The sequence below is a fragment of the Typopeltis vanoorti genome, chromosome 6, assembly GCF_054136105.1.
Source record: "Typopeltis vanoorti isolate ZY-2024b chromosome 6, IOZ_Tvanoo_1.0, whole genome shotgun sequence".
In the NCBI taxonomy this organism is placed as follows: Eukaryota; Metazoa; Arthropoda; class Arachnida; order Uropygi; family Thelyphonidae; genus Typopeltis; species Typopeltis vanoorti.
In genome coordinates, this window is record NC_143554.1 from 22,548,156 (window position 1) to 22,620,244 (window position 72,089).

The window sequence follows — 72,089 nt, forward strand, 5'->3', positions numbered from 1 at the left end:
TATGGTATCTTCAAAACAGTAATGCATAAGGCAAAAATAATGCATCTCTTTCTAAAGAACTTATTTTTCCCACTGACTACAATTATTTATAAAATAGATAAAATAGCACAAGTCCATCCCCTCCCCCCCTTTTCTGACATGCGAGACCAAACACCAAAACTATTTTCAATCCCCTACGTCTGCGATATGGGAAAAATAACTCTATAAGAACATTCGAAATGAAATGCTTAAGAAAAATTAATTAGTCAGAACTAGACTATACTCACTGGTCAGAACACAAAACGAATGAGCAAGTCAAGCACGAATTAAACTATAGTGAAAATAGCATAGCCATAATTCTTAAACAGCAATTACGATGATTTGGACACTCCCAGAGAATGTCCTTTCAAAGATTATCAAATATAGTCTTGAATGGAATCATTGGAGGAAGACAATCAGGAGGCAGACCAAAAATAACTTGGCTACGGTCTTTGAAGAAAAGGTCACAATTATTGAGCTCAGAGAGATGACAGAAATGGCCAGAGATAGAACCAGATGGCAATGATTTGTTCATAAGAGACTCGACCCGTCATCTGACGGATGAGAAAGAAGAAGATGTCAGGGATAGCTCTGAAAAAAAAAAAAAACCTTAGCTGATAAATAAATATAATCACCGTATCACATTTCAACTACTCATTGAATTACCGTTCCCCTATCCACTCACCTAAAGACGAACTTCCGCTGCTAAAAAATATTCAAGACTGATGTGCTGCATATACTTTGTGTTTGTGTGTGTGTGTGTGTTTCTTATATTTATTTCTTATATTATTTATAAGAAATAAATAATCAACACGAAAATGTGTAGAATTCTTTCGACAGTGCAAAACTCACGCAATTTGACTACAGTGCAAATTGAGAGTTAGGCGTATTATTATTCTTATTTCATTGATAATATACAAAATAAGAGTGACCGTGTAGCCTATGGAAATTCCATTTATTTCTTAAATGCAAGATCATTCATAGGTTCGATTCTAATCACTGATTAGAATCGAAAATTAGAACTTTTCTTGGCCTTTCTTCCACATGTTCCTAAGTCAGCCGATCAAAATTTTACACAGGCGAGTAAGCTTTTTCCTCAAGGAAACTCTAGTTTTAATCCTGCAGCTAAAAACCTACCCTTACAAGTCACGCTATTTCTGACATAATATATACCTGTTAGGGTTTAGGGATACAATATGCCGACACTTGTCTGATATTTTTATTTTATTCGTATGGGGTTCCCCCGTTCCTCCACCGTCCCTTAAGACTGGCTGAGCCCTCCTAATGAGGGATTAAGTATGTATTTAAAATACATACTAATCTCTCATTAGGAAGCCAAAGAGCTTCGTCTCTATACGACTGAGCTACCGAAGCTCACTTGTCTGCTATAATTCCCTCCCTGAAAGTCTTGATTCATTGATAGATTCCAGCTCCTTATCTGTTATGTCTGAAGGGTCGACTGATGGCCCATCAATCTTCAAAAAATTAGTTAGAACTAAAGGCGCTCCGCCTACTCCCTGATGGAATAAAAAGTGTTAGATTTTGAATTTCTAAAACTTTTAACGTTTCAGATGAATTCTTTTGCTATGCAATAATGATGAATTTATAATAATTTCTGTTTCTATATCATTGCAAATCGAAGCCTTTTAGATTTTTTCTTCAGCTAATGAAACTCTGACCATTACTTATTTTTATACGTGTAAAAGAAAAACTGCCTGCTCTCTTTTTCTTCCACTTTACGTATTATTAGCATTTTTCCCAAAGGTCTGAAAATAAAGAAAACAAAGTAAGAAATAATCTAAAGAGAATCAAAATATAAATTGGCCACTACACTACTCTGATAAGTAGTGTAGTGCCCTCCCCCTCTCTCCAGGTCTCATAATAGGGGGGGGGGGTACTTCTTGATTTATGATCTTGCTGTTTTATACATTATATATATATATATATATATATATATATATATATATATTCCAACTAATGACTGAAGTCTCAAATTTTGTCTTATTCCTTAATTCATCCACACTCGATATGTCACTGAGTGTGATCCCGTTTCTTGTCCACTTCGTGCACGTTTCACGGCTTCAGACTTGGCGATAAACCACACGTACTTACGAAGTATTACATACTCTTCAGAATGTGGTCAATGTTATTATTATTAAGAACTAATCATAATGGAAAAACAGTTCGTGCCTAGAAGGACGCTGCATGGTTTTAGTCCAATTTGTGATAATCACGTCATACCGAGATCTCCAGATCGCCATTCATTATCATAAAATAAAAAACAGGCTTAAAAATCTGGCGTAATACGGTATCATACAGTATGATATCGCATCGCAGTACATTATTTAACTGAAAGTTGTTCGATTTAAACAAAAACTGAAATAGTCGACAAAATTTACTTTTAAAGATTCCAATATATAAATATAGAGAGAGTCCGTAAAAAATGTATACACACTTTAACAGATGTCATCTAAGGACTTTTTTCGAAGTTGGATCGAATTATAGTAGCAATGTGTAGTATGATGTTCTCTCAAAAGATGTCGTTACTCGAGAATACTAGCATAAATACGTGACCGCTAGGACAGTCAAACAAATTGCCGAGGCACGATTGTCGTTCAAGGAACGCAAGACCGTTTTAAAGTGGTATTTCAAATTTGAGAATGTTGTTAAAGTTCAACGACAATGGAAGCGTGAGTTGGCAACACACCCTCCAACACGCCTGACAATTGCACGTATTCGTGATAAGTTTGAGACCCATGGCCGTGTGTGATTTTCACAAAGGAAGATCCAGTAGGCGTCGCACAGCAACAAGTTCTTTTCTCGGCTATGGTGTTGAAACACTTTACACGCTTGCCACAGAAGTCTACCACACAATGTACACGTGACACGAGTTAGCAGTGTAAGCATACAGCGCAATCTTAAAGCAGCTAAATGGAAAGTTTGCATCCCAAGATTTTTACATGCAATGAATGAAGACGATCCTCAACGAAGAATGCAGTATTGTGGGTGGTTTCAACACATGGTAGATGAGGATGAGGAGTTTGTGAGGAAGGTGGTTTGGCTTGATAAAGCAGAATTTAACTTAATGGAACAGTGAATCGGCATAATTGTGTTTACTGGGCTCAAGAAAATCCGGGTGTTCATGTGGACAAGGCAATCAATTTACCAGGGCTCAATGTCCAGTGTCATCTAGGTAAGGGTTTAATAGGACCATTCTTATTTGAAGGTACTGTTATTACTGGTCAAGAGTACCTAGACATGCTCTCACATCCATTTTACCTGCCATTCATGCACTTTATGGGAATGATCAATTTCTCTTCCAACAAGATGGCGCACCGCCACACTACCAACGAGATGTGAGAGCTTACCTCGATGACAGTTTGCAGGGACAATAGATGGGACGAAGAGGTACAGTTGAGTTCCCCCCACGTTCTCCTGATTTAACACCCTTGGACTTCTACCTATGGTGGAATCTAAAGGATGTAGTGTATCGTAGAAAACCAGCTATACTGGTGGCCTTTCCGAAAGAAATTGAAATGGCATGCGCAGCAATCCCACTGGACACTTTGGCCAACTTATTATTACGGTTCGCCGTAATAATAAGTGTTTTAACGCTAATGATAATACTTTGAGCACCTCGTATAATTGTAGAAGTCAACGGTAACACTTGTATTCATCCCTTGATATCTGTATAAATTTAGTATTACAATACTACAATTTGTATGCAGGTTTTTCTTTTGCTGAAGTGTGTATACGTTTTTTTTGACGGACTCTGTATATATATATTTTATTATTATTATTATTATTATTATTATTATTATTATTATTATTATTATTACACGACACCTCCAGGGAGTTCAACGACTCATCGAGGGAGGGCACCTGCTCTACAGCTCTGTCTCCACCACTCATCCACACCCCATATATATATATATATATATATATATATATATATATATATATATATATATATATATATATATATTAGTCCTCATTGACTCCAACGTTACAGATGCCCAAAACCACTTCAACAGCCTTAGAAGAACCGCAGAAATATTTCGACTAAAAATAAATTCCCAAAAAACAAAGATATTAAAACATCAGATAGATGGGCGCATCTATATAAATCAAAATGATCACCTTGAAGAAGTAGAGGACTTTGTATACCATGGATCACACATTCCAGATTGCTTATCAGATATTAAAACAAGAAAACAGAAAGCACTGCAGTTCCACAGAAGTCATAATAAAGTATGGAAGTCGAGTCTCATCTCAAAGGAGACAAATATTCGTCTTTACAAGTGCACCAGCCAGTCTATCTTTCTGTACGGCTCCCAGACCTGGAACATCTCAACAAAAGCAGCGACCCATATTATAAATAGCTTTGGAACTACAATAATTGTCTAAGAAATATCCTGGATTACTCCTGGGAAGACCACATTCCCAACTCTACTATATTAGATGAAACCCAGCAAGATCCTCTAGTCAGCACTGTTCAAATCAAATAAAATGGCTCGGCCACCAACTTCGACATCCACCCTCTGCACCCTTTGATGCTCTGGTCCTCTATGCCCCTACAGATAGAAAAAGAGGCAGACCCCGAACTCCATATTGGAACTACATCAGCAATGTATTTCCAATATTGAAATATTGGAAATACATTGCTCATCTTAATTAGATATGGGTAGATGAAATCCTAGAATCTACGTGTACTAGTATATTGCGTAGACTCTATAGATTTGTTTTATTATACAATAAATAAACTTAAAGCAAAAGTATATTTAAGTATATTTATACATAAATACAGCAGCAGCTTTATTTTACACGGGAAAATAAACTTTATAAATGGGGGTAAGCTTAGCTTTCAAAGGTATTTTTATTAATTTACTCGAACATGAAGTGACGTTATAATTTCTGCAATAAACAATAATTGGAAAAGAAAATACAGATTTTTTTAAAATTAATGATAATACCATTTATAGAGTATACTGTAGTTAGCATGATCAAGCAGCGATAACTCAGAATGAAGATAAATTGTATATATGACACATAATTCACGAGAAGAGTATGAAAGGTGAGACTGAAAATTAAAGTACATAAAGTCAGGTGAATAGGAAAAGAACGCGAATAGGAATAGACTCACATGATCATATTCTGAAGAATGAGGAATTTAGCTATTTAGATTGTTGCGCTTCTTCGAATCTTATGATCCTGAAAGCCGAGTAACACAGGATGAAAGTTTTCATGGTGAGTGCATCCTCACTCTCTAAATAACAGGGGCTCCAGTCCTACTCTAGCTTGAATACTTGTGAATTTCTTTAGGTTGAAGATATTTTCATTACTGACTGCGAGACCATAACCCTGCTTATTGAAGAATTGAAATGGCTCGAAAATGTTTCATGTTTGTCTCTAGATAAGAATTTTACATGTTATCAATCCCTCACCCCCACACTGTACTTCTCCCTAATGTACTATATGTTTACGATGTTTTGCGAGTGAGATTCATATAAAAAAATTAAACAAAAAAAACACCATCGAAATGTAAAGATTACAATGTTTATAAAACTATAATTATAACATTAAGAAAGGAGAAAAGCCCACAAAGTATTGTCAAAAATAGGAGTAAACGTGGCCAAAAAATGAAAGCGAAGAGAAACATTAATGAATAAGACAGTTGAGAGGATTCTTACGTCTAATCAATATGAAACTACAGTATAAAGCAACAGACCAGGGCTAGCGTTTATCTGGATACGTAAGCGTTTACCACGTGCGCTTAATAATGAGCACTGATTGGTCTTTACGCACTGTGAGGGCAGTGAGTTTCTCATTAACAGAAAAGTGTAGTATCTGTTCAAATGACTTCATCATTTGTGACACCAAGTGTTTGACCAAATTGTAGTAATTTTCCGCAACAGTTTTTTAATTCTCCATTGATTTTTGGCAAGTTATAAAGTAGTTATTTATTAACTTTACAGATATTATGAGTATTTAATTCAAAGTATGGGGGAAATAATTGCCTATTACCGAGACGATTTCAAGCAAATACAAAAAATTCGCTTGTGTGTGTGTGTTGTTTTGAATAACGGTCGAAGCAACTAAGGATATTAAATAGGTTTTGAAGGACGAAACCCACAAGTTTTCGAAGAGAACAACAATTTCCTGATTTTTGTATAAGATCGGATGGAGATCAATGTTTCATCATTGTTTCTCAACCTTTTTTGGGTCATGCCCCACCTCAATATCTCAAAGATTTTTATGCCCCCCCCTAGTATAATAGTCAGTCAAATTCTGAAAAAGTAAAATATAAATATGCACATGTACATTTTCTAATTGCCCCCCCCCCAAATATTCAAACTGCCCACGTTGAGAAACACTTGGGTAAAGGATTTAAGAGTTCCAAAAATGACTGAAAGATTTTTTTTTTTTTTGCCGAGTTAATGGATTCCAGGGGGGGGGGACTTTCCTAAAGTTCACAAAAGTGAGGAGATCCCGAGATTATTTTAAATGTAAACACAACGAAAAACTTCAGTAGTATGGGTGGCACTTCTGACCAAATGCTTCCGGTGGGCGTGGCTTCCTGACGTCATTGTGAGTGACGTCATGAGTTTGGAATGTGTTGGTATTTCCCTGAGGGCATATGTGTCAATGGCTTCAGTTCTCGTGTTTTGGTTCGCGTATGGCATTATGGGTGATGGTAGAGATAAGGAATCGTGTCGTAGGTGTGTGTTGTTTTCAGATGTAGATAAGTGACATCATTTGTTATTTGTAAATAAATGTCGTCATTTGTTATTTGTAAATAAGTGACGTTGTTGTTTTGAATGGAAAGGATGATATTAGTGGATAAAAAATCGTGTCGTGATTGGTGGTCACTTCTGACAAGATCAAGATCAAGATAAGATAAGGAATCATGACGCGAATGTTTGTTATGAGATGTAGATAAGTGACGTCATTTGTTAGTTGTAAATAAGTGACGTTATTGTTTTGAATGGAAAGGGAAATATATTAGTGTATAAGTAATCGTGTTGTCATTGGTGGACACTTCTGACAAGATCAAGATCAAGATAAGATAAGGAATCGTGACGTGAATGTTTGTTGTTATGAGATGTAGATAAGTGATGTCATAATAATAAAAAAATAAAAAAACGCGTTTTTTTATTTTTTTTCCAAAAAAGTTTTCATAAAAAACGCGTTTTTTTATTTTTTTTCCAAAAAAGTTTTCATAAAAAACGCGTTTTTTCCTAAAAAGTTATCATAAAAAACGCGTTTTTTCCTAAAAAGTTATCATAAAAAACCAGTTTTTTAAATTTTTTTTCCCAAAAAAGTTATCAGTATCAATTGGAGGTGACATCACTAAAAGATATCTGCAAACGATGAGCTCACTCATCTCCACTAGGCTGAGCAGACATCTTCTGGAGGAGAGAGGATGGTGAGAGACTAGGGTGATGGGGTTAGGTGGGGGAGCATTGCAGGGAAGACATCTGTCACCCTCTGTGATATCACAGTATGAGAGACATATGTTCCCCAGAAATATCCAAACACATTTGTTGTCATGTTTTGTTTGGCTATGGAATTGTGGGTGATGTTTTTGAGATAAGATATCTTGGAATTTTCCCAGGGTGACACACATCCGTCATTGTCGTCATGGTTTATCCAACACCATGTAGAAACATGTCCGTGAATCATCTGCGCAAAAGTTTCATTTTGGAAGGAACGGTCAGGGTTAAGGGTCAGGTAAACAGTACTATAAGGAAAAATAAACGAGTCAAGTGTCTTTGCAGTTACGACAATTCGTTCATCCTGTGAAGTTATCGTATTGTGTTGTGGTGATTGGTATCCAGGAAAGTAAAGTAAAGTAAAATAATGGATGAGCCACAAAAGTCATTGAAATTTTCTTTCTTCAGGAAAATAGCACGAGACAAAACTCTTCACCTAGCCTCAAAAGGATGGAAACCGATTATTATTTTAGAAGACACGTACATTGTGATGTATTTATCCCGGACCACTTGGGAAAAATTACGCAGGAAGTGGTCTGATATCCTCGGCTACTTGCAAAGAAGAGTTGACTACGAAATGGACCTCGGTGATTGTTATATTCTGAAATGCCAAGATGGGGAACTAATACTTGATGATACAGGAGCTGATGGAAGTAAGGTTTTTTCTATTAGTTGTGAAGAAGCTGAGAGATTTTCAACAAAAATGTACGACATTGATAATCATTTACTATTTTTGGAAACTGAATTACCATCTGTTCGTATAATGGGAAAAATTATCGCTCAACATTTAAATTCATCAATGGTAAAATTAGACTTTCAAGATTTTATCCAATTCGATAAAGATTCTTTATTTTGGGACATTTACGAACATTTTACAAAAACTGTTTGTGTATATTTGCTGACAAAAGAATACACAGAATGTTTAGTGAGGCATGGTGTCATTTCCAGACTGACACAATATCAAACGTATGGAAGTGTGGTTACCATGGTATCTGATTTAAAAATTCTTTTGCGTGACCAGCTATTTTGATGTAATGTAACCAAGAAACAGTGAGTAACAAAAATTTTATTCATTGAACTCTTTGGAAAATGTTAAGAGTCTAAACTAAATATTGTGAAATATTTTAGGTAATTACATGTTTCGAATTTTTCTCAGTGAATATACTTGTAAATAGTATTTCAGCAAAATAAAATGTGCATTTGTAAACTTAAATGAACAAAGATGTGTGTTTTTGTTGTTGTGTTTTTCCACAGTGAATTTTTACTCAGTTATTCTGATTAGATCTTGATATTTAAATCCACAACTTTATATCTTAATGCAATTCTGTTTAATTATTTTAAAAAAATCACAACTGTGAAATTAATGCCAGGACAGGGGAAAAAAAGTGTTGAAAACGAATATACATGTATTGATTATTTTAGAAATGGTCTAATGCTACCTATTGACATTATTTGAGTTATCTGAAAGCAAATCGTTCACATAATCGAAAATCCGAACTGTTAGAATTTGGTTATTTTTACAGAGAGAGAGAGAGAGAGAGAGAGAGAAAGAGAGAAGCACCTAATTAAACCAACAAAACGTGACTTTAACACTTCTTTAAAGTTTGGCATAGAGAAAATGTTTGTACTCTACAGATAACACATATACAAATTTTACCTTTCCCTACACAAAGTAAGATAAAAACACACCAACAGTATATCCAACAGCATGTGAAAACATGTCGTTGAGTCATCTGCGCAAAAGGTTCATTTTTGAAGGAACGGTCAGGGTAGGGGATGGTAAGTGTAAACAGTACTATAAGAAAATACCAGAGAGTCGAGTGACTTTGGACTTAAGGTAATTGTTCATCCACTGCAGCTGCTGTTTTGTGATTTGTGTTTGGTAATGCAAAAATAATGGGTGAGCCACAAATTCTTTGAAAGCTTATTTGTGAAAAGTTCTAATTGTTTAGAATTTTGTAAACGAATGTTACCATAAAGTATACGATCAGAGCTAATAATCAGTGAAATAATAATATATAACTATTTATTTGTGGTGCCATATGAAGTAATCTAAGAAGAAGAAGAAGAAGAAGAAGAAGAATGAAGGAAAACGATTATGAAAAATCGACAGTGGGTGAAAAATACGAACTTTCAGTTATCATTTGGATAATTGATGTACAATTTTTGTTGAATAAGAGTTCAAATTTATTTCCTAAAGAAATTTGTATTTCTGATGGAATTAGTGTAAGATATGCAGTGACAAAATCACCTTGTAGTTGTAAAGAATTACCTGAAAGAGTTAAAAAACAGAATTCTTGGTTAATAAAATATAACCATCAGCTGAAGTGGGAAATTGGTTCACTAGCTTTGGACAAACTAAGAGATTGGATGATAGAATCAACATACAAATATCATATATTACTTGCCAAAGGAAGAGAAAAATCAAAAACATTAACGAAGTTAATAGGGAGGCCTGTTCTTGATTTAAATGAAATTGGATGCCCAAAACGTGAAAACATAATGTGTACTTTTAAATGCTTTTGGAAACATAACGAAAGATTCTGTGCTTTTAATAATTCTCTGAAGTATACGTATTGGATTCGAAAATATAAATATGCAACCCTTAATTTTACTACTACAGTAATAAATTCCCAACAAACAAACACCAAATGAAAATTAACTTTCAGATGAGAGTCACATTGTCAAAACCATACGATGGCAATTCCACAACCATGGAAGAACCTTTGATGTATTTTTCAATTTATTTATTTTGTATTGTTAGATTCAGTAAATACAATTTGTAAATAATATTTCGTTCAATAAAATGTGTAAATTAAATGAACAAATTGGGTGTCGTAGATGTGGTATACAAATTTAAGAAGGAAGATAACATTTTTTTTTTTTTTTTTTCGTTTTGAAATTTCATACCACAAAGTAACCAGAGAATTTTTTTTTTGATTCATTGAATTAAAAGTCTTATTTGTTCGTTATCTACAAACAAGGTTAATGAATGAAAATTAACAGTGTGGGAAAATAATTCACAAATAAATTCTACTTACAGAAATAGGTTAAGAGCACAAGGAATCGAAGGTAAAATTAATAGTTATATTGGTAATTTCCCAACGGAAACCAGGAGTTCGAAACAAAACACACGATTTCTCACCTATGTACAACAAAAGGCGACCGGATAAGATAGATACCTTAAAGGTAAGACTTAATGAGAAATATACAGTGTTGGAATATAAATTCTCATATACTTTATATATTTATTAATTCTGCTCAGTTATTCTGTTAGAATATGACCTGTAAAAGTAAAATACAGAAAATAACGAATCAATTGAAAAAAAAAAATTCACTTGTCTGAATTCCATACTCTAACAGCAATCGGAATTCGAAACCGGAAATAACACTCACCCTAAACAAAACGGTGCATAGACTTTCCCACCAAGGTTGGGCAACAGTGGGAAAGAATTAATACAGACAACCAATCGGATAATACTCTAAATTAAAATTAAATGTAAGCATTAATTTACAACACCAATGAATTCCAACGGTTACGAAGAATGAATAATTTTAGGATATGTGTTATTCAAACATCTTGATACTAAGTCCTTAGTCATATGTAATTATTTGAGAAATATCCAAACTTGAGGAAATGCTACCTTTTGAACAATACCCCAAGTTACGGATGTGACTCATGTCATCCCTTTGAAGAAAACCGCTCGCTGGGGGATATTGCAAATGACGAAACCACAGCATCTACGGTCTGTAATCTAAAGGACGAAGTAACTAGTTCAGGTTACAGTATTTACAGAAATTTCATTCTTTGTGGTTTTTGTGTTTGTGTTGTGTTGTTGATATAAAATTGAACTATTTTGGAATATTCGTATTTAGAAGAGTCATCTGGAAAGCTGTAAGTACTTTTTTAACTTAAACATAACAACTGCTCGCATGTTGTTTGGTAAGCTTAATTCTAATACTGAATAGTTTTTTTTTTTTCCATAAGAATAATCATAGGGTATATATTAGAGTATCAACATGGATACATTAGGATTTTTATGTCTAATGTGTGTGTGTGTGTGTGTGTGTGTGTGTGTTTAAGGACAGGTATTTTAAGTATATAATTAAATATTCAGAAAAGCTCGAATAGCTTATTACACTGCCGCCATCGCGACTTACTCTAAGAATCCCACCGTTTAACAGGAAAGAAATACCTCAAAATGTATTGGAAAATTAGTACAACCATCTATAGAAGAAAAAAAAAAAAAACTGTATGTTTGAGTGACATAGCATATAATTAAATTATTCAGAAAACCTCGAAACTGTGAATTTCCAAACACATAACGTCACGATTCCTATCTCTAAATATCACCCACAAGGCAATAAACGAACCAAAAACATCACGTGATATTTCTGACAGACAAGGGCCCCAGCGAAATTCCAAAATCAATAACAACAACAAACATTCGCGTCACGATTCCTTATCTTATCTTGATCTTGTCAGAAGTGCCCCACCAATCACGACACGATTACTTATACACTAATATATCTCCCTTTCCATTCAAAACAATAACGTCACTTATTTACAACTAACAAATGACATCACTTATCTACATCTCATAACAAACATTCACGTCACGATTCCTTATCTTATCTTGATCTTGTCAGAAGTGTCCACCAATGACAACACGATTACTTATACACTAATATATTTCCCTTTCCATTCAAAACAATAACGTCACTTATTTACAACTAACAAATGACGTCACTTATCTACATCTGAAAACAACAACCCCCCCCCCCCCCGCACCCGCGCGTGTATTAAAATACAGCCAATTTAGTCATACACTGATGTGACCAATGATTAACTCGTATGATAAATATCACACTTTTACTATTAATGCGCGATTGAAATTGGCTATACGTTATTCTCTGTTCAATGAATAACGCATTATTTCACTCTTAAGAACATATTTTCTCAAAAAAAAAAATGCAATTTTTTAGCGATTTTACCCGTTCCACATTTTGTTGTCAATCATCATAAAACAACACTTTAAAAGTGGTGTTTGAAGCTTTTATGCATAAAGTTTTCGTTGTGTTCACATTTTAAAAAATCTCCGGATCTCCTCACTTTTGTGAATTCTAGGAAAGTTTTTTTTTTCCTTGGAATCCATTAACTGGGCAAAAAAAAAAAAAAAAAAAAAAACTTTAAATCCTTCAATGAATCCTTAAATCCTTTATCCCTTCCCTTCAAGAATGATCAAATTAATCAGTGATCTTCGCTCTCTCTTTTACTGCCTATTGAACCCTTTAATTAAGCATGGTGACTTAGCCATTAGCATCGGATGCACGTCTTTGCTGAAAATATTACAGCGCGCGCGCACACACACACACAGAGTTCTAAATTTTGTATACAAAGATATGGCGATCAGCCTTTCACTATTGACCTTCAACTTCGCAGAACTGATTTCTCCCTCTTCAATCCGTTCCATTCAACAAGTTCCTTCCTCTTCCTCACACCCATACAGTACTACGAATACTCTTGAGTTCATCGAACCTTTTTTAGAATTATTATAAAAAACATTCAAGAGTTGCTTCCTCGCCATTCAACCCCCGCCTATCAAGGAAATTCGGTAACAGGGAACGGTGTTGTTGCATTCTGTTCAGCAACGAATTTTCCCACCAAAAGAATACGCTTATTGACTCATACTTTAAAATGTCACGACTTTAAACAACAGACGATAATTAACGATTAACAATAATGGTATTAATAAATAATTATTTACAAACGGTGTTCATAAAATCATTCAATGAAATGAATTAGGTTATGCAGGAAGACAACAGGTGTGTCTCAATCTTTGCAACAAAATTTATGATACCATATATTTTTTTAGATATTTGTCATGTACATGGATATAGGTTTTTTTTTTTGTGTGTGTGTGTGTGTGTGTGTGTGTGTGTGTGTGTGTGTGTGTGTGTGTGTGTGTGACAAACATTAGTTTAAACGCGTTTTCTTTCCCAATAACTTCAGATAATGAAGTATTGTGGAAGAATCGGATCACCTCTGAGCTGGGTTCAAATCCTATAGGACGCAAAGAAGCTTTATAAGGTCGCCCCCCCCCAATCAATATGAATTAGGGTTTTCATCTCTCAAAAGGTAAACTAGCCTGAAGAATGCAATTTAAATACATAACACACTGGCTCCACAGTCTTAGTTGCTTTGGCCGTAATTCAAAACAACAACAACCAGCTAAAGTCATTCACAACCACCCATAACAGTAATGGGGTTCGAACCACGCTTATAAGATAGAGCGTGAAAATGCTATCCATTCGTTATAAACTTGCTACTATGGTTTACCTTACCTTACCTTACCTTACCTATCCTCTTCGCTCCCTGCGGAGTATAGGGCCTCACTATAGTTTAGAGACTTCATTTGAGACTGATTTAACTAGTACTTGACTAGTTAAAGTCAAGTACTAGTTAAATCAGATACATTACTGCTATTACACTGGAATATTATATGATTCAAGATAGGTCTACTTTTAGTTATAATTTATGAGAATGATTTATTTAATTTAGTCCTCAACTCATAGATCATATATATGCTGATGACAATACTCTATTCACCTTCAACAAAGACCTTTCCACTGCTTGCACTCTCATGAACAAGGTTCTGGTTGAGACCTACCACTGGACTAGAAACTATATATATATATATATATATATATATATATATATATATATATATATATATATATGCGGCAAGAGTAGTGATTAACGCTCCTTTAACCCTGAGGAGCTCGAAGCTGATCTGACAGATACAAGCAAAATGCTTAATATAAATATTCTTACACAATTCAGTGTATAGCTTGGAGGTCATGAGTAGCTGTGCATATATGAATGATATTCCGCACTGTTTTTTTGGTGTCAGTTTGGTTTAACACATGTTATGTAAAGGTTTGTGATATTTAACAGTAAACTGTATCTGAGAGATACCGCGACTGAAAGCAATAAAACATAAAAAAAAAGCCCTTCAAATGTATTACAATAGAGAGCCAAAGACTTATTTATCATACATGTCCTCTAGGAGATGTGCTTTACATTTATGAAAAATACTAAGCAAAAGTGACCTGGAGCTTACTCCACCTTTACTATGGTTGCCCATAACGTTGGTTATGCTTGCATCCGCCGAAACTTTTAGTTTCTATACATTCGGCACGAAACTCTTATAGTTTCTATATTCGGCTATGAAATAACGTCGGATTCAATATCCACTTAATTTGTACCATCATGTATTACATTTGCAGTGTTTTTTCTTTATGTTTTATTGCTTTTTTTTTTGCCGAGGTCTGGAGAGTCATTTTGCTTGTTATCATAGAATTTAGGCCGATAAGAAAAAACGAAAACTGTTCAAACGACTCTTGATAACTTCAATGCGATTTTGATATACGCAGAAACATCGAGGGATTAATTAACCGCGTTAATCGAGGGATACCTGTATATATATGGTATCCAAGAACAGAAACATACCAGCCAATCGCGGTAGCATAAACATTAGGATTATCCAATCTCATCTCCAGGATTGAGCAAAGTGAGATATCTAAGCATATACTTTGATGCGTCAACTTTTTTTTTTTTGTTTGTTTGTTTGTTAAGTACTCAAAACTTTTAAAAGACTGAATTTACTGCACAATATTTGCAGTTTCTAGAATGGTGAAACTCAACATTTATTACTTCCTTAATTCGACCACCGCATATAAGAAAATGCTGCAAAAACACATTTCACAAAACCCTGTGCCTGCAAAAAAAGATATTGCAGAATTCTTCTTAGTGCAAAATGAAATGATAATTTCAATAATTGCTGACATGGCCATACTCCCCATCCCAGAAGTCTATAGATATAATCAGGCCCGGTTGGTGGCGTGTTCGAAGTGTGCAATATGCACAGGCGCCGCAGAAGAAAAGGGGCCTAAAAGATGTCAAAAAATATGAGATAAGAGTTTAAACGAACAACGAATGGTCCATATAATTATGAATGTACGTCGTCTTCCGTTCGGGCCCCTTCAGATTTTCCCGGAAAGGAACAAATAAATTCTGATATTGTATCCTGGACCCGATTATATCACTGTAACTTTTGATTAAAATTTACGAAAATATAACTAAATTAGTTCTTTATTTTTTGATGTATCATAAATCAACTTATGGTTAATTGTTGAGTTCATGTAAGGGCCGTATCCTAATTTTAATCAGATGCATGTGGAAGTTATCATGATCAGATGCATGTGGTCCGGCCCTAAAAGTCGGCTTACTACTGATAACTCATTCTTCTCGACATTCGAGCCTGTTATATTAGAGGGCAGTTAGGGTGGCGTCAGCGACAAAAAATAATCGGCGAACTTTCGAGTCCAATGCGAAACATTCTTGTAAAATTCTCTTAACTATTTTCGTTGAATCTTCAAAATTAATTTATTTATTAATGCAAAATTAATGTAAAGAATATTTGAATAAATCTCTTAACTTTATATTACTATTTTATATTATTTTGAAAATTTATATAACTTGAAAAAATTTGTATAAGCAGGACTAATCTGTAGGTAACATTATACCGTAAAGCGGTTTTCATTTGTTTTTCATTTCCTGTTCATTTTATTCACACTTTATTCAAAAAAAAACTTTTTTGGAATGGCGCCGAACATTAATCGCACACACACAAAAAAATATTATGCGTCGGTCCTGGATATAATTATTATATAACTAAAACATTCTTAATAACTGCTAGTAGTCTGGTGTTACTGTGCTATGCCGAAGTGCATAAAGCTGTTGGTCGAAAAGCTACTAGACACCACTGTGTGTCTAGAATGGAATAAGTTCCTAAAACCGTCATGTTGCACTAAAATTGCTGACATTATAGGAATATACTGTATTTGCAATCTTTGCTACATGGCGCTTGAACTTCAACTTCCTATCCAAAAAAACTCCAAAGATTCCTAGCCTGATCAGCCTCTTCAGCATTATCCCACCGATGTATGACATTGAATATCTAGTCGCACCAACTTCATTACTTTACAATTGTTTCTCAACGTTTTTTGGATCATTCCTCACCACAACGCTGCAAAGATCTTGATGCCCCCCCCTCTAGCATAATAGTCAGCCAAGTTCTGAAAAAGTATAATATAAATATGTATAAATATGTACGTGTACATTTTCTAATTGCCCCCCAAAATATTCAAATTGCCCACGTTGAGAAACACTGCTTTACATTTACTAACATTGAACGCACAGTCATTTTCGCATCTCCACAATTCCAGTCGATTCAAATCATTCTGCAAGTATTGCATATCAGCAGCATTCCTGATTACCCTGCCTATCTTTGCGACATCAACAAATAGCTGTATGACACCTCTCAAATCGTCCCATTGTCATTAATGTAAAGAGCGAATTACAATAGACCAAGAAATTCCGTGGTATATCCTAAATCTTGAAGAAACCATCCCCCATATAATTTTTTGATATCTGTCAAACACTTTTTTGATATCTGTCAATCAGCTGTCCTCTTATCCAAGCTAGTAATTTATAATCCAGTTTCATATCCTTCATCTTATACAACATCCATCCATTCTTTATCTTGTTAAAAGCTTTAGCAAAATCCAAAAGTATCATGGTGTATCCTTTCCTCTTGTATAAGTCAACCGTAACATTATTATTGTAAAATATGAGTAGGTTTCTCAAACTTGACCATCCCTTAGTAAACACATGTTGTTCTTTGCAAAATATAACTCTCTGTCATCCATTTTTGTATACGAGCTTTTAGTAACTTTTCCAAAATCTTCAACACCACTCCAGAGGCAGGTGATAGGTCGACAATTAGACAACACATCAGTCTTTGTTCCTTGTGCAATGGAATTGTTATATATTCTTGCCACTCTTGCGGAATCTTCCCTATTATGAGACTCAAATTATATATAGTCAAAGGAACAACCAGCTGAATAACTCTTTCAGCATCCTTTCTGATAACTCATCAACCCTTATTACCGAATTCTTAGTTTGTGCATCAAATCTAGTACTTCTTCCTTATAGCTTTTAGCGAAATGGTCGCTCAATAGTTGATAGAAATTTCTTTTGAGGCTATATGATGTAGAGTATAACTCTATACGTTATGAAAATTCAAAACATAATTGTACAGGGTGGCATAAATTAACTTTCCCTCTTTGGAAGTATCTGTAGTTAAAACTAATACAGGAATGCGACCACATTTTATATTGAGACTTTCGAAGGCATGGGGAGATGAATTCAGCGAAAAAAAAGATTTAGTACCAAAAGTCGCCGATAGGGGGGAATTTTGGCGCTGGCGGAGCCGAAAGCAGTCAAATATTTGCAGTAAACGCAGGTAAATAGGATTATGCAAATTTTACTGTGCGTACGTGACAGCAGCGCCACCAATTCCACTTAAAAAGGGATTAGGAACGTTCAGGCAGTTATTCGAATGACTGACGAATTTGCTCAATATGCGTCCTACCTTGCCTCAGCGTGCTTTACTTGTTAAGTTGTTTTACCTTAAACAGTGCAATGCCGTAGCGGCCCTTCGGGAATTTAGAAGGCTTCATAACCTGCGTACAAGTCCTATGTCAGCTGTAGCACTGAGAGCTATGATTAAGAAGTTTGAAGAAACCGGATCACTAGGAGTTAGACCTGGCAGAGGAAGAAAGCAGTGCAAGAAGAGACAGTAACAGACATTGCTACTGCGGTGTTCGACGACACAGGAACCAGTAATGGACCAAGCGCTCCGACTCCTCACCATTCCGACTCCTTATGCTCAGCTATAGAGCATGTCGCACATCGGATGCAATTTGTTGTACACAAGAAAGATCAGCACATTGAAAATCGTGTGCGTGGTCCAGGGGACCCTGATTCTGATGAATAAAACATTATTTCCTGTGAGTTCAATCACTACATTAATTTCTGACTCTCGCAAGTTGTTGTTGTTTTAGTTTAATTATTATTATTATTATTGTAATGCGCCACATAACCAGCTGGAATGAGTGACGCGGATGTCGCTTACACCGTCGAAATGTTATTATTAGATTTTATTCTGCCTTTAATGTAATTATCCGCTTGTTTTCGGCTCCGCCAGCGCCAAAATTTCCCCTGAGGCGACTTTTGGTACTAAATATTTTTTCCGCGGAAATCATCTCCCAATGCCTTCAAAAGTCTCAATATAAAATTTGATCTCATTCCGTTTATTGGTTTTAGTCACAGATGCCTCCAAAGAGGGAAAGTTATTTTATGGCCACCCTGTACATAAACTTACCAGTATTAAGTGTTACAGAACAATTATATACAACTGATATATGAAATTTATGCTACGTTAAGGCATTATTAAGTTAGGGTATTATTAATTAATTTAAAAGATGAATTTAAAAGTAAGAAAAGGTATTACTACTTTTTTTTTTTTCATTTATTTCTCTATGAAGAAGAAATTTTTCTATGGAAAGAAAAACTCTTCTTATTTTATGACCCTTATGCTATTAGAGTACTCGAGGGCTATGGGATCTTTCTATTTCTTGCATATGTCTATGTCCCTCTATAATCTACTCTTTCTCCTTCAATATACCCTATTCCTCCTATGGGTTTAAATATGGAAGAAGGCTAGTTCAGAAACCTTAAAGTAGCAGCTCTACCACCGGACTATCCATCATCAGGCTAGTCATCTGACATTAATCTACTTTTAAGCCAACAAAGAAAAGTAATCGAAATGAATCTATGGAAAACGACCCTGGAATGGAAAAGGGAAAACGAAAATGGAAACGACAAAATACAATACATATACACCAAACTGGAAAGTAAGAGGAATAGCATATAAAGAAATAGAATTAAACCAAATATTAAATGAAAGAAATGTTCAAATAGCAGTAATCACTGAAACAAAAAAGAAATTTAAAGGAACCATGAGAACTGAAAGTTAATGTAATATACAGTGGGGTTGACAGAGACTAAAGAGCACAAGCAGGCGTTATGATTTGGATTCATAACTCCCTTTCAAAACAGTTAAAACATTATAAATTATGGAATGAAAGAATAATAGAAGCTAGAATAAAAATAGATAGAGGCTATTTAACAATAATTGGTTTATATGCCCCAGAAGAGGGAAGAGAACAAGATAATATTGATTTTTATAATCAGCTACAAAACATATATAATAAAATAAATAAAAATGATTATATAATTTTAGCAGGAGACTTAAATGCAAGAATTGGAAACACGAAAATTAATAATAATATAGGAATACATGGAGAACGTACTCTAAACAGGAATGGTAAAACATTGATCGACTTTGTAGTTTATAATAACCTTAAAATAATGAATTCTTTCTATAAATATACAGATGTACATAAATATACTTGGGCAGCAAGAGAATGGAAATCAATGTTAGATTACTTTATCCTAAATGAAAAGATATCAAAGTTCTCTTTAGATGTTAGAGTTCACAGCGGATGTGAAATAAGTAGTGACCACTTCCTCGTTAAAATTAAATTAAGATTACCACCTAAATGGCTACAAATAACAATAACAGAAAGAAAATATAAAACATTTGTGTCTAAAACTAGATTATTAAATGACGCAAATATACAATGGCTATATGAACAAAGGATTAACCAATATCGAGACAAAATAAAACAAAATGAAGAAATAGAAATAGAATGGCTTAATATAAAAACGATACTAAATGCAGCAGCAAATAAAAGCTTAGGAAAGACCAAAAAATTCAATAAAAGAAAAAAACTGAAGATCTGGGATGATACAATCAAAGAAATAATCAAAAAGAAAAAAGAAGCCTATCACAAATGGTTAAGCAGTAAAAGATTAGAAGATGAAACAGAATATAAAAGAATAAGAGCCGTAGCTAAAAGAAAAGTCAGAAAAAGACATAGAGAATCATGGAACAAATTTGTTTCAAATTTAGAACACGATTTTTATAAAATAAGACCCAACGTATATAAGATTTTGAAACACTTAAATGCAGATACCAAAGAAGACATAAAATTAAACGCCGAATTGAAATTAGAAGAATTTGTAAATTACTACACAGAATTGTGGACAGACAGATATTTTAAAAAAGATAACGGGCAAAAATGTAATTAAAATGAAAAGGAAATAACCAAAGAAGAATTAGAAATCAGCCTGAAAGAAATAAGAAATGGAAAATCACCTGGAGAAGATAGTTAGGTTCATAATTATATAAATATGCAGGAATAAGGTTCAAAGAAAGACTCATATTATTTTAAAATAAAATCTATTCAAGTAACAAACCAATAGAATGGGGAAAAAACTGCAATCCCTATCTTTAAAAAAGGTAGGGATGACCCTAAAAATTATAGAGGTATAAGTATTCTAAATTCCTGTTACAAAATATATAGCAGAATTTTAAATAACAAACTAAAAAAAATTCTGAAAACTTTATTTTAGAAGTACAGAATCGATTTAGAAAAGGACGATGATGTATAGACCTGGCCTTTTGCCTAAAATTAATAATAGAGAAAAGAAGAGAATACAATTTAGAAACACATATTACATTCATTGACTTTGAAAAAGCATTTGACAAAGTTAAAAGAAACATTTTATTTAACATATTAAAAGAAAGACAAATACCAAATAATATTCTAAAAGCTATCATAAGTATATATGAAAATAATCAAATACCAAATAATATTAAATTATGAACTATCATATACGAGAGAGATAAACCAAGGCGTCCGACAGGGATGTTCCCTTTCAGCAACTCTTTTTAATATTTATCTCTAAAATTCTAAATGAAATAATAATAAAATGGGATAAAAATTTCGATCAAGGAATTAAACTTTCTCCTACTATGAACTTAAACACTCTCCTTTTTGCTGATGATCAAATAATAATTACAAATTCTGAAGATAACTTACAGAAAGATAATTAAATTTATATGAAATACCAAAGATTATGGAATGATAATAACAGAAAAATCAAAAACGATGGCATTTAAAGGACAGGATCCAGTAAGAACTAAAATAGTATTAGATAACAAGATTTTAGAACAGGTGAATTCATTTAACTACCTGGAATGTATGATTACATATGAAAATGAAAAAGATATAAACCTAAAAATTGCAAAATATTTCAAAATAACAGGTGTAATTAACTCTAAATTTAAACCAAACCTAGTTCAAAAACAAACCAGACTAAAAATATACAATACATTAGCCCATACCAATCCTAATGTATGGAAGTGAAATCTGGACAATAAAACAAAAGGACAAATAAAGATTAATAACAGCTGAAATGAAGTTTATGAGAAAAACTGCAAAATATACTCTATTTGATCACAAAAGAAACGAAGAAATAATGAAAGAATTAAACCAAGAACCAGTAATAAAAAATGAAAAAATATAAACATAAATGGATGGAACCCGTTCAAAGAATGAAAACAGAAAGATTACCAAAACAAGCCTTAAAGTACGAGCCATTAGGAAAAAGAAAACCAGAACGTCCTCTTAAGAGATTCAACGATGACTTAAACTACAAACCATTACGAAAAAGAAAACCAAGACGTCCTCTTAAGAGATTCAACGATGACTTCTAAGGCCGGAGCAGGCCACTCTAGGCCTAAATCCTTGACAAGTATGATGATGAGAAATTCCTTCAGAAAACTGGAAATGATAATAATATCACAACAGTGATTCATATCACTGAATTATGAAATCAATATCCATACTTTATGATTCAAATATTCCATATATGTCACGTCTATCCAACTTGCCTGAAAGAGCCATGAAATAATAAACAGGATGCGAAATTGACTACCACAGTGAAACTTACAAATAAACTGAGGTCATCATAAAAATGTGTTTCGTAATATCATTTTGTATGATGAAATCATTAATTATCAGTGAAAATTAACCTGCTGTAGAAAATTTATTTATAATAATGTTTCTATTGTTTATGGAAAATTCAAAGGCAATGATCCATTTAATCGATTATCACTAGCGTGAGCTCCCCCAAAATATCCCTTACTAAACCACTTCACAAAAATCATATCGCCACACCACTCACTGATCTTTTTTTCCGAAGTGTATGTATCTCGTTCTAAATTTAATCTAGGTACAAATGGCCTTGAGGGAATATATTAAATAACCTATCGCAATTTATATGGTAGTGGCAAACATTAACTGTTTGCTGGGACTGTCATCACTTTACACAGAAGTCAGGGATCGTGGGCATACTCAAACATTGGGTATGATGCATATTACTCGATAAAGAAACGAGATAAACCTTGCTCTTTCATATAAACAATTTATACAAAATGGTTACCTAAAATGACTGTATACTGAGAAATTATACAATGCTCAATGTATAAGCTGTGCTGGAAAAACGACAATGTTCATGATATGGTAATACAGAAGCATTCAGTATTACCATACTTCGGTGATATTCTAAGCACAAGGCCTCATTCCTGAAAAACAGTGAGAAAATTCCTAGGCCCATTTAGATCCATCTAAAATAACCCGGAATATTTTTACAAAATTTACCGCACTAGATTTGCTGTCACTGGCCTGTTTTCCTTACCCAGAAAATAAAGAGGCCAAAATTTTGAAGTGCGACAGGATGGAGAAGCGGTAGGACATCGTAGCGATGTTGAACACAACAGACAAGACAGATCCTGTCTGACTACATATACACACCGAAAACCCTGCTATGTTATAGCAAATAGGCACCACACCTTTTGGGGAAAAATTCTATATACATCTTTCAAAATATTCCACCAATTTGCCCGTGGTGATATCTTAATATTATTTCATGTTTAGAAATCTTCAATCCTTAAACACGAACTGGATTGCACTGATTGTCACCTGAATAGTAATTAATGACAGTTATTATAGTCGTAATATTTACTTATTTTTATTTTCTTTGAATCTTTTCTTCTCGAAATATTTCTATCCGAAAAAAGTCGTAAAATGACAAAACTGATTCTGCAATTACAGTTGACAGAAATACTTAATAGTTAATTTTGTTAGATTACCTTGCGAATACCGATAATTATTCTTGTTTAATGTTGTATAATTTTCAATTCATGTTCCGTTTCTAATATCGTACCCAACTAAACAGTGTCATAACTAAGCATAAAAACAGATTTTGAGCTATCTGAATCCAATCAAATTTGAACGCCTAGTAAACATTCCAGTTAACAAAACTATAATATTTACTAAACATGAAATGTATTTATAGAATTTAATATATATTAAAACTGGTACGTTTATTTACTGTTTTTAATTTACAAACAGCGAATTCCATCAAATGATAATAACAGTCTCTAATAACCGCTTTCTCATTTCTGTCATATGTGAAAAAAATAAAAAATAAAAAGGCTATGATTTTTTAAATGTTTTCAATAATGACACCAGCAGTAGCAGTGTAACTAATGTGCGCAATAAAAATTCAAAAATTTCATCTAATGTAAGTTATCACCATTCGTATACAGCAGCGTTTCTCAATCTTTCTAAGCCCAAGGACCAGTAAAATGTCTAAAACAATTCTACGGCCCACTAAGTTACAGAGACGTATCTGAGGGGAGGGGGGGGGGCGATCATGACGCTATTTGTTGGCTTTTTTTTAAGTCTCCATTTGATTTCAATAATTTTTACATACTTATTCAATTTTAATTTGTTTTGTTTGGATAATTAAAAAATATATATTTATTTAATTAATTTAAGTCTGCTTGCGGACCACCTGTCCCATTGTCGCGGACCACAGGTTGAGAAACATTGGTATAAAGTAAACGAAGTAAACCCAATACATTTGGAGTAAGAAATTCAAGGTCGAAAAAATGTCCAGCAGCTAGTCCCATGACAACAGATAACATGGAGTTAAAATATTTACACGAGTACTTCCAAACATAACCAAAGGACAAATTATTAACCTTCCTATCAAGTTGTATGTATATATTGCAGCATAATATTTAAAATATCATTCTATAATTCTTAATTCTTGGAAATTCTCGCATATCCAATTCCCAACAGCCTCGAGAATCTCTCTACTTGATGCCTACTCAAGCATATCTGAAACTTATGAAGCGTTAAAATAATATTTCACAAAAACCTGTTTCGATGAATTATGAAGAAATATTCTTAACAAATTATCACTGACTTGTATTTCAATGAACTATCTTTCTGTGTACTGTGTTCAAAAACCTACTGAATTCTTTTACTATTTTATTGCTATAAAATTTATTATTGAGTTCAGAAGACGAATTTTCTTAAGTAAATTACTTAATAGAATAAATACTCTGCAGAAAAATATCACTTTCCCACTCTATACGATTGTCTAAAAAAAGGAAGTAATAAATCACAAAATTAAAGTATAAATACTTTATTTTTAAGTTGCATGTACAGCATTAATGCCTCCAGGTGATTCAGTGAATCAATAAAATTAGTGAATTGTGCTGATTCACTGAAGAACCTGCCTCCGCTTCTCTCATTCATCTGAAAAACCCTTGAGATGCTCGTACATTTGAAGATTCTAGAACTACAACTAACTTCCGCCACAAAACCAATTCTAAGAGTAACCTTTTTTTATTAAAATTAAAATTATATTAAAATGTTCGTTAATTTAAACACCTGAAAAAAAAAAGTCGGATGTCTGGCGCCTTTCAAATTTGGCCTCGTAGGCAGTTCTATAAATAATTTGACACCTTGAAATTAGGCAAAAACAACTGGTTTAACTTCAAACAACGAAAGTGCAGATTTTCCTTCTTTTTTTTTTTTTAATTCTTTTTCCACTCCCTTACCAATGACAATAATACCCAGAACTTCAGATATGACCTCAACATTTATTACCAGGACAATCAGAATTTCTAGAATTCCTACCTGGGAATGACGCAAAACTAAATGAATAAATAAACGCCCTAAAAAGTATTGATTCTGTCTAGAAGAAGATAATTCGACTGATTGATTATCCCTAAGGTTCTTTACGGACTTACTCCCATATACTCCGTGATACAGACGATATGTTTCTGTCTTATGTTCATGTATTCTTCAATTCAGCTGACCTCCATAATCTTCCAAGTTTTATAAAATTACAAGGCTCGTTTTCAGACCCATTGAAAACCTGGTTTTCTTCCTAATGCTTTCAGCTCTCTCCGATCCTTGGAATATGTCTCGCTCCCTCAAGGATTACATCCTACAGAATAAGTTTCTTGTCTGTTCCTTGCCTGTTGCTTGCTTTTTAAGATCAGTTTCGCACGACAAAATTTTTGTAACATATGTGGGATTAATAAAAAATAAAATCCTCGTAATCCTATAAAATACATGAATTTTCTTTGAAATAATTCGTTAACTAAATCATTTATTTAAAATATATAAGTATATATCGATTATCATATATCGTATTAATGACGTTTTTCTGTACTTTTAATTTTTTCAAGTTTATATCTAAAGGAAAGAAAGAATTAATTTATAACCTGATCGTATTCTACTTTGTTATTTTCAAAAATGTGGTCTTCATATACATGGATATAAAAACACAGACAAACGCCGGTTGTATATATTTACTATGCTCTAAATACCTTATTAAATTAATAATAATATTGATATTCAGGAAAACATTCTGTTGGAACTCCGACGACAAACTGTGTGGTTAACATCATATCAAAGTTATTTCATTTTTACGTCTCCCCTGTCTTTAATTCATCTTATTAATCCATCTGTAAAGGTTTTAACAATGCGAAAAAAAATCCATAAAGTTAATACTAAATTGTTTTAAAAAATAACTACTAAAAACCAAAATGAAGTTTATTCGTTAAGCTAATACATTCAATCGTTTATAATATTCTTACAGCTGCTTTGCCGCATGGCTGTGTGAGAATATATTTCATTCAGAGTGTAAATACAATGATTTCATCAAACAGGCTAGGATGAGTCATCTTTCTCATCCTTGCGGTGTATTTTCATTGAATGGAAGGCGAGATGTGAAAATGTCTTCGTCTGCTGGATAACAGGAACGGATCGATAAAGGCTGATGTCATTTAGAATGTGGTGGCACATAAACATACATAAATGCACAAAACAAATCTATTTTACAAATATATTCCCCATTTTCGTACACAATGAAGGAGAGTATGTATATAAAATGACTATAGTATAACCTAGAATAAGTTATATATTTATTAACGCCATTTTCTTTGTTTTCTGTAAACTGGACAAACGCTAAATTCTATATAATGCCGGTGACACCATGATTAAAAATAGGAGAGAGGAAACGAAAAGAAATCGAAACCTAAAATGTTAGAATATTATCTTCAAGTACAAAAAAGGTATCAACATTGGACAAAATACTAAAACAGAAATTACTCTCTGCAATAACCCGTGTGTTAAAAATGCCAATGACTACAAAAGCCTCGTCTTCTTTTTTAAATCTACGAGCTGCAGCCTCTGAATGACTTAAAAATAAATCATGCAAAAACCATCTCTAAAAACCATCATCATGCATCTCTAACTATAGAATGGCACGTATGTCACAGGAAATAAATTTTTATTATGCAAATATTTCGGCAAATATATGCATGCATATCATAAGATATCATTAGTACAACTAACAAACAACAATAGGAGTTGAATTCAAAAAACAGTAGTGCGCAGGCTTAAATCGGAATCCCTCTACGTATACAGTCGCATGCTCATCGATTAAAAACTACCAGGCAATTAAAATTACTTGAACTAAATTAAATATAACAGATAAATTATTGAATACAACTGAGGATAACAATTTCACAAACTTTTGGAATAGTGAGACAGTCGTTTCGATTAAGATTACTATGAAATAAGGCTTGAGCACTTTCTTTATGTAAACGTTCATGTTTATATGTGGATTTATTTAGTGACTTGTCGTTTTGCCATTGGATCCTGTGGTTAGCATTTTCGATTCCATGTTGTGCAAGGCCAGATTTGTGAGGCTTGATAAGGCGGATGTCTTATCTCAACCCAGACAAGAAGAAACCCAGGACTCCTATACCATATATCAAAGGCATCTCTGAACGTGTGGCAAAAATTATGAGAAGATATCAGCTCGATCCTATCTAGAAACCCATCAACCAAATTCACAACTTGCTATCTTCTCCAAAAGACAAACTCTCACCAATGGCAAAATGCCAAGCTACTGCTGTACATAGATCCACATATAAACACAAGCGTTTATATAAAGAAACTGCTGAGGTCTTCCTTCATAGACCTAATCTTAAACGAAATGACTGCCTCACTATTCCAAAAATTTGGGAAATTGTTATCTTCAATTGTATTCAATTATTAATCTACTATATTCTAATTTAATTGAAGTAATATTAATTTCAGTCCAGTAATTTTTAATCCATGAATATGCGACTGTATACGTAGAGGGATTCCGATTTAAGCATGCGCACTACTATTTTTTAAATCCTGTTTCTATTGTTTATTAGTTGTACTGATGATGTCTTATGATACATAATACGAAATAATAATAATAATAAATACGAAATATTTGCATATTAAAAAATTATTTACTGTGGCATACGTGTTATTCTATAGTTATGGATACCCCACAGGTTTCACTACACAAGGTGGTTCAAAATTCCACGTACAATCTTTGAGGGGAGGTAGAGGACATCAAAATCAACCATATTTACATAGGAAAGCATGACCGGAAACGCCACCGATAGGTACTAACAGGGACACAAAGATACAGATATAACACAAGGTAGTAAGTGTGTAAAAAACTTTATTAGGCATAACTGAACAGTTCAATAGTAGATGGATACAATGGCGTAGCTAGAGCTGTTGCCGCCCGGGAAGATCCTTGAGTTTGCCGCCCCTCTCAATACACACCAAAAATACTAGAAAAAGTCAAAACGACGTATAGGGAAATAAATTAAAACATTGTGTTTATTTTTTAAGTAAAACTTTAATTTCAACATTCTAAAATGTTGTTTTTCTTGCTTTTCTGTTAGCAAAATCGTCGATGACATTGGCGAAGTCTATTTCATAGTGATATAGGTAATTCTTAACCAATTTTATTTAGAAAACTCCTCTCACAACTAGCAATACTTACAGCAATTGTGAGGAAAATTCGCAGTAGTATTACAATATTTGGGAATGAGTTCTCGAGATGTATTTTAAAATTAACTGCGAAAGTTCAAAAAGATTCAAAGTGCCGCCTGGGGCGGATCTTTCCCCCCCCCCCGCCAGCTACGCCACTGGTTGGATGCATAATATGGTAAACGAGGTGCATGTCTGCCATCTCAGCGTTCGCAAAACGACGCATGTTCTTCGTACGACGTCGAAAGCTTGAATGAGGAAGCCCCAATTGCTCACCTGGAGCGATGGCGAACAGCGCCACCTATCACTTTCGGGTGGCGTTTCCGATCATGCCTTCTTATGTGAATAGGATTGATTTTGATGTTCTCTACCTCCCCTCAAAGTTTGTACATGGAATTTTCAACCACCCTGTATATAAACTATGCATCTATGGGAGCAATGTAAAATACTAAACCACTGAAAGAGATGCTCAGATAGTTACTGATCTTCATATACAGATACGATAAAACTGATAATAAAATCTCAGCTAAGAAATGAAACTTCATTTCGCGAGTGTGCAAACTTTTTTTGTTCATTTTTTTAGTTTGGCTTCTTCTTAGTGCAGTCAGAATGATAAGAGTATTTTTCAACCCAGTATTTTACTCCCACAAAATCAAGAATATCATGTCGACATCATACAATGAACAGATCATATATATATATATATATATATCCGCTTATCCCACGTATTTATGGAGTTTCTAAAATCCACAAGGAAAACATCCCTCTTCGTCCAATTGTGGAAGGTGTCCAATAAGTGATTCTCCGACTTACAAACTTTCTAAACATCTTACTAAATATCTCAAATATTTTTCTAACAAGTCTTCGTCTTTCATCAACAACACCATGGACTTTGTATCACGCATTAAGGATATATCTATCAACGAGAATGACATCATAGCTAGTTCTGACATAGTTTCCTTATTTACAAATGTCCCTACGGAAGAAGTACTGATATTACTAAAAGATAAATTATCCAAAAAATGTTTGCTTTACTGACCCATTGTATTAAGTCTGATTACTTTCGATATATATCAAGACACCATCTACAAAACCAAGGTCAGGCGATGGGGCAATCCTTTATCCCTTATTCTTGAAAACATTTATTTAGAGGATTTTGAAACAAAAGCTATATCATCCTTCTCGTTTAAACCTAAACTTTGGAAACGTTATGTGGATGACATTTTTATTATTTGGAACCACGGCCACAATTCTCTCATGGATTTTTCTTGATCATCTCAATAATCAACATCCTAATATAAAATTCACAGCTGAACTTGAATATGACAATTCCCTACCTTTCTTGGATATAAAACTGTCCCGCTGTTCTGGAAAATTTAGAATTTCAATGTATAGAAAACCTACACACTAATAGATATCTTCATAGTCAGTCCCATCATTTTCCTCCACAAAAACTTGGAACTATTTCTACCTTAGGACATAGAGCACGTTCTCTTCTAAATGCCCCGGATGAACTACAAAAAGAAATTAATTACCTGTCATATGTCTTTAGACAAAATGGATATTCTGATAGAACCATTAAAAAATTCCTTCTAGATCCACCTAGTCACCGCACTGAAGAAATAACCAATATTAAGAATAATATCTCTATCCCATACATCAGTTCAGTTTCTCAAAAATTAGCTAGAGTTCTTAAGAAATACAACATCAGGGCTTTATTTACTACACTTCCAAAAATCCGCTCTCTAGTAAGCCATCCGAAGCCTTATCATCATAATCTGAAATATCCTGGCTGTACAAGATATGGTGTGACTGTAATATCCCTTATTTTGGTCAAACAGATAAATCTATTTAATTACGTATAGAGGAGCATAAGAGAGACATCTCTTACAAAAGAACACGCGCCAGCGCCTTGTCTAGTCATGTTCTTTTCTCGAACAATCCTGATGATGAACACCAGGGTCATTCAGCCTGTTGGGATATATCCAAAAACATCTTTCATTACCATGATGAGTTTGAAAGAAAAATTGTGGAGTCCAGAGAAGTCATCCTTAATCGTGAACATTTAAATAACAATTTGAGCTACAACCTCTCAGATAGCCATTCTGCTGTTGTTCAGTACTGGCGTTCACGAGAGACTGCAAGCACGCACTCACCTTACAATGTCACGATTGAAAGAACAACTTAAATGTAACTCCAACGTTTTTTCATGTTAATTATGTACTGCAATTTTTTCCTGTGTTTCTCAGTTTTTTTGAACTTCAGTGTTTTTATTTGCTGTTTCCTATTTTTAAAAGACACCTGAAGAAGGCTATCAAAAGCCGAAACTAGTAGTGTGTTATACCATTAAAACCTTACAATTATTCTCGGTTGCAGTCATTAAATTCTCTTTATACAAATGTATCAAAACAACCGAGTCAATGTTCCTCAACAATGACAAAAAATAGACCAATCTGAAAACAATGAAAAAGTAAAAAAAAAAAAAAAAAGTCGATTGTACGATGCGCCATTATTTTCAGAATCAAAAATTACAATAATAGAAAATACAGTTTATTGATAATTTCTAAACAATAAAAAGCATTTAAACATATGCATATTTCACTCCATGTTTTCTAGAGTCCAAACGTATTTACATTCAGAGTCTGATTCTTCTTTATCACTTTTCAACTCAGAGACGATGTCCGCATTTCCCACAGGTATTTTCTTCCAATCATGTGACACCCATTCTGCAAGATTTGATACAGGTGTAAGGTATTCAGACAACAACTATGCACTGAAGCATCCCGATTTCAGAGACATTAAAAAAATGAAATAAAATTAAAAATGTACGTCTGAGAATCGAAGAAATACGGTAATTCTTACGTTGTTTATGCATCCCACTTGCCTAAGAATTTCAACCCCCTTCGGATAAAACTTAAAGAGTGCCTTGTAATTCTTCGAATACGCTTTTCTAAATCGCAACGTTCAATCGATTTCTACCAAATTTAGAACAGACTTGTTTCTTACTTTGCTAAAGGCTCCAAAACATTTTCCGCACAACTGGAATAAAAAGAAGGGCGAGGTTGTTAAGAAGGGAGAAGAAAATAAAATGTCACTGCCGATTACGGCAGTTTATTCATCGACAGTTTTCATACACTTCATATCAAAAAAAAAAAAAAAAGTAACATTTCATAAGAAAAATATCTCATATGTTAAAAATGGATCCAAGTAGTACTGAAAGAGGAGGTTAGATGCAATATGTAAGCAGCTACATGACTGACATTACTGTTTAATTTTTTAACTTTTGAAACGTTTTCTGGAAGGGAATTGTACCATCCAAAATATATTATTTGATTTTCTTTTTTCTGTTGAGAATCAAATTCTGTTCTGAAATTAGAACACGATTATAACTGGAAACAACTGAGAAAACTGATATTTATAATAATAACAATAATAAAGTAATTGCTTCTAAATAGCTGTCCCAATATACTTCATTCAGTCTTTTGACATATGAGATGTTTTTTTTTTTTTTTAATGAGCTAAAAGTTACGCCAAGAACCGAACTGTAGATAATAATGAAAATTGGAGCTGAAGTGTTCTGAAAAGAATTGTAACTATCGAAAATATACTTCTTTTTTTTTCTTTGAGAACAGATAGAGTGACAGAAACAAGATGGACGCAAGAACACTTATAACACTATTATAAGAGAACAAAAGTATATTGCTCTGAATGTAATACCAAGAAGGAAGTATTTAATGTTCGAATTACATTTTAATAGTAAGCTACTTGCTTTGAACGTGAATAAAGCTGATGCTGAAAAGATGGTTTTGAAACAGAAGAAATACGTCAGGAAATTAAAAAAGTAAAGACAGTTTATATATCAACAGTCATAGCATTGATTCTTAATTAAGAATCACTGGTTGGGCCCTATGATTCTTATAGAGTCACTGAGTACTCTTATATCGCAGGTATGGTTTTCATTGCACTGTGAGCGTACCTTCACTGTGCATGCAACACACAAGCGCGCACACACACAAGCGCAAGGACGTCTTATTTTAGTATCTGTCTACAGATGCGTCATTATTCCGGGTTTGACCAGTTATTTATCGAGCAAAAAAAAAAAAAGAGTCAAGTATAAAAATGCAAAATTGGCTGCAATTCAGAAACGGCTACTTGGCTAACAATATTGTTTTAATTATTGAAAGTGTAAATTTCCTCTAAATTTCTCTGAAATTTCAACAGCAACACAACAATACCACTGCCAACCCATTTACTTGCCGTCTCCTATCCTAGGAGGTCGGCTAACATGATGTGACTCATGGTTAACTACGGGCATAACGACATGTGCTGAGGACCCTCTCTCTTCCACATATTGTAAGTATTCATGGTTGTAAATCCGTGTGAGTGTGTTCACGGGCCGGTTTGTCTGTTCTGAAGGACGAAACGCCCGAGTCTAGGGATGAAAAGAACCTTCTACCTCCGTATGAGACCGGCTAACTCACCTTTAGTCGAAAGAGACCAGATAAAAATTCCTCACATCACTGACGGGAATCGAACAAGTCTTTCCTGTTCGATTCCCGTCAAAGAGCTTCGTTTATACCGAATGAGCTACGGATACCACTAATAAAAGAATGATAGTCAAGCAGCCACGTCTAAATTTACTTCAGTCAACTGTCCACTTTTCGTTTTTTATTTATTTATTTTATTTTATTCTTTTTTATGTATGGGATGTTTTTACACAAGATAGAATAATCTCATAATACATCGCCTATGTAAAAAAGTGAGCCCGACATTCAAGAAATAATGACTTTATTGTTCCTAGTTGGATATCGCTCAAATTTTAGATCGAAATCTACATCAATTAGCACAATAAAAAGAGGATGAGAAGTTGGTTAGATGCATTTGAAACTGGACTGGGAATGGGTGTTCAGTAACAGTTACTATACGTTTAGAGGAAAGGAGGAATCAGTTTAGCCGAACATTGCCCATTAAAATACCTGCGCAAAAATGGCATAAATCAGAAACAGAACCTATCTGAAAAAGTAAACGAAGAGCGAATAGATCTTCAGCTAACAAAGTTGCCCTTTTTTGCGTTGCATCCAGCATTTGAGAAGGTTTAGGTACACCAGCCTACCTGGTAGAACTCTTCTAAGCTTGAGTAGATTTAAGATTTATACAGCGTTAGCAGTAGTATTATACGGGTAAGAGGTAAGTGTAAGTCTGACTAGGAAGAAATATCTGTTTGATCTTTAAAGGTGAAAAGATGTAAAGCCAGATATTTTTAGGAGAAATAAGAGCAAAATGATTTTTCAGTAGCATCGAGGATGAGATTGTTCTATTCTACCCCACTGGAAAATGATATGAGATCAGTGTTTGAGGAACTGGTTATGGAACATATAAAAAGTTAGTGTTTAAACAATAAAAGAAGTGACGGGTATAAAGTGTACTGTCATCAACAGAACTATGGATAGAATATGAGGTTAGTGAGAAGTATAGCAGCAAGAGCAAGGGTTGCAGAGGCTTAGAGTGAGCCAGCATTAGTTGGAAAACTGGAAAACCTGACGAAAGGAAATCATTTGCCATGACATGTAGCTAATGACTAGAGATGAAGCTGGTGATTCAGTTCAACTGAAATGACAGGAAGCAGACATTTAGATAGCAATTTGGTAGGTGGTCTGTATGCTAGAGCCAGTCGAATGTCCTGAAGATGTCAAGAAACAACTCACGAGTTTCTACAGATCTTTCCTGGGCCCTTCCGATGATGAAGTGCTAGATGCTAAAAAAGCCTAACATGAAGAGAAACTGAAAAACTGGGGAAAAGCATTAGAAAACAGAGCTGAAGAAAAGCAGGAACTAACAGAGTAGATATACAGTGCTGTGATGTCGAAGCGTGGGATACGAAGCGTCCGTATTTATATACAAAAAGTAAATAAAAAAGTAGAAGACTTAAATACCTGAATCAACATATGAAGAAGATAATGATTTGCAAGGAGGATGGAATAATTGGATATATATATATATATATATATATATATATATGAAAATGAATTTTAAAGTTGGGGATATTGCATATTAGGATAACCAAGTAATTTTATAAGCTTGGTTATTTTTACTCCTAATCCCAAGTAAGCAAACAGTTAAGTTTGCGCCTGAAACGTAGTTCAAGTCTAAAGATGGTACAACACCAGGGCAACTCATTGTAAAGGTGGGTAAAGATCTGATCACTATTCTTAGTATTTCCCATAATGTAAAGCACATCTCTCTAAAAGATGTATATACTGTATATATACGATATATACGACCCCACCCATACTGCAATACATTATGGGTGAGGTCACTACCCAGACCGGTTTCAACCTTTTTTGAGGTCTCCTCAGTGAGTAGCTATACCCTAAATACCAAGGTTTTAGTAATACAGAGCCTTATCAATTTTACCTATACAAGTTGCTACAAGGTGTTTTTTTTAAAAAAAACACCTTGGTATTTAGGGTCTAGCTACTCACTGAGGAGACCTCAAAAAAGGTTGAAACCAGTCTGGGTAGCGACCCCACCCATAATGTATTGCAGTATATACATCTTTTAGTGAGATGTGCTTTACATTATGGGAAATGCTAAGAACAGTGATCAGAGCTTTACCCACTTTTACAATGAGTTGCCCTGGTATTGTACCATCTTTAAACTTGAACTACGTTTCAGGCGCAAATTTAACTGTTTGCTTACTTGGGATTAGGAGTAAAAATAACCAAGCTTATAAAATTACGTGGTTATCCTAATATATATATATATATAATAGCATACATTTTGCAGAAATGGAGATGCTGAAATGAATGTACGGTGTCATCAGTAAACGACAGTAAAAATAATGGAGGTTTCCGAGAAGCAAGATTGCAGTAATATTGACATGAAATTGGAGTTACTGGAAGAAATGAAAAGGAGAAAGAACTACATTAACAACGATCTCATGCAAAATAATCTAAACAGTGAGATGACACATGACAGAAGAAGTGAGAAGGAGAAGGAGGATCAGCAAAAGTAGAATAACATATACATACATGTGTATGCATGCAGTGGTGAGCTATAAGGGGCTCGCGCGAGTCCTTTGTTAAATTTTTCTCAAAAACTTTCTTGTAGAACTATAAAATACCACCGTGGAATGTATACATGCTACTTTAAATTCATATGGATTTTCTGATCACAATTCAAAAAATCATTTCATTGCATTTTGTTCTGATGGAGCTAGTGTAATGTTAGGAAACAAATCAGGTGTTGCAATCAAACTTCTACAAAAATTTCCCAATTTGGAATTGCACTCATCGTTTACACTTAGCATTAGACGATTGGATAAAAAACATTGAAGAAATACATCATTTTGAAATATTTATGGATAAATTATATGCTTTTTATCATCAATCACCAAAAAATCAACGAGAATTAAATACGATTGCAAAAGACCTTGCTATCGAAATTTTAAAGATCAGCCGTGTGTTTGGACCACGATGCAGTTTACGAACGGCTCTTGCTTTGTGGAGAAATAACCCAGCTTTATGTAAGCATTTTGCATTGCACGATAAATATCAAGGCTTTTAAACCGATTTCTCAAATTGGAATTTTTAAAAGGTCTAGCATTAATGATTGATATCCTACAGGATTTATCATATCTGTCAGAAGCTCTACAAAGTCGTAATATAAGTATTATAAGGGCTAAGTTAGGCCTTTTTTTTTTTTTTTTTTTTTTTTGCTCGACGATGCGAGTCCTTTGTTAAAATTTCCATAGCTGACCACTGTATGTATATATATATATATATATATATATATATATATATTTTGCCTTGGGTATATAAATGTTAAAGATACCAAGCTATTTTAAACCTGATTTTACTCCATTTCCCAATAGCTTGGTATCTTTAACATTTATATACCCAAGGTAAAATACTTTCTCATTTATATCTCCTCCTGAGATTTTTATTTAATAAGGTTAAAACACCTTATGGTAACTTGTTCTGGTAAAATACTTATAAACTCTGTATTACTAAAATCTTGGTATTTCTAGCCTGGCTCCCACGGATGAGACCTCAATAAAGGTCGAAACCGGTCTGGGTAGTGGCCCCTTGCCTTCAATACAAAGCATCATACATCTCCTGATGTGCTTTGCATTAAGGGTAAATATTAAGATTAGTGATCAGCGCTTATCCACCTTTTACCATGAGTTGCCTTGTTCTTGCACTACGTGCAGGGTCAGCTAGACTTACAACATTTGCAAGCGCAAACTTGACTTGTTTGTCTGTTTGCTTACTTGGGAAATGGAGTAAAACCAGGTTTAAAATAGCTTGGTATCTTTAACATATATATATATATATATATAGTTTAAAAAAAAATTTCGGAAACAAGGGCGCGTCTTATAATCGGGGTATAAAATCTGAAACGATAGGAAAACATCATCGATGCTATGGTCCTGCAGTAGTAATATACTTTGTAACGTTATGTTAAACGCATATACTGTTTTCTAATAAGATTATGCTAATATATTATGTTAATTAGCATATCGATATACTGATAATTTAGTATATTAATATATAGTTGAATATAAATATTTCTATTTAATAAATGTATTGAGTAAGGTAAGCATGTAGTTTCTCTTTTAATTGACATCCTAATTAAACCTTACTAGAGTGATCATATTACACGAGGGGAAAAAAAAAAAGACTGGTACTAACAATAAACAATTTTACGGAACGTCTCGCATTGGAGGGCACTGTTCATAAATTGCAGTAAAGAAATCATAAACTGTAGTAAGGAAAATGCCTGCTGTGATTTCTATGCTGCGTACATTATATTAATGCGTAAGAGCAGTCAGCGGCTAATGCAAATATGGTTGTCTCTTTTAAGGATGTACCGCGAAATAAACATTCTGACATGAGATTGGGGGGGGGGGGGATATCATATATACAAAGGTATATATGACATAATATACACAGATATATGACTGTGTGGATATAAAGAGAGGTCATTTTTTTGCAAATGGCTTGTATTTTATTATTAACAATTTTATATTTTATTTTATTATTTTATTATATTAAATGATATTATTTTTATATTTTTTTTATTATATTTATATTTTTATATAATCAATTATATTATATTATATTATTTTTATTATATTATATTAAATTTTATTTGTATTTTATAACGTATTTGATACCAAATATGTTAGGAACATCTAAGAGTGTCATAGTATATCCATTCACTTTATTCAACAAATGAAAGGCTGTTGCATAAACTGGAGAATATGGGGTTGGAGTATGAACTTTCGACTTGGATAAGTGGATAGTTGATGGACTACTATCAAAAAGTGGTAGGCGGTGGCTATATATCACTCATCGCATAAAACGTTTTGGTTCAGGGATCGAGCCTTCGACGACTATTGTTCAATCTATATTATTATTACATAACACCTCCAGGGAGTCCAAAGACTCATCGAGGGAGGACACCTACACTACAACTCTCCGTCTCCACCAATCCACCAGCCGCAACTACCTTCTTCGTCTACACTAACGCCATCTACTGGCTACCACCACTACTAGTATTTTCACAAACAAACGTCCATGCCCATATATCAATAATACTGAGAACGATCTATGTTCAAGCGTTTACTGATGATGATGCAAAGACAGGCTTTTGTAAACAGAAGAATTGCTTAATACTAGACACAGTACTGTTTTTCTGGTCTCTCTCTCTCTCTCTCTCTCTCACACACACACACACACACAAACATACACACGCACGCACGCACGCGCACGCACACACAGAGAGAGAGAGAGAGAGACCTAAAATACAAAACTGGTAGGAATAACAAATGAGGACTTCAACATGGCCGATGATACTATATTAGTCACGGAGATACCAATGAAAGCTACTTCTTCTAACGATGAATAACGTATGGGGGTTATATAAAAATGTTTGGGTTTGCAGGCATCAGTGATGCTCAATTTTAGGAAAGCTTTGAAATATTTCATCTTACTGTCCAAATACCAATAACTCTTTAGGGTTAAGAATGTAAATTGATCGGTAAAAATTTCGGTAAGAAACAAAATTTATGCCAATTTCCTTGGTGAGGTTCAGCAAATGTATATATACTCCTTTACTCTTGATTTCCTTTCTTTCAGAAAGGTTTCTCGAAAATGAACTAATCTTACTATTTAATCCTTCTTTAGGAAGTTTTTTTTTTTTTAAGTTTCGAATTGCTTACTAAATTTTGGTCTATTAAGCGATCCAAATGAGATGGTTCGACATTTAAAAATCAAAATGCCATATTTCATCAAATATGTTAAATAAGTTTGAAAAAGGTAAATGGTAACTTCTTCACAAATAATCATAAAAATGTCATATTTCTTTAAAGTCAGCTGTGTTTTAGAATGTTACTATATCGGTATAAAGATGAAATATTTCTCAAAATTAAATTACTGCATGTAGAATTTTTATCGCATATGGATTTGTTTCAGAATAAAAAAAAACAACTTCAAATCCTTAGCTGCCAAAAAAATTATAAATAAATAAAATAAAATAATGAATGAGGTGATAAAGAAGAGAATATCATGCAGAAAGAGAAGCAGTTTCATGTAGGAAAATCATCTTGGAACGATAATAACAGTATTGTTTCTTTTGAAATGGAATGACAATAATCTCACTGCACAAATCTCTGTCTCATAGAGATAACTACAGTTACAATAAAGGAATATAAAATATAATAAAATATAAATAAATAAATAAAAATTAGGGAATATAAATGTTTAACACATTGAAGTTCCAACAGATGGCGCCACTTACTAACGCAACTTAAATTCTCCAAAAGGTTGCAAATTACATTGTGAAAATTCTGACAACACAAGTAATTTGTGTAAATTGTACTGTAATTAGTTTTCAAATAATGGTAAGTCGTGTTGAATCCATGCAAAAGGTACCGCATATTACGATTCTCTACAACAGCTAACATTTTCAACCGTTGTAGGCAAGATGATAAGGGTTTATATTAAAACGACAACGTATGAAAAAAATAAAAGTTATTTTTCTTCCCTTTCCCCTTTCCAATAATTTTAAAGATCCTTAACGTCAATCCGGATCGAATGGAGGATAGGGAATTCTTGCACGTAAAGGTTAATTCTCACAATTTAAAAGTACCTTCTATAACAGTGGTTCTTAACCGGTGTTCCCCGGAACACTTGTGTTCCGCGAACTGGTTACAAGTGTTCCGCCGATGAAAGATGTCACATGACACAGTTCTGAGTGTAATTAGCTACTCTGAATAAAAATGTCGAGGAAATTATTTCCGTTATAACAGAACATTCAGAAATATTGGAAGAAAAGATTTCAAGTTACTCTTCTTCCTTAAATACACACAATTATGACTGATACGAAATCCATTTGGTAGTGTTAATACATCGAGTTGTGAATTTTCATCACAAGAAGAAGAACAATTCGTTACCTTGTCAACGGATCGTACTCTAAAATTGAAATTCTCTGCAATAACTCTTGAAGAATTTTGGATTTTTGTCCAAGCCGAATACTCAACTCTCTCCACAAGGGCACTGAAAATATTGTTACAGTTTTCAATATCATATTTGTGTGAGCTTTGGTTTCCTCAATAGTAATCCATATAAAAATTAAAAAGCGTGGAAGACTTACTAATATAGGCAAGGAGATGAGGGTAGCTATATCACACATTAGACCTGATATTGCTGAAAGCCGACAAGTTCAAGTATCGCATTAAAATAAGTTCCATTTTTATAAAAAGCAAGTCCATGCATATTTTTACTGTTAGTTTTATGATCCTAATGCTCTTGGTGTTCCCCAAATTTTTCTTATAATCAAAAGTGTTCCGTGACTTCGAAAAGTTTAAGAACCACTGTTCTATAGCAACAGATTACTTTTCTGTTGATTCTCATATACACACAACAATGATTTTGTCAATTTGTTATAGGCATTAACTTCTTTTGTCATCATCATCGTCAAATTCCTGATATATACCCTCAAGGGATCTACAGGATATGATAGTACTACATGAAAAATTTACATCATTACTAACTTCCTCTCTACAATTTTCCTCCAAATCAATCTGTTACCTGTCAAGACTCCAATGTTATCAGATCTTATATTTCTGTCTTCTAAGGAACTTTTTTTTCATCATCATCATCAAATTCTTGACATGTATTTGGGATGTACAGGATATTAAGATAGTACTACATGAAGAACTTACATCATTACTAATTTCCTATCTATAATTTTCTTCCAAATCAGGATGTTACTTGTCAAGATTCCAATGTTATCAGATCTTATATTTCTAAGGCACTTTGTACCGTATCAATCCACCTATATCGTGGTCTTCCTCTGGTCGTTTTCCTGCTAACCTGGCAGAGAACACTTGTTTTGCTAATCTTTCCTCTCCCACTCTGTTTAAGTGACCATACCACCTGAGATTAGCTCTGCTAACACATTCCTGGATGCTGACAATGTCAAGTTCTTTCCTGATATCCTCGCTTTTAATAAGATATCGCCATTGATGCCATCTGTTCATGCCACTAATCTTTCTCAGTACTCTCATATCTGCGGTCTTTAGTCTTTGGTCAAGTGTTTTACTTCTGACCCAGCTCTCAGATCCGTTAAAATTGGGTTGAACACTGCATTGTATACAGCTAATTTAGTGTTTTGACTAATTTCTCTCTTTATTCCATATATATTTATTCAGTTGACTTCCTAATACCAGCTTTGTTGGTTCTGTTGTCTATTTCCATATTTAATTTACTATCTTCACTAAAAATCGCTGAAATGTTTTACTTGTTCAACAGGTTCTCCATTCACAATAGAGTTGATATTTTCAATGCTTCTGCCTATTTTCATTGTCTTTGTCTTGTTACTGCTGACCTTCGTACTATATCTATTGCAACAGTTATTCAATTTAGTCAGAGAATCTTGCAGACTTGTAGCGGATTTATTTAGAAGTATAACATCATCCGCATAAAGCAAGGAGCTGAAATTAACATCTCTAATTCTGATATCAGGTTTAATACCACTTTCCTTCATAATGTGATCCATATAGATAATGAATAACAGAAGGGATAATGTACATTCTTGTCTCACACCAGATTTAACATTAAATCATCTTCCTGTACTTCCTTCATTTCTAACTGCTGCCTTACAACTCAAATAAAGACTAAGTATTGCTTGATATAATGCCCCATTGACACCATATAACTGTAGCGTATTGAATAGCTTCTCTCTTGGCACCTTGTCATATGCCTTTTCCAGATCTACAAAACTTAAATACAGATCTTTGTTATATTCCCATGATTTCTCAACTATTTGTCATAAAGTAAAAATTTGGTCCAGACAGCCTCTATTTGACATGAATCCAGCTTGTTCTCCGCCAAGCTTTTCTTCCACAATTCTTCTCAACCGTTTCTCAAGTATACTGGCATAAATCTTGCCAGGAACACTTAGTAGGAAAATACCTCTGAAATTCTCACATTCAGTTTTATTTCCCTTTTTATTTCTGGGTACGATGATAGTTCTACTCCAATCATCCGGGAATTCGTCCCTCTGTCCAGGCATTCTAAACTATGTAGTGCAGCCACTGTAAGACTTTTATACCTCCATACTTGAACATTTCTGGTCGAATATCATCTACGCCTGCTGCCTTTCCACATTTCAAGTCTTTGATGGCTTTTTCTACTTCAGGTATGGATACTGATTCCTAACTGCATGTCGAGTGTTTTTTTTTTTACCAATGTGCTATCACTGCTTGTTTCATTTAACAATTTTTCGAAGTAATTACTCCATACTTCAAGGATATCTATTTCTATTGTTTTCATGTCACCTTTATCATCTCTAATTCCTTTCACAGCACTCTTTCCTCCATTTCTGAGCTTCTTCAACAATCACCAGAATATCTTGCCACCTTCTTGATATTTATTTTCTATTTTCTTACCAAAGTCTTTCCATGACTTTTGTTTAACTAGTTTTACACAGTGCTTAGCTTTCTTACATTTGTTTCTGTATCCTCTAAGAGTATACAAGCTGACTTATTTGCCAGGAACTTTTTGATATGCTTACTTCTTTTCTTTCACTGCCTCTTTAACTTCCTGTATCCACCATGGAGTTCTGATTTTTCTATCCTTGCAGACAACATCACCACATGCCTCTCTGGATGAATCAATCAGGGTTTTCTTTAAGGCTTGCCATTGAATATCTAAGGTTTGGTTCCTGTTCTCAAACTCTTTCAGTTTTTCTTGAATGATGTTTGTGTATTTTAGTCTACAGTTCACATCTGAGATCTGCTCAACTTTTATTCGCTTTAAAACTTTCTTAGATGTTCTTCTTTTCAATATGAAATTCAATTTTCTCTGCTCAATACTAAATGGTGATCAATTCCAATTTAAAATCCTCTGTACACTCTGGTGTCCTGCACCAGGGAGAAAATATCACTATCAACAATAACATAGTCAATGAGACTTTTCTTATTCCTTGCCTCTTCTCTCCATGTGAATTTGTGCACATTTTTGTTGGAACATTGGGTTAGTATCCAACAGGTATTTGCCATTATTATTAGTTTGCTCTTTTCTCCAAATTTTCCCAAAATATTTTTGCATGTTTGACAATCATTTCCTACGCTTCTATTTAGATCCCCAACAAGGACTAACTTTTCCTTTTTCATTGTGTCAGTTGTTTTCTCTAAAGCCTCAAAAAATTCCTCCATTTCTACCTTAGTAGAACCTTCTGTGGGACCACAGGCACAAATAAGTCTCATTGTCCAGTTCCTCGTTTTCATATTTTCCTACATCACTCTGCTTGAGACTGCCTGCCATCCAAGAAGATTAGCCTCGTATTTTGTGTTGAATACTATGGCTACTCCTTATTTTCCTTGATTGTCATTGCCTGAATATAACATTTTGTATTTATTGCTCAGAAAGATCTCACCAGTTTTTGCCTTTTTTGTTTCGGTCACCCCTATTATGTCGATCTGGTACTTATCCAATTAATTAGCCAGTTCCATTTCTTTGCCATTCAGGCTTCTTATGTTGATAGTACCGATATTTAACTCTGGTGATGTTGAGTTGCGGTGTGTTTTCAGATTTGTTCCAGTAGCTGACTTTTCGCTGTTTGCCCTGGTTCCCTGGTAAAAACAACGGGGGCATTGTTTATCCGGGTGACGCCCCAGCCGGCATGAAATTCTCTCATGTTATACCGTCTTTCTATATTTTGGTTTAAGCCAATAAGAATACAGTTTGGTCGGCTAAATCCCAAATTGCCAGCCCATCCTCGTTCGTTCAGTATCCATGTAGATACCCAACAGGGTGTACCACGAGAAGGTGAGAATTGGATATTAGGCCAGAAGCCCTGGTCGATTCTCCACATTCCCTTAAAGGCTATGTGGAGGTCTCCTCTCAGTTATACAGCTTTGACCCTTAAGACTTCTTTTGTTCATTATCGAAATTAAAAAATTTCGTGATCAATGAGAACAGTGGGGAATTTAAAAATAAAAATAAAAAATCTCAAGATAAAGAAGATATCCTCAGTTGGTTTGGGCTCCTTTTGTTTCTATATAATGTTTGAAAAATTCAAATTTGAATTGCAGTAATATTATATTTCAAAAGGTTCGAATAATTCGAAACACTGATTTTGTTTTAGTTCGAATGCGATATTCACTAATTTAACAATACGTTTAAGCATATCTTATCAGTAAGATAAAGCTAACTTCTTAATGTAGTATATAAATAAAAGTATACAAAAATAATGGTGCTTCAGTATTTGGCCATGACAGGAAGCGGAGCTTAAGATGAACACAAAGGAATGATTTCATGTTTTCATGCAACTTTATAATGACGTGTTATAGGGACGTCTTTTAAAATTTTAACATGAAACATTTTCTAGATACTATACAAATGATGAATAAAATTCATTCTATTATACTTGTTTGGAAATTAGTCAGTAAAGTTGACCTAGAAATTCTAATCATATTTTAGCTTTTAGTTCGGCTACGAAGATTTAAGAATGACAGTCGGTATTCATCACACACTACAACCAAAAGTCCGAGAGTATACGAGGAGAAAGCAGAGCTTCAGAACAACACATCTCCGTCGCAAAACTTCATAATTGGAATACTCAAGCATAATGATTCTCCCAATAAACGCAACTTTACTCTTATGGATTTCCAATGATCTATTGATCAGTTCACGATGTTCTTCACACTAGTATAGTCTGCGCAGTTAATTGCAAAGGCTGATGTTTGGCTTATGTGCAACAATGGTCCGCAAAAAAACAAATAAATAAATAAATACTACAATGTATAGCGCTACACTTAATGTCCTACTACTACTACTACCAATATCAACTTCTAGTTGAATTTGGTAGTAGACTGCTGTGAATTCGTATACCACTCTTCCAAGCAGGGCTGATTCAGTCTTTTACCAGATATTACTGGTAGCCCACTAATATGACGCCCTTCAAAGTCTGGAAGTTCTTTGCAGGTGTCATTGACAATATAAAGATGTCAATGACACAGTATCTTTGCTCAGTATATAATGGGTTCTACACATACCGGCCACTGAATTAGAAATTTCGCAGAAATCTGTGGTTTCCGTATAGGCATGCGTCTGCCAATACTGATCCTCTTCAATTCCCTACTCATAGTTCGGTGAGGTATGGGTCGGGAATAGCCTTTATTAAATGCTTCGGTCAATTGCTGGACACAGGAAGTTCCGTTTGTCCATACCAGCCTTCTCAGATGACGACGATCTAGTTCCTGACAGATTTTCTTAGGACCACAGTTACGCTTCTTAGACAAGAAATGGGGTTATTTTTCCACTGATTAAACACCCGGGATATCTCACCTTTTGAGAAACCAGTCCGCTCTGCTGTTTCTAAAATCGTAGCTCCAGCCAGATTTACAATAAGCCCTTTATCGAACTCCGAAAGATTCTACGTTTTTTTCCTATGATGAAAACATTATTGAGAATTACTGACAGCAACATTTTTAATTAGCTGCCTAGACCAAGTATTTTGCATATACGCTAAGTAAGTGACGTTTAGTATATCTGCATAAAGGTTACTAATTCAGCGGCTGGTATGTGTAGAAGTATATTTACAGGACACTAAAGATGTGAAGCCGCAGTATAGAGTCCCTCAACATTAAATCCACCCCCCACCCCCACCGCCACAAGTTTAGGCCTATTTCAACTAAAGAGGACCTGACACCCGTGCTGTAAAAGACAGCGTCCTAGTTGGAGGAAATACACATCTAGGCTCACTATATGGTAGATGATCTCCAGATGAAACATCACCACCAACAACTTGTTTATTGAAGGCATGTGACAAATGTTTGATCCCAGAAGATAAGGCTCAAGCTTCCTCTCTATAAACATGTATTTTGAGTGAAACCTTTATATCAAATATACAGTGCATATTTAAAGAAACTACTCTATTCGAGAGTATAGCAGTTAAGTGGCGGTTGGTGGTTGTTTGGAAATAGGACCGAAGCAGCTAAGGCTAGTATGTGTGTAACTAACTTGCGTGAGTTCTTCTTGATTGTTTTGTCTTTTTTTTCTTTTTAAAAATGAGAAACCAGAGTTTCTCGAAGGAAAACCATTTCACTTCTATATGAGATTGGATAACTCACTCTCACATGAAAAAAAAATCTTATAAAGGTATTTTTGTGTCTTAAATGGAATTCGAACCCGTGTCTTCCCAACGAAACCAGTAAAGCAAATTATGTATGTGATTTTTGTTTGTTCTTCTGGCTCAATTATCTGCTCCGGGATGAAAAACTCGACTTTTCCATGAGGTAAAGCATTGCCACCTCCGAATGAAATCGGTCAAATCATCTTCAGATGAAAAGTGCTTATAAGGTTCGTTGCGTCCTAGACGTAATTCAAACCATGTCTTTCTAATGAAAACAGTAACGTGGTTCCACACCGTAAGATAGTATCGAGACCTTGATGCCAAAGCTTCAGAAGGCTTGTTGATCAATGGCACATAATCCTGGTGTCAGCTACACCACAAGATCCTGCCTCACGGGCAGGACCGGCCTTCTCTATAAAGGGGCCCTGGTGCAAGAAACCTTTTGGGGCCCTAAAATATTTTTCAAAGGTAAAAATTAAAGGATTCGAAATAAACGTACTGTAAAACCTCTTACCTGCAAATGATTTTGGCACAGGAAAACAAAAAAAAGCACATTCGAAATATAATACGTTTCTGCAAATGTGTACCGACTGTGCCCACTCGATCGTGGGGCCCGGGTGCATTGCATCCACTGTACCCCCGAGATGGTCGGCCCTGCTCACGGGATACCGAATAGTGGTATGAGGGTGGAGAAATTGTCGAGGTCGTGTTATGGTTTGGAGACTGGTTGCTCTTTGTATTAGTGACATGTTAAAGAATCTTGCATGTTCTCTTGCTCTTTATTCCACCTCTTAAACGCCATCATGACGAGACTTCAGATAGTATAGCGTCACTGTGGCTAACATAAAACACAAACCTTCAAAGAATCTTCCCAAAAATTGTATAAAATTACACTGTGTATGATTCCTTCCACTACAAATGGAATATGCGCGCAATAATCGGTAGCAGAGAATATCAAATGTTTATAACGTTGATTCTCTTCCTCGCTTGACTTTCACTAGCTTAAGGTTTCCTTGCTGCATTACATATCATTCATCTGCTTCACCCACAGCTCCTCTAGTTGTGAAAATCACTTTGGAAGTCTCTGAAGGTAAAGAGGTCAAAATGATTCTGAAATTCGTTTTGATAACTCCGACTTCTTATCCTTAAAGCTTTATTTAAAATTATCCAATCATCTGCTTTTATTATTTCAAAATTCAGCACTCCAACTGGTCTCATTTTTTCCAATTCCAATTACCAAGCTGGTAGAAAGAATATCGGCCATTTATAGATCATTTCTTAGCAAATTCTGTTTCCAGATACACTACTCAGGCCACCTCTTTCTCTTAGTAACACAGACCATATTCTCGAACAAGTTTTATCTCTAGTGGAATGCCCTTCCTTCAACCATTCTCGATCTCGTCTGTTTTGGAACCACAACTTTAAGAGGTATTTCCGTGGCTTTTATCTCCTTTCTATGGATTAGACTATTTCCACCCTCCAAATCATGATACTTTCGCTTATCCATTTGCAGAAAGTATCCACATTGCAATATGTGAGCTTCGTTGTCCACTCCAATTAAAAATTTCCCCCTCCTCCAAATATCCAAGCACACGGTTCAAAAAAAAAAAAAAAAAAAAAAAAGCAAATGGCTTGGGACAAAAACTCGAAAAACTTCATTCTCAGCAACAATTGCAAAACAACTAACAAATCTGAATTTGACTCTGAAGAAGATAAAGACGGAAAACTAGCCTCCTACACAAATGTTAGTCATGTCTTCTGGTCCCTTGCAAACACCACTAGCGCACTTTCTGTCCCTCTGAGTTTTCACTTCAAAATAATACTATTGCAACAACGCCTAAAGACATAGCTGATCCTCCAGGTACCGCTAAACAACCAGCCAGAAATAAAGACAGTACAACCTACGTAGCTATCACCCCCCCGCCAGTTGTATTTAAGAGATGTGCTACTGAACTAACATCAGGAATTCATTCAACAAAGCGCAAACATTTCCAGACTCAGTCTATTCAGAAAAGGAGAAAAATGTCTGTCATCAAACTAAATAAAAGAAAGTTTTACACCAAAAGAAATTCATTCGAAGTTCATAAAAGTTTATGGGCACTCTTTTCCTTCGTTTTCGACAATTAAGAAATGAGCTGCCGAGTTTAAACGTGGCCGTACCAGCCTTGAAAATGATCCACGTGAAGGACGTCCAAAAAGTGTAGTGGTAGTGAATCATTGATCAAGTGCACGATATGGTATTGGATGACCGGTGAGTCAAAGTGCGTGAAATTGCTGAGACTATAGGTATTTCAAAAGAACGCGTAGGAGGAAATAAATAAAACTTAAAATATATTAGCACAAAAACAAACTGATTCTAGATAGTAGTTGTATGAAGAATTGCAAATGAAAAAGCTTTGCGCAAGATGGGTGCCGCACTCGCACAAAAACGCACTCGCATGAAAATCTCTGAACAGTGCTTTGAGCGTTTTAACAAGAATAAAACTGACTGTATGCGTCGATTTATTACTGTGGATGAGACTTGGATTCACCATTACACACCAGAATCCAAAAAGCAGTCAAAACAGTGGACAGAAGCCAGTTCAGCGCCTAAGAAGACAAAGTCATGACATCGATGTTTTGGGATGCTAAAGGCATTTTTTTTATTAATTATCTTGAAAAGGTTAAAACAATAACCGAGGAATATTATTCCGATCTTTTAACCAGACTAGACGAAAAAAAAAATAATTCGTGAGAAAAGACCCGGTTTGCAGAAGAAAAAAAATCATCTTTCATCGGGACAATGCACCTGCCCACAAAGATGTTTTGGCAATGGGAAAATTAAGGGATCTGCAATGTGAATTATTGGAACATCCACCGTATTCCCCAGACTTGTCTCCCTCTGACTTCTATTTCTTCCCAAAACTAAAACTCTTCCTCGCTGGTCAGCGTTTTTCTTCGAATCAAGAGGTGATGGCAGCTGTAGAGGGGATTTTGCAGATCTTACAGAGAATCACTACAAGGACGGAATAATGGCGCTGTAGTATCGCTAGAATAAATGTATTAGTCTTCGGGAGATTATGTTGAAAATAAAAATAATTTTGAAATTATAGATTCGTTTTTTCATTGTTAGGCCGAGAACTTTTCAGACCATCCACATAATGAGGAAGTAATGAACGGTCAACTTCTTCACCACCTGGAGAATTTCCAGCTAATTAGTGACCACTAGCTCAAAATCTACAGCATATCTTCTACCTACATCAACCACCTCTGGAGTGTGAAATGGAAAGTTTGAGAAACCTGCATTATCGTTTAATCTTTCCAATGCATATTGATGCTAAACTCTATTAAATGCCAAGCATTATGGCACAAGTTTGTCGAAAACTTTGTATTACATATGTTTAGAGATGGGAGGTGAAGGTGAAAGAGTTAGTCCAGTGATGAATAAAGATTAAGAGTTTTGCCTCTTTATTCAAGCAACAAGAGAGAGAGAGAGAGAGAGAGGAGATATTATTCAAATACATACGACACAGTACTGAAGAAATTGAAAAGTGGATAAGGATCAACAGTATATAATGAGTAAAATAAAAATTATGAGGATCAGTTAAATAATACCATTGACTACTTCTCGAAGATGATATTGCAGCATTTTCTTGTCTTCTTTTCATGCGAGGATGTCGAGTCCTGGAATTTATTTTCAAAATGGTTTCTGTCAAGAATTTGACCGCGTGCGTGTATGTGTGTGTTGTTATTCGCTTTCTTCAGAAATGTTACCGTTAAGTGCCACAGGCTAAATTATTTGTTTAGCTGTTTGTTTCTGTGCCTGTTATGTATAGGTCAAACAGGGGAAGGCTATTGATGATCACTTCCTCAAGTTTACACATTAGCTTTCCTTTTAAATCCCATCTGAATCTAATTTTAACATAAAAGGAAATAACTGAGGGTTCGGTATTTCACCAAATCATAACATATTAAGTCGTAAAGGGAAGAAAACTTATTTTTGAGTACTGTGGCAAATGTGGTATTTATATATACTCTTCATGTATATAGGATATCGGTGAGGTCGCTTTCTTCTGAGACGGCCGGTGTTCGACTGTCCTTCAGTCGACTTTTAACTGATATGACACTGATAGGAACAACAGCAACGCATGCAGAAAGCCAACTTGCGGCTCCACAGTACTACACTTCGAAATGTGCTGTAAAATGATACATTTTTCCGACAATAGAGGGCGCAAGCATCTCATACTCTGGCTAGATGGAGGAAAGATTTTTTTTTTTTTTTTTTGTGCATTGTAAATCTGATAACAGAAAGCAGTAAATGATCATATAGAATGAATATATTTTCATTGCGTTATTAGTTCCATTAAGAGCTTTAGCTTTGAGCTTATTATTTCCAGAATTTCCTCGCAAAAGATTACTGCGAAACACAGTAACGAGCCATGGATCGTCAATAATAATGTAAAGGGAATGGGATTCCTGACAGTAGGGTGGTATAAAAATATGTTGCATAACATTAAAAAAAAAACATCTTATTTTTCAAAAAAAAAACACTTGTTTTCTTTTAATATAAAATCTACGTGAACCAGCATTAGACCAATAATCGGTCTTAAAAATGAATTTCCAACTTTCTTAATAATAATAATAAATTTGCGTAATTAGATGAATATTGCTTTATCGGTAGTTTCATTGTGGGTAGCTTAATTTGACTCTCTTGACAATATTGGCTGGAATACAATTTACCGTGTAGTTTGAAGTTTAGACTTTCATATGTTATTCTCAGTGAGAGATCAAAGATATTAGCAAGTTAAACAATCTTCTCGAACAGTGTATCCGGACTCCAAATGGATAACGTTTCCTCTCTCAAAGCAACAAGTTTGTGGATACAAACGTTGTGGTGTGGATCTCTGTCGAAAATTTTGGGTATCGGATGAGTTTCTTCGCCCGGTGTGAAGAAACTCATTTCAAGCCATTTCAGGCCTTAAAACAAAGGCCTGAAATGGCTTGAAAAAGAGTAGAGCATGATCGGGATTGCGTAACTCAGCCCACTATGGTACTAAATGTACGAAATGTGAATATAAAAATGAAATTAAAAAAAAAGAGTGTAAACCTATAAAGAAATTCTAGACATATTTACAATAAACAAATATAAATAAATATTGGCAATCAATTATTATTCTCTGACATTCATAAACTTGGGAAACGTGTGCGATACATATTTCACTTTAATAAACGTTTTAAGGCTAATGGATTTTTTTTTAATCATTCCAAAACAGTATCCAAATTATTCCAATCTCCCTGTAATATCACTGCAAGAAGAGGAAAAGAAATTATGGTTTTAGGAGTAAAATGGAGATACAGAATGGTTTCACCGGAATAAACGTCGATACAACGCTGATAATGCAGTTTACTGGGTGTTAATATTTACCGGTTGATAATTTTAACAAGTTGGGCTTTTCCCCTTGAAAAAATTCGTGTTTTTAATCACGTAATAAGTATGCACAATCAACCATAAAACATGAATGAGAGCACATAAATACGAGTTGGGATTAGAAAGTACCTCTTCTCATCGAACAGGCTCTGGAATGCAGTCAGTCAGGTATTTTATTTTAATAACTATTAATTGGTGGTTTATTATTAAATAAAATAATCTGATGTTACTAAATCAAAATATTATTCGCTTTTTATGGCACTTATAGTTCGACGAGAAGGCGGGTTACCAATCTGTTATGTAGCCTCTGTCTGGGTTTATCATTTGTGACAGAAAGAGTTTTTACATAAATTTTTGAACAATCCCTAATAATACAATCTACTAGTTTGTTCATTTATCTGTTTTATTCGAATTCATATCTACATGTAGCAAAACTGATATAGTTGAACGAATTTTAGTTAAATATGTTATCCTTGGAGGTTTTGCTAAAATTTACCGACCCATTTAAAATTTTGAAATTTTATTTTAAACAACTAGTTCTTAATCGCACGAAATAACAAGAAACTATATTCTGCTGTATTTTACGAAATCCAAAAATGGCCAGCAGTTACCGAAAGTGTGTGACTATCGTTATCAGTGACACAATCCTCAGTTCACTGTAGATAAAGTGAGGATTGAATTAATCTCTAGTTCCGCAGAGAGAGAGACGAGTAGGGACTGATCAAGTTAATCTTAAACAGTAATCTAACTGAAAGAAAACTGTCGATAGAAAACGGCGATGAAATCTTTAAAACCGTTTGTTATATTTTCAAGTTTTATGTTATTACTATGACATGTGAAAAAGGGAAGGTTTATATAAATGTTTATATTTGTAAAAACTTTGCGCCTTCTTCCACTCCTGATAGTACTCATCTCACATTATAGCTGCTAACTCTATAAAGATTCCAAATCTGTGTCTAGCTTTAGAATATTATTCGCTGATGATCTTCTTCTTAAGAATTCAACCCAAAGTCTACCACAAGTGGTAAATTCCACATCCTATAACACAATCACCGAACTATTAACTAAAAAAATAAAAACTTGCAGCTGTTCACTAATGACAATACGTTTCTCTCCTAATCCATACTGGTTATTTAGATCATTGAATAAAAGTACAATTCTTCAGTACCATTGAATATTTTACATGTCAAAAAACGAATGTTTTATATACATTTTAGAATCGTGATTAATTTTCTTTAATTGCAATGCGGCTTTGGAATTTTGTTCTATTCGTGATCCATGTTAAGAACTACATTTTGTCGATTATTTGATAACTTTAGCAATGTGTAACTTATTCTCTTCAAGATCACCAATCAGCAAGTGAAATATATCTTAAATATTTAAATACACATCTTTCTAAATCTGATAACACATTTTCTTTTGGCTATAATACTATTCACAAACAAGTTATGTCACAATGTTTCAGTTTGTTTGTTTCTTTTTTAACATCGAAGAAGAGCCAGAAATCGGGAAGATAAACAGGTTAATTTTTTCATGGTAATATTTTTTTTTAATTTTTTAATTTTTTATTTTTACGAACTTGATTCAGTTTTGACTGTTCACATCAAATTATATGTTCGATAAACAATGTCGGAATTTCTACAGTGGTAAGGATTCCCACAATTTCACTGATTCAGCTGCCTAACGTGTTTGTCATTTTGGACAGACACACCTGCTCTAAGCTAGTAACACTGGAGAATTGTCTCTCCGTTTACGTAGAAGTCATTTTGGTTTCTTGTCTAGCTGTTCTCTGCGTTATCACTTATCAAAATTATTAAAATATTTATAATGCATCGCAGCCAGCATAACTAGGAATGGCATACTTTTCCTTCTGGTTCACATTAATGAAATAGCCTGGCTGAAGTATCACAATAAAAAGTTACTTAATTACAACAACAATTCCCCCACCCCCAAGAAGTTTAAGCACTTTCTACGAAGGGGATTAAGGATATTATGGAAGGAGGAAAAGTGTGACGAAGATGGGCTGGACACGTTTTCGATGTTGCAAGTAAAAAGTCAAGAAACTTCTGATTTAAACATGTTTATCTATGTTTCTTAATAATAATTAGAAGCGTTGTCTAATATATAAAAAGCTACATCGTCTTCAACACATGTAAATAAGTAACGCACGCTTATTTGCATGTCCAGTTTATTTAGTTAGTCATTCTTTTGTCATGTTTTTACCACTCTTCAGTTTTTGCAAAAATCAGCACGAATCATTAAGAGTGGGAGGATATCAACCTTGTACTCTTCTGTGAAGTGTACAAGATTTAATATCCTTAAATTTAACTCCAATCAGCTCGAATCCTATTAGAATGTTACAGTATGATAAGTTCTGTTATAAGGAAAATCCTTGAATATTGTTGCATGTTGAAAATTCCAGTTATCTTCCAAAGAAGCAAGAAAAACAAGCAGAAAATCTCAGGATCCGTGTGCATCAATCAGCTTAAAGTGATTTTAAGGAAGAGTTAATAGCTTCGCATGAGCTTTCTATTAAGATCACAGAAAATGGAAATTATGTTCACTGCCAGCATAAGAAATTTAAATTTCTCCGAACCACAGTTGTATACCGTTTCGGTCGCTCTCTCTCTCTCTCTCTCTCTCATTACAAACAATTTTTTCAGTGATTTCATCTGCATCTCTGCTAATAATGTAAACAGTTTTAATTCCATTAAACATAAAATCGCTCCTCTAGAACTAATAAGGCTGCTGGAGAAGATTGATTTTTGATGGACTGTTGAGTGAAAAAGAAACCCCGCAATTATCCTCAGTTGTATCTGGAGCTTTCGTAGCTAGGGTGACATCAGTTTGCTGCTGTATAATCGGTGAAGAGATTTCTAACCCTAAGGGTTTCCGAACTAGAAAAACGCTGATCGACCTGCAACATAAAGGTCGTCAGACGTGAAATACTCGGTTCACACAATCCTGACGTGAAGCGAACACAGCTTAAAACGAAACAACGTCAGTGAGATGAGTAGAGCGGCTATCCGTGCATGGCTTGTCTTAGGGTAAGCTTTTCACGGTAACGTTTGCTAGGAATACTTGCTGAATATCAAGAGAGTAGATTGTCGTCACAGCAAGTAGGTACTGGAAGGATTATATGGGTAAGGAAAAAGAGCGTGACGGAGGAGTGGTGATTTAAATACACACGTAATGTACCACACCTGAAATGAATGTCGTGTACCTTTAAGTAGATAAGATTTTCACCGCTTCAAAACTTCGTGCATTCATTCTTTCAGAAAACGCGATGCAGAAAGAAGCACAGAGGGGGGGGGGAGAAACTAAATTTGGCAAAGAAACGAAATTAAAATTGTTAAAGCCATAGTGACGTAATAGAATTTGTACTGGTAGTTTAATTACACCTTCATACGCGCAAATGAACTACCTTCACCTTTCAAAACATGGAAGCATCATAACTAGAGTCTGTAAAAGACACGAAGGCAAACAAAACGTTTATCTCTGGCTGTTTTACGAAATTGTTCCGATTCGCTAGTTATAGATAGAAGGTACGAGCCATTATTAACTACCGTCTTCAGCTACAGCAACAGCTTATAAACAAGATCACTTGCATAACTGAAATTTCATACTAAGTGAAAAAATATTTGATGAAAATGTGAGAATAAATTAAAAGATATCATTCTTTCCACAAAAGAAACTCCAGGAAATGATTATCTTGATCACCATCTGATAAATGATTAATTTTTGAAAATAAGTCCGACAATTTGCTGTTATTGCTCATTACTACACAGGCTGTTAGTAGATACGACCAAGAAAATCAGGACTTCTAAAATCTGTTCAGACTTATCTGAGTGGATTCGCATCCGAAGTAGGACTAAAGTGGTATAGTGTCGCAAAGATATGGCTAACTACTTGAACAGACCTTAACAGCAAGAATAATAATAATAAAGGTTGGAAAGTACGCTGTAAACTTATATATGGAAACAGCTTAATTTTAAATAGCTTTAAAATCATCAAAATTTGAAATTTGACCATTTCAAAAGTATATATTTACTTACACAAATGGTCTCACAGCGGAGGTTTATTTTTAAAACGCACAACTGCGGTTGATTACATTATTTCACAAGCATCTGTTCCTAACACTTATGTCACGAGATGTCAATGAAGTTCGTGGAGTTTATACAGCAAACCTTAAAGTAATTTTAAGGTAAGCAAACCCCAGATCAAAGATACAGGAAGTACTTTAAAAGTTGACAGGTAGGACCAGATCTTCCACAGAAAATTAAGTATAACTACTTATCAAGCCAATCAAGGACCAATGTGCTGAATGCTGTTTGGAACCATGCATATCGTATCAAAAATTGCTGAAGCATTTATATGGAAGAGTCTTAATTAAAATAGATGTATATTGGCCTGTACTTTTGATTGTGCTGTGGCACCTTTCTTCTTTGTCGAAAAACAAGTGAAGCACCGTCGCTTTTTAATAACACAAATGAAGAATTGTGAAACTTAAATTTCAAGATCAGTAGATTGAACAAGTTGATCTTGTCCAGATTTAACTCAACTGGAGTTAAATTACGTTTGCATATGCATTGGATGAACGTCAGTGATTAAATAAAGAGAGAGAGAGAGAGAGAGGTGGGAATGAAACAGAACTCAAAGCAATATATATGGTGAAAAATAACAGTATTTGAAATAAAACATTGTGTTGCAGAACTCAGTGAAAAAAGTTTCGTTACTTAGTCATAGATAGTTTCATTCTGCTTTATGCATCAGCTTGGAATCAGGTAGAATGACGACCAAGAAGACTTGGCCAGGAGGTCAGTGAACGTTTGTCTATTTGTCATAAAAAGAAACCCCACTTTCCGAAGCTAAAGCCACGTTATCTCCATACGAGATTGGATAACTCACGTTTACATGAAAATAAAAGTTCTTAAAGGTTTCTCGTGTCGCAGCTTTAATCACAGGTCTTTCGTTGGACACATATCACATCAACTCGTCCTTCCGACTTAGGAGTCACTTCAATGCAAAGACAAAAAATATGATTTTCTCTCTTTTTTGACTTCTGTCAAAGAAATATTATATACCTGTACATTAGCAGAGTAGGTGGTTTAAGTGAGTTTTTTAATTTAATTTATTTTATACATAATCCAGAAACCCTGCTCTATACACTAAACATGAAACTCTTGCAAATCGCTTTAGGCTTCTAACATTTGGGACAATGTCTGACATTGGCAGTGAAAGGGCAATCACAAACGTCCGTAGCCGGGGCGGGGTTCAAACCTCAGCCAATTAGGCATGCGATCAATGACAAATAGAAATGATGAGTTCAAAGTCTCTAATATTGACTGAGGCAGTACATTTCCAGGGGTATGCAGTTCAAATTCAACAAGTTTTGTTCTGTTCTGTTCATTTTTAAAAAAAATTAAAAGTTAATATCCTGAATAAAATGTCTCTCAGCCACACGGTGATTGAATAACTCACTTTTACATGGAAAATGCAAGAAAAATGAAAGAGAACATTAAACTGTGTAAATGGAAAACAATCGCAGTTATGTTAAGTAGCGTTCAACTTTTTTTCCCCATTAAATTGATTTGATGACATCAGTGGTTTTTAAACTGTGGGTCGCGAGTCCTCTGGATCTGCAGCAAACATCGACAAACCTGAGTAACTTAATTATTTATTATAGAACTATTGAGATACACTACACTCTATCATTCTACCTTTTCTAATTTTCTTATTTTATCTGTTGTTTGCGATTTTTTGTGAGCAACAGATAGAATAGAAGTTTGTAAACTATAAAAATTTAATTACATAATATTAAATATAACTGTACATTTGATTTTTTGCAATAAATATGTTCGTTATTTTCATTTCTCATTTTATTAAAAACTGCTCAGTAAAGCATAAAAAAAACTAACTTAAGCTGTACTGTCAAAGGTCGATATTTTATAATATTAGATTATTATAATAAAGGATAAAAATATTATATATTATCAATACAATATAGAAAATTTGCCTATATTCTTAAAGGAAATCCGTGGTGTAAAAACATTGGTTATTCCTGTGATTAAATATTAAAACATAAATATTCATCATATATTAAAAAGTGATTACATGAAACGTGTTTTATAGACATACCTTAGGAAAGATCTTCGTGTTCTTGATTTGTTAATTTAAATATTTTTTAGAATATAGACAAATTTGCTATATGGTATTGATTTGCATTTTAGAGGAGCAACGTGAAAATTTTATAGAAAGATTGCGTCCATTATATATTATATTAATTATTTAAATTATGCACTAAATTTAAAATAAAATACATTAAGCAAGTTTCAAAACTTCTCCACAAAGACAACTGATTGATGTTGCAACTGCCTGGACTATTGGTTTGTAAAATTTTTGCTGTGTGTGTGTGTGGAGAGAGGGTTAAATATAAAAAAAATTGCCACACACACACACGCACGCACACGCGCACGCGCGCGCGCACACACACACACACACACACACACACACACACACACACACACACACACACACACACACAAATAGAAATACCATTCTCGTTTTGCATTATTGCCACATTCCAAATCACAAGTGAACTGGATTATGTGCAACGTTCGTGACATGCAATACATACAGTGAAATATGTATGACGACAGTCTAACTTCCACTCTCCTGTCTGCATACTTTCTATTGAGGCAGATTAACTTACTTTCAGCTGAAATCCCTGAAAGGGTTCCTGGCGTTATCGACTGGAAACACAAATAGTTTTCAAATTTACAAATAGTGTACTGATTGGATTAGGGGCTCCTTACAGATAATTCTGTAAGACATCTGTTCAGTGAGTTATATGTTTGGTACGCTGAGGTGAGGAGACGCTGTTAGCGCTAAGAAAGTATTTATGCTGATATTAAAAAAAAAAAAAAAAAAATCGTAAACAAGTTACTAATTTAGAATTAGTTACGGCCGAAGAAATAAGGTTTCAAGGCTTCATTATGCTTGTAAATTGCGTGAATTCTTCTGGCCAGTTTGCCTGTTTCGTTAGATGAAAAATCTCCATGCCACTTGCGTATTGGATCATCCTTCACTTGAAAACCCTTATAAAAGGAATTCACGTCTAGAGAGGGATTCGAACTGAGACCTTTCCAACGAAAGGACATCGTCGATACCACGTGAACTACAGAAATTGCATCGTGAACATTCTGGATATGAGATTTTCAATCTATCGTATGAGTTACTGCGGAAACCTGATCGCATTAAAGAACTGAGGGCTGTTCTAAATTAATGAAGTAGATCTAATTATTTAATGTCACGAAGTTAGGTCTCAATTTTTAATGCAGGAGATTTTGCGTGAAAGAATTGCTAGAGACGACTGGTTATTGCATGACTTTATGTTAAAAATCCCCCAAATAATCACAGAAACAATTTGCCAGTGCGATTTTTTGAATAGATTATAAGATGGCTGTTTGCTGTTTGTATTCTTGCTATTTCCTTTTTATTCCAATTTTCCTTTCCTTTCCTTATTTTTTCTGAACGATGGGATCTTTTTAAATGGGTTTGTGCGTGTACTGGTAATGGGCAAAACGTTCTACTTTGTCAGAAGGCTGCTTTTGTTAAGGTCTGTTTGGTAAAAACAAGAACTGGAAGTGAATTAGAAAGTAATTTTCATTCGTTATGTACATGCACACGCACTGAAGTAAAATTTCAGGTACGTTTTTTAATCCCCCCCCCTGTTGTAATAATATTCGTAAAGGATTCATCCCCTACGAATTTTATGATTGGCAATCCGTGTGTGTTTACGGGATCAGTTTGACTGTTCCATGGGACGAAAAACCCGAGTTAGGGGATGAAAAAAAAAACTCTCTACCGCCGTATGAGACCGGCTAACTCACCTTTAGTCGAAAGACAAAATAAAGGTTCCTCATGTCATAGATGGGAATCGAATCCAGGTCTTTCCCTTCACAAGGCTTCTTCTATACCGACTGAGCTATGAAGGTTCTTCCGCCATAGTAAAGGACTAATGTTGCATACTGCTACTTCACAACAGGGCAACTGTTTACAAATGTTTTAGAATACGTGTTAAAAAAATTTGCGTCCGGCAAAGAAATTTAAAAAATACAGAAGAGGATGGGAAAAATAAATAATTCGCATTCGTTATATCAGAAAACAACAAAAGTGTTTATCGGTAACTTCTTGGCCAATGAAACATGTGATAATAGAATACCTCGAAATTGCCTATAAGACTGAGACAAATGCAACTTTCCATATGACGGCTGCACTTTTGTTACTTGTATTCAGATGCACACATAATGATCACCATCTACGGAATTCTTCTGGAACAACCAGTGCGGTCAACCCTGTTATTGTGTAGAGAAAGTATCCTGGAGCTAAACATGGACCCCTACCTTGAGAGACTTGTATCTGCAATAATAAGATTTGAAAAGACGTAAAGACACCGCCTCGACGTGCTTCCGCGACCACCACAGTGACCAGCACATAGGACCTGACTTCTGAACACTTGTTTAGCCTTAAGCTCGAACTTGCAGTGCAAGTAGGCCTATTGTACTCTTCTTTCTGTAGCAGCAGTGCCGACAACCACAGTGAGGTGGTAAAGGGTGATTTAAACCAGTGGGAAACTGACAGTAGGAGTTTTAAGCGACACAAAATGTGGAACAACAGAGGTGCTCAGTTGCCAAGTTATTCCTGGATTTTTTACTCCAAACAATGAAAATGGCTTTCTAGAGAGCAGAAAGGTATAGCGTGTATTCACTTTTCTGTAGTTCTATTAATAGCAGGTCGTTCTCTGACCTGCTAGCCCATAATGAAATTGAAAACCTGGGTGTGAAAGAAATAATAAAACGTATTCAGAATAGAATTAGTTAATTGGAAACTTACAGAATGCACAATTCACAGATCAAGTACGGATGGACATATTGCAGATTACAAAAAAACTAGAACAAATGAGGTTAATTCAGGAGCAAATACAAAACAGAGTGACCAGGCAGGTCGTGCACCTCTCGTGGGTTTGGTTATGCCAATAAAAACTTTCTTGGGTGAGCAGAATAAAATTTCTTTTGGCTGATATACGGTACATGTCGCTAGTTTCTAAATAATTTACTGATAATTTACTTAATTGAAATCTTTTACTTTAATCTTATCTTTGTTTCACTTATCATTAGGCTAAATAATGGCTTGCCACAACCAAGATGTGACATTAAGAGGAACTAAATTAACGATGTGATACGGCAGTGTATAATATCTGCACTGTCTGTCGATTATGAATAAGGCAGGGGCGTTCAAAAATTCGATCGCTTGTGTATTCCTCCTTACTTACAAATTTAATTAAAACTGAAAACATAATATTTTATTTATCATTATTTTGTATTCTTTTTAATTCGCTTTAAGTGTATTGCTATTGTTCATTTATTTTTCGTCAAAATTGTCAAATCAGTCATTTTCTTATAAGTCCGGGTAAATGAATTAATTGGGATCAGTGGAAGTCAAAACAGCGAGCCGAGTGAATACGATTATAAGCAAAGTGTAAAAACTTGATTGTAGTTTAAATATTATATAAAATGTGAATATTGCAAAAAAAATAAACTTTGTTTGTCTCGGTATAGTTTGTATTAGATGTTTTTGTAAATAACTCTTTTGAAGCTAACTGTATATACTGCTTTAATAAGAATATGTTAGAGTGTTAAAAACAAAGGCAATGTTTTTGTCGCCTAAGCCGTACATTAGAAAGATTGTTATTGAAACTTGTAAGTATGAGAAAGGCTTGCAGGCTCTAAGTGTAAACATCTCCGAAGTCAGTCAAAAAGAGTTCAACCAACTTTCCGATGACCAGCAACTTACAATCAAAAGAAAGCGGAGGAGAACAAAAGGCGTGCCGAACTTGAAACTTAAGATGAAAGACTCGTACCGATTCTTTGGGGGTTGCCAAACTTCATGCGAGGTCTCAGAGGAGGCCTAATAAAAAGGGACTGAAGCAAGCAGAAGGGGTCCCAGTTCCAGAATTGCTGTCAGAGAGGAGGCCGCCCGGTCCAGAGTCGCCGTCAGAGAGACTGCCCGGATCCACGTTGCTTGAGAGAGGAGTTTCCCGCTTCCAGAAAGGAGCTTCTCGGTTCGAGACGTCGCTAGAGAAAGAGACACTACTTCTAGGCCGCAGACAAGGTTTCAAATTGCCGAAAGGAAGAGTTCCAATTGGCGGAGAAAAGTTTCCAGGCCAGGTTAATGTCAGACATTCACCAGTGCGTTGCGTTTTCATTGCAATTTGATGAATCAAACGACTTCACTGATATTGCTCAGTTAATGGTATTTATCCGCATGGTATTTCAAGATTAGTCAAGTAAAGAAGAACTTTTGAAAATTATACCATTATTGGGAAGGACTAGGGTAGAAGACATTTTTTCGGCATTTGATGAATTTGTGAAACAACACAAACTTTCGCTTTTTAAACTTGTGTCTATTACTACTGATGGTGCTCCTGCAATGATAGGTAATAAATCAGGCTTCATTTCATTATGTAAAAACGATGACAAATATCCAGATTTTTTAACGTACCACTGTATTATTCACCAGCAAGTACTGTGTAGTAAAAGATTAAACACAAAAGATGTTTTGGATATTACATTTAAAATTGTAAATTCTGTTCGAGGAAGAGCCCTGCGGTTATTTAAATTATAGGCAGATGATGATGATAGGGAACTTTTGTTGTACAATAATGTTCGCTGGCTCAGCAGAAGTCAATTTTTAGAAAGATTTCTTGTATTAATTAACGATATAAAAATTTTTCTTGATCAAAAAGGAGATATTTATCCAAAATTGAGTGATAAAAGATGGTTGTTACACTTATCATTTTTAGTAGATTTCTGTACGAAATTAAGCAATTTAAATTTAGAGTTACAAGGTAGAGATAAAAATTTAATTGACATGTTAAGTTCAATCAAAACTTTCCAACAATACTTACTTTTATTAAAGAAAAATATAAATGACCGCGAACTTAGACATCTCCCATATTTATTAAAATTTTTTTTAACAAAATCAAGAAATCCTTCGCTATGATTTAAAAGAATTTATTCGTGAAATAGAATTAGTTGAGGAAGAAATAAATTCAAGATTTAAAGATTTTAATAAAACTGAAACGATTGTATCTTTTATCAATAATCCATTTCAAGAAAACTTGAACATCACAGAAATTTCAAATAAAATGAGTGGGTTGTTTGATATAAACCAAGCTGAAGTAGAACTTGAGATAATAAGCATTCAAAATAGTTTACATTTAAAATCAATAAACAATGAAGTCATTTGGAAGTATGCACATGAAAAATTCCCAATATTAATTGATATTGCGCGAAAATTTCTGTCGTGTTTCGGATCGACATACTTGTCAGAATCTGCTTTTTCAAATATGAACGTCATAAAAAATCAATTAAGAAACAAATTACAAATGATCATTTGGATGACTGTCTGCGATTGGCCACTTCTTCATATCAACTTGACTATGAAAATATTGCGAGGTGCAAACAATGCCAAATTTCACATTAACTTTTCTTTTTTTTTTTAATCAACCAGCATTTCCTGTGACTTGTGAGTTTGTAATCAATCTGCTGTTTTTTCTAACTTTGGTTTTCCAAAATAGAATAATCAAAAGTGATAAATACATTTTTAAATACACAAATAAAGTTTTTAGTTGTGTATTTTTTTTTTAGTTGTTTATTTGTGCGTAATCAGATATCAGGTTGGGGGAACGTGATCTATATAAGAGAGTAGATCGCCGAATGACTTTTTATAGAAAAATAGCTCGCGTAGTAAAAAAGGTTGAACACCACTGAAATAAGAGAATATATGTTAAACAGAGCTGATGTTATCAGCTGTTATGCTAAGGGGAAGGGTAGCCACTCGGCCAACATAGAAGATGAGTTTATTATGACAAGTTCATGGACTGCTTGTATTTATAAATATTAAATATCCAATTTTCTAATTAATAGTGCGACAAAGATGAAAGATAAAACTGTATGAATATGATACGCAGTCTATGAAGTCAAAGTAAAGGAAAAAATTATAAAGTTGGAAACTTCAGCTTGAAAAATCAATAAATTATTTAATTGTATCGTATGACTACGTCAGCGGAATTTTATTTATAATATTGTATATTCAACATTAATGAATAAATTAATCTTGAATAAATTAATCATTAATGAATAATGAATAAATACATCTTACTCCAGATAAAATGCTATTAGAAAATCTCGCTTTAAATGAACTTTGTAAAAAAGCCTTAACCTTTTTTTTTTCTTCAATTAATCCTCATGACATCGAGACGTATGCAGAACGCAGAGTAGCCGCACCTCAGTCTCTCATACTTGGAACTTCGGGAATAAGTAGTTTGACAACTCATCCCAGATCTCGGAAAGGGGGGTAATACTTCTCTCTCTCTCTCTCTCTCTCACACACACACACACACACACACACACACATGCATATTTAACCTTGCTTACATTGAACTTTCCATATATCCCAACAGGAGGTATTAAACGTCCAGTTATTCCATATTAACTGCACAATATAGGAATCCTGACTTTTATTGAATACTTCAAAGAATATGGCTTAACTACTAAGGCCATAATAATTGCTAATCATGACGACCAAAGACAGTAATTCGAATAAAGAAAAAATGTACGTGGAAAGCAGGCGGAGGATTAAGCCTAATCACTTGGTACAGGCAAGTAATCAGTTAGTTATCAATACTTTATTTTAAAAAAAAAAAATTGTGCTTGCACATTCAGTTTATTTATGCATCCTTAAAGATCAGTTACCAGCCGAAGGCGGGGATGGTCTTGCTATATGTGAATGAACAGGCAATTCAGAAGCTGATTGAAGGTTTCATAATATAAACGTATTTAATGCGAAGCAAAATTGAGAATTCAAACCTTCCCACTGGCCAACTGTTTAGACTATAAAAAATTTGATAGTTGTGGATCAGCAGTGCAAATTGATATAAGGGGAAAGAAAGCAGTGGAGTTAATATAAGTTTCGAATCAAATTAATAATATATCACTAAAATACATAAAATTATTTAATGCTTTATTCTGGCGTAAACTTTATTTCAATACCATAAATCTCACAAATAACCGAAGCTTATAGAATAATAATAATAATAATAATAATAATAATAATAATAATAATAATAATTTTATTATTATTATTATTATTATTGTTATTATTATTATTATTATCGATAGTGGTGCGGGGCGCACCACTATCGATACACTGTCACACATACCGCTGCATTAACAACAAAATACCCGTAAACGTCCCGAAATCAAACCTGTAACACATGCAAAATACCTTGGTCTCTATATAGATTGCCACCTTAAATGGACAAAACATATAGAATACCTACATACAACTCCGGATCATCGCCGCAAATCTCTTCCAAGTAAAAGACATTATTCCATTCAACATAAAAAAAAATCCTACATCACGGTATCTGCGAATCCCCTCAGATACCGTATAACAGTCTATGCAAACACATCAAACAGCCACCTAACAAAATTAGAAACAAAATCAGATAACGCCTTTTTATTCCCGTATATTACACAGGAAAATTGTGTCAACAGCGATTTGGACACCTTACACGCAACAACCAACATGTGACCAGCACATGGCGACACATAGAATCATGAGCATTAAAAACCTGAAATACTACATGACATTAACAAGGAATTACTTCAATATCACCTATCGAAACAACAGAGACACATATAGTATAACACGACCTACAACAACTCTCTACATCCCTACACCCTTCAACAACTCATACGGTTCTTCTGTGAGATCACATCAGATACCAACGCAACCCAACAACCTACCAAGAAATTTAAAACACATAGATAACTACAGAACATTAAAAAACGAACTGTGGAAAATATACCAACAAAGTTAATACACCATTAACACTAATATACACATCACAAATCACCAGCATCCAATGCCTACAGCCTATGCATAAATAACAACATAAATAGTGAATGCTAAATCCCACTCTCTTCATAAAAGCTAACCCAAGCTTCGAAGTAGGTGGGATTAACTTGCCTCTCCCATCTACACGTAATCCTTATAATCAAATGCAGAAATGTAACATAATAGTAAGTAAATTACATAACAATAAAATACTGATTGTTATGTGATAATATCATTAATATAATATTACTATGAAACATGAAAAAAATAAAGTAATAAATTATTCTTATTATTAAAAAAATATGTAAATAATGAATTTACATTGTATGTTGGTGAGAAATAGGAAATATAATATTTTAATTGCACATGTGTAAATACTGTTGTATAATCACTCTTTCTCAAACTTTGAAAAAAAAAATAGTAAACTACACGTAATATTATATAACTTGTGTAACTCTGAACTATATAATTGTAAATTATTACTGTAACTGTTATTTTAAACGATAGCAAAAAAAAAACTATGTTATCATCATATTATTGAAATTTCATTATATGTAGCACTTAGTGCTGAACCTCGTAAAATAATATACTGAATGTTACTCAAGATGATAATTGTATATATGCAAATATTTGAGAGATGAATAAGAAAAATTATTATTATTATTATTAAAAAATAATAAAAAAAAAAAATAAAATAAAAGAGTAGGGAGCTACCAGTAACCTGTGGGGTGCCACAGGGAGCTGTACTCTCCCCAACTCTATTCAACATTTATACGCACGATATTAATCATCTACCTCTCAAAGTTAAGATCTTCCAATACGCAGACGATACAGCTATAATATCCATCCATAATAACGCAAGCATAGCCCAAACAAATATGCTGTACTCTCCCCAACTCTATTCAACATTTATACGCACGATATTAATCATCCACCTCTCAAAGTTAAGATCTTCCAATACGCAGACGATACAGCTATAATATCCATCCATAATAACGCAAGCATAGCCCAAACAAATATGCAACATGACATAAATCTGCTCACAGACTGGTTCACCAAAAACTCCATACACCTAAACTCAGATAAGACAAAATTAATGATATTCAGAAATCCACTGACTCGACCAGCTGAAAACAAATATATAACCATCCAACATCCACTCTCCAACATAAAAAACACAAAGAACAGCAAAACCACTACAATCACTCAGGTTGAAACAATACGATACCATGGAATTGACTTCGATGCAGATATGAAGTGGAATAGCTACATAAACCATCTACACAACAAACTCCGAACAATAACTGGAAACTCTACAGGTTAAAAGACATAGTTCCCATACGCCTAAAAACACTAATATACAAAGCACTATGCCAAAATATACTAAGATACGTTATAACGACGTATGCTTTCTGTGTACCCTACAAACTAAACAGATTAATATCGTTACCAAATGATAAAACTGATCTTTTGGGAACAAAGAGACAATATCGACTTTATATACACTGCAATGTCAAAACGCAAAATACTGACAGCAAAACACTTATGTCACTATGCAACTTTGCTAAAATATTACTTCAATGTCAACTACAGGAGAGTCAGAAATACATACCGTATAACAAGACCTCAGATTATAACATATAAATAAATACAGGAACCTTACAAACTACAATAGCCTGAAAAGAGCCCTAAGGACATACTTTGAACAAGAAACACGCACGCTAAATACAATACAAACTTAATGAAACATAATATATTAATTCAGGCTTCCAGTTCAGTGATGCAACAAGACATTCCAAGTTATCATACGTGCGTGCGTGCCTGCGTGCGCGCGCGAATTTCTCAATCAACGGCTGTAGCAGAAATCAAACCTATTAAACATCACCCTATTTCCCAACACACCAAACAAACCAATAAATAATAACTAACTGGTGTCATCCTCAGATAAGCTTAACAAATAAGCTTCGAGGATGAAAGCTGAGAAATTATAATACATCTCATCCAAGATCAATAAAAAAAGGGGAAAAAACAATATATCACATTTAAGTATTGTAGTTACTGCGCTTAAATATATTAAAATCAAAATTGTAAATATATATAATTCATGTTAAATGAATAAATGCTGTATTATTATTATTATTATTATTATTATTATTATTATTATTATTATTATTAATAATACATTATACAGAAAAAAAGAAAGAAAAATCTGTACGAATTTCATTGTTACAAAAAAAAAAAATCAGAATTAAGCCTGTTGTAAATATGTAATCACAATATGTAATTATAATTTTAATAATAAAAAAAGGATTGAATTTAAAAAAAAAACATGTAATCAATGTATGTATCATATGTAATCAAATGCATGTATGGAAAAAACATATAAAATACCTACATACTAAACTCCGGATCATCGCAGCAAAACTCTTCCAAGTAAAAGACATTATTCCATCCAACATAAAAAAACTCCTATATCACGGTATCTGCGAATCCCTACTGAGATACGGTATAACAGTCTATGCAAACACATCAAAGAGCTACCTAAGAAAATTAGAAATATTATATAGGAAAATTGTGTCAACAGTGATTTGGACACCTTATACACAACCACCAATATCCGACTAGCATATGGCGACACGCAGAATCCTGAGCATTAAAAACCGGCATGACATTAACAAGGAATTACTTCAACAATACCCATCGAAACAACAGAGACACGTATCGTATAACACGACCTACAACAACTCTCTACATCCCTACACCCTTCAACAAATCATATGTTTCTTTTGTGCGATCACATCAGATACCCGTGCAACTCAACAACCTACCAAGAAATTTAAAACACATAGATAACTACAGAACATTAAAACACGAACCTGGAAAATATACCAACAAAGTTAACATACCATTAACACCAATATGCACATTACAAATCACCAGCATGCAATGTCTACGTCCTATACATAAACAGTAACAACAAAACATAAATAGCGAAGGCTAATACCACTCTCTTCATAAAAGCTAACCCAAGCTTCGAAATAGGTGGGATTAAATTAACTTGCCTCACTCGTCTACACATAATCCTCATAATTAAAGACTGCAGATTATGTAACAAAACAGTCAGTAAGGTGTATAACAATAAAGAAGATATTATTATTATTATTATTACAAAAACCTCATGGAGTCAAAGACTCATCGTGGGAGGTCCACTGTTATACACACAGTTTATCATACTGTGCCTTAAACATATTCACTGTCTCTGCACACACCACACTCTCGAGCAAAGCATTCCAATCACTCACCACTCTCCATGCAAAAAACCTGCTCCTCACTCCCTTGCTCACACCCTCATTATATAGCTTCCAGGAATGACCTCTTGTTCTCCTGAGATACTGATATTAAAAAAAAAAAATGTGCATATGTAAATAGGCTGTAAAATAATAAGCTATGATATTGATATTGAAAAAAAAATATGCACATATATATTTTTTAAAAAAATCACTGCACACTACATTTTGTACTGAACAGAAAATGTAATAGTATACTTTATTGTATATATGTAAATACTCTGTATGATGATAAATAAAATGTTATTACAGTTTTAAAAAAAATGTATGAATCACATGAAATCAAATGCACGTAATTTAATGTATGTATCATATGTACGCAATGCATGTATCACATGTAATGTAAATATGTAATCATAAATTTTAATTAAAAAAAATATTATTATTATTACAAACGACTAAAAGTAAATAATTAAATAACAAAAAATGAAACATGTGTCTCTAATATATATTTTACAGATAACTGAAAGAGGAGGTAAAGGACTACACAAAGAAATAAATATCATTATTATTATTATTAGAGACCTCCGAGAAATCAAGTCTCTTCAAAGGGAGACAACACACCCATATCAGATGTCATACCTTCTCTTAAATTCATTCATCCCCTTCAATAGCAAGCTTTCCCTAGCTGAATGCTTTGTGAAAGTAAAATACGGCTATCGCCTTTTTCTTAACTGTATATACACCTAACTCCACGGATGCCCCATTGACCTTCCCCACCTCCCACATAACTAAAATTTTCATCAACCGGTATCCCGTAACACCTTTTCAGAAGTTTATTGGTTTTTATCACATCACTACCACTTCTCCTGCTTACCAATATAAGCAGGAGAAGAATAGGTGGCATGACTCTCAACGTACTCCAATCTGCCTTATAATCTACATTCCATAATCACGATATTATCTTGCATCATCTTTGTAACTCTTCTTTACACCCTATCCACAATTTCTTCAACCCCCCCCCGGAACCAGTAGATCAGATCTTTGCACAGTACTCCAAATGGTGCAGTATCACGACTTTGTAAAAAGGGAAAATGATCACCTTATTCTTATATGTCAAAGTTTGTTTCAAGATTTCTATCATCAACTAGTGCCAAAACGGTCACATCCTTAACTGTGACCTCCTTTTTAAACTATAATGAAATCTAACACTCTGTTCCTTTTTTCATTATCATTCCTGGCTTTTTTTTTTCACATGCTACTTGAGAAAATTATCTCGCAACAATCTACCCTAACTGGACTCGAATCATCTGATACCAGTATTAACCATGCATCTTCCATCTCTCTGTCCTTCCTGGAAATACTGTTATATCCTTTACACGCGATTCTACTGACTAACTCCGAATTGTATTTGCAATCTTTGCTAAGTGACCTATGAAATTTAACTACTTATCCACCATAACTTTAAAATTCCTAGCCTCATCAGTTTCTTCGAGCATAATACCATCAAACTAATATGCCACTGGAAATGTTATCACGCCAGCCTGTATAACTTTGCACTTACTAGCAATGAAATGATAACCATTATAATTCGCCCATAGTTCCAGCCTATTCAAACCATTCTGTGAGTGCTGCATCTCAGTAGCATTCCCTAATGATCCCGATAAAAGTTTGTGAGAATGTTTGTAATGAAAGTAATGCGTGCGATATGCATAAGTAATGAATATGTTAACAAATATCTTTATAATTATTCGTGTTTGAATGAAATATTATACTATTATAATATTTGAGAGGAGGGGTGTTACTAAAACAGTGTTACTGAAATTTGAAAAGGAGTACGCGGGTACTTACGAAGTTTGGGAAACTCAGAGTTAGAGGATCGATCCATCAAAACAAAATAAACAGTAAAAGATAATTGTTTTTGTTATGCTTAAGCGGTCATACTTTAACTACGTTTGCTGCATTTAACTTATCATCCTGATTATTAGAGTGAACCCATTTATTTCTTTTAAATATGATGAATATAATGAACCATGTGGAGGGAGAAGAAGCACATTTTGGCTCCTTCAGTTTCGTGGCAATGTGATTTTACTCTGTAACTTGAAGTCAAATCGGGAGCGTCGTATTTAAAAGGCATCGAGTAGGAAAGAATGTCTCATAATATGTCCACTATTTGGATAGAAAAAATAGCTACGGCATCAAAATAATATTAGCTCCTACCTTTTAAAGATAAGAGCTAAGATATTTATTTTCGATCAATTTGTATGAGGTATTATGTAAGGAAAACCACATCGCTGATATTTTTGCTTGTAATATATTCTCTGCTATTGATAATAAACTTTCCCATAGAACAAAATGTCCATTAAATTTGAGAATTTCAAGCATTTCACATTTTCTTGTCCAATTTTTGCCTTGCAGGAAGAAATATTTGCCTTCAACGCATTCAACATAAGGGGAAAAAAGGAGGAAGGGGAAATCTCTATACTTTCCTGAATGATATAATCACGTAATCACAAGAAAGATATTTATTTAACCAAATATTCAAAAACAATAATAAAATTGTTTTATATAGGAAATAAAAAAAAACAGCCAGAATCAAAGAAAACTAAAAACATTAGTGATGGTAACCTATATCAAACGAAGGACTATGGAAAAAAATTCTTGAAAATATCTTATTAATAATCAGCTTTAAAAAATATATTCCAAGATTCATTGCAACAATACTCGAAAAGTAGTCTCTCAGCATGTGTGAGGAATTTTATAAAATCGTCTTATAGAAATAAAATAAAAGAGAAAAGCTTTAATATACAAAGGATAGTAACGCCATCGAATTTATTTATGCTTTGGGATACACACAAGAAAGTCCGTTTTCTTTATTTTTATTGTTTATTTTTATTGACAAATCGTTACAAGACAAATTAGAAACAATACCGAATCAAATTTGGTGTTTAATTGTTAAAATCTGTCAAGTTGTTTCAAAATGCGCTATTTTAAGTAAATCAGGAAAAATCAAAATTATGTGTACAGACAAGAATAATAAGAATAATTATTGCATTAATTATGAGCATATGTTTTCATTTTTATCTTTAATATAGAAGATGCAAACATACTGATTTTGTAAAAATAAAAATAAAATTCTTAATTATATTCCCGATGTACAGTAGACTTTCAAAGCTTCAAAACTTTCGAAGACTTTTATGC